We start from the raw sequence: 72089 nt of genomic DNA, 5'->3' as shown, positions 1-72089 counted from the left end.
AGGTCGACCCCGACCTCTAGGTGCTGGACGGTCAGGATGGTCTTCGTGGAACTGGGACAACAGGGCAGGATCCAGGATGTCGTCACGAAGAACCCAAGAACGTTCCTCTGGCCCGTAGTCCTCCCAGTCCACCAGGTATTCCAGACGGGAACCTCGCCGCCGGGAGTCCAAGATGGTGTGGACGCGGTAGACTCGTTCCTCTTCTACAGGAACGGGAGGAGGAGGTACGTCCGAGGAAGAGCCATCTGAGGGAACAGGAATGACAGGGTCAGTGAAGGGTTTGAGCAAAGAGACATGGAAAGAAGGGGAAATCCGATACTGGGGAGGAAGGTTGAGCCTGTAAGTGACTTCGTTCAACTGCCTCTGGATGGTGAATGGTCCAATGAATCGAGGACTCAGTTTACGGCAAGGCAGTCGGAGGCGGATGTCTCGAGTTGATAGCCATACCTTCTGTCCAGGTTGATACTGAGGTGCATCAAGACGACGACGGTCCGCATGTTCTTTGTGCCTCCGAACAGCCTGTTGGAGGTGCACGTGAGCTGAGTCCCATACCCTCTCGCTCTGATGGAACCAGAAGTCGACAGCTGGAACCTCCGAGGGCTCACCCGACCAGGGAAAGAGTGGAGGTTGATATCCGAGGATACATTGGAAGGGGGTGAGCCCGGTGGTGTTCTGCCGCAGGGAGTTCTGAGCGTATTCTGCCCAGGGGAGGTAGCGGCTCCAGCTGTCCTGGTACTGGTGGCAGTATGAACGCAGATATCTTCCTATCTCCTGGATCTTCCGCTCAGTCTGACCATTCGTCTGAGGGTGATAACCAGAAGAGAGGCTGACAGTGACCCCGAGGAGCTTAAAGAAGGCATGCCATACCCGGGAGATGAATTGGGGTCCCCTGTCCGAGACGATGTCCTCAGGGATGCCGAAATTCCTGAAGACATGGTTGAAGAGAGCTTCGGCGGATTCGAAGGCTATGGGAAGACCAGGTAGAGGAATTAGTTTACACCCCTTGGAGAACCGGTCCACAATGACGAATACGCAGGTGAAGCCTTCTGAATTGGGTAGATCAGTCATGAAGTCTATGCTTATATGGGACCATGGTCGCCGAGGAAGAGGTAATGGCACTAGCTTGCCTTCAGGAAGTCTCCTCGGGGTGTTGGTTATGGCACAGACTGAGCATCCGCGGACGAATCTGGACACATCCTGGGAGATGGATGGCCACCAGTACCGTTGACTAAGGAGCGAGAGGGTACGCTTGCTACCCGGATGTCCAGAGCCCGGAACGGTGTGAGCTGAGTCCAGAAGGGGTGTCCGAAGATGTGGAGGTACGTAGAGTCGCCCTTCTGGACCTCCCGGCGGAGCGGGTTGGCGAGCTACCTCCTGGGTGATCTGCTGGTCGATGTCCCAGAGGATGGGACTGAGGATCATGGCTGGAGGGAGAATGGGTTCAGGATGAGGGTCGGCTTGAGATGCGTGATGAAGCCGGGAGAGTGCGTCCGCCTTACAGTTCTTGCTTCCAGGTCGGTACGACACTACAAAATCAAACCGGGTACAGAAGAGGGCCCAGCGGGCCTGACGGGGGTTCAGTCTTTTGGCTTTTCTGAGGTATTCGAGGTTGCGATGGTCAGTAATTACCTCAAACTGGTGGTTAGCTCCCTCCAGCCAGTGTCTCCACTCCTCCAGGGCCAGTTTGATGGCCAGCAGTTCCCGGTTACCGATGTCATAATTCCGCTCCGCCGGGGACAGCTTTTTGGAGAAGAAGGCACATGGAAGAAGTTTACGTGACTCACCCTGCCGCTGAGAGAGGACAGCTCCTACCCCGGTGGAAGAGGCGTCCACCTCAACCACAAATGGAAGATCCGGATCTGGATGGACGAGGATAGGAGCTGTGGTGAAGGCGTCCTTCAGATGCTGGAATGCTTGAATGGCTTCAGGGGATAAGGACAGAGACTTGGGCCGGCCTTTGAGAGCAGATGTGAGAGGAGCACTGATCTGATTGTAGTTTTGGATGAATCGTCTATAGAAGTTCGCGAAGCCCAGGAATCTTTGGAGGTCCTTTACTGTCGAGGGTTGTGGCCAGTTCTGAATGGTTTCCACCTTCCTCTGGTCCATTTGGATGCCGTGTTGATTGATGATGTAACCCAGGAATTGCACGGTAGAAATATGGAATTCGCACTTCTCCAACTTCAAGTATAATCGGTGCTCTCTCAGTTTCTCCAGGACTTGAATGACGTGATGACGGTGCTCAGACATGGAAGAAGAGTAGATGAGTATGTCGTCAATGTAGACCACTACGAACCGGTTGAGAAACTCACGAAGGACCTCGTTCATATATCCCTGGAATACTGCAGGAGCGTTGGACAGTCCGAAGGGCATAACCCGGTATTCGTAGTGGCCTGAGGGGGTCACGAAGGCGGTCTTCCACTCGTCCCCTCGTCGAATACGAATCAAGTTGTAAGCACTTCGGAGATCCAGTTTAGAGAAGATGCTCGCACCACGAAGCTGTTCCAAGGCGGCTGGGACCAGAGGAAGGGGATAACGGAACTTGATGGTCTGGGAGTTCAGTTGACGATAATCGATGCACGGCCGCAAGCCTCCGTCCTTCTTGGCCACGAAGAAGAAACTCGAAGCGGCAGGGAGGTAGATGGTCGAATGAACTGCTGCTCCATGGCTTCCTTAACGTACTCCTCCATGGCCTTCTGTTCCGGGATGGACAGAGGATAAATGCGGCCCTTGGGAAGGATGGCTCCGGGTAGCAAGTCGATTGCGCAGTCCCATGGCCGGTGAGGTGGTAACTTCGTTGCCAGGACCTTGCTGAAGACATCCTGGAACGCCCGGTACTCCACTGGGATCTCGACTTGAATCTGTGGCTCGGGGCTTTCCACCGAGGTAGAACAGACAGGGAAATTGAACTCACCCATGGATGACTTGGAACGAGCTAAAGGTCGAGTTTTCTTGATAGAACTAAGACAGGATACGTGACAATCTTCACCCCAACGAAGAACCTCTCCGGATTCCCAGTGGAGTGTTGGCTGATGTTGTATTAACTATGGGCGTCCCAGGATGATATCCGCGGTGGACTCCTCCAGCACCATAAATGATATCTCCTCTGAATGCAAACAGCCGATACGAAGAATTAAAGTGGGAGTGAAGTGATGAACACGACCTCGTCCCAGTGGCTTGCCTTGAATGGTTTGTATGGGAAGATCTTGGGCAAAGCGTCGACGGCGAACATTCAGCTTCTCGAGACACTGGGTGGAAATAAAGTTCCCCGCTGACCCGGAGTCGATGAGAGCTTGCGCTGGGAGACACACAGAAGACGTCAGGATATGTACTCTGGTACGGTTTAATGATTCAATCTTAGGGGTTATCTGAATAGAACTTACCACCGGACGCGGTGGACGAACAGGACAGGTACTGAGGAAGTGTTTATCCGATCCACAGTAAAGACAGAGGTGATGCAGAATTCTGCGCTGGCGTTCAGAGGATGAGAGATGCGTGGAGTCGACTTCCATGGGAATAGGTGCTGGAGGAGTGTTGGAACTGACCGTGGGCGGAGAACTTACAGTGGGTGCAGACTGATCACAAGCTGAGAGACGTTGAGAGATGCGGATGGACTTCTGGATAAGATTTTCTAACCCCATGCTGTCCTCATACACGACCAGCAGATGGCGGATGTTAAGGGTTCAGGCCATGTCGAAAGGCGGTGATCAGAGCGGTTTCGTTCCAACCACTGGATGAGGCAAGGGTTCTGAACTGTAAGGCAAAAGAACTCACCGATGAATTTCCTTGACGAAGATTATACAGTTGATCGTGAACAGACAGCTCAGAAACAGTTTGTCCAAAAACCTCTTTGAAATGCTGCGTGAATTCCGTTATGGATTTTACCACCGTAGATTCTGAGTTCCACAAGGACTGAGCCCACTGAAGTGCTTGACCAGAGAGGAGAGAAATCATGAAGGTGACTCGGGCTGCATCGTTGCGAAACAGATGTTCGTTCATGGTGAAGTAGAGCGATGTTTGAAGAAGAAACCCACTGCAGTTCTCCGCCTCACCGGAGTAGGTCGCTGGCCGGGCCATGGGACTCGCTGAGGCAGTGAACGAAGCAGCTGGTGAATGCGGAAGTGGACGTGTTGACATGGATGGAATGGAAGTAACGGAATCCGCTGGAAAATCTGTGTATAAGTCCTCGGGAGACTCCGCTTTCTGCATGTTGGGTCTGGTCTTCTGTCAGGGATCACAGAGGATGCAGACAAGATGGTAAGGTTAATGCTTTTATTGCAGATAGTGCAGAGATGCAGACAGATGGTGAGTAACAGCAACACAGAATAACAGTGGATGCTTAGCTGGTTGGTAATGTCTTTCTCTTTCTTTCTCTTTGCAGAAGATATCAGGCTGAAGGTAGAACAGGATGGCAGGCAGGACGGATCGGAGAGGATGAATGGCAGGTATGTATCCAGGTAAGTGATCGGGAGTCTGTGGGTCATGTAATGACGAGACCAGACACTGAGTGAAGGGTGACTGTGGGTTATATGGGGAGTGCTGGTGATGGGACACAGGTGACGGTGATCAGTAGTCAGGGGAGAGTGAACGGGTGACTTGATGAATGGGCAGAGAGAGAGAATGAGTGGGCGGAGGTGAAGATGAGCGTGGTGGTGGAGATGGAATCCTGACAGCGCTCATGACCGCTACTGAACATCTGAACACAAAAAAACAAACATAAGTACATCGACGGATCTTCTTCTGTCTGTTCTCCAAAATATAATCGAATGTATATTTCTGCAAGCATGTTTAAACTGGTTAACTGTGTCTACGGCAGGCAAAAGCTTTCGTTTTCAAGTCGAGTTCGCACGCTGCGCAATATAAGTTACACACAAACCGTGGGATGGCGGGTGTTCATAAACTGTGAACAATGGTAGCTTATTTAATGTATAAATTAATGTATATGTCCAAAAAACGGGTAATGTCATACTTTCTAGTAGTGCTATCGTGGCGTAATAATCTGTTTGGTCGTGAATTGAAATCGCTTCAGACGATTCAGTGCGTACAGGAACTGAACAGATCATTCAAACTGATTTGCGAACCGATTTAGACAGATCTGCCCATAGATATCCATATAAAGGCTTTATTACATGATATCTATGGATCTGCCAACTTGTTTGATGAAGTCTTTGAACAGAATCGACTCAAAAGAGTGATTCATTTGTGAATTGAGCATCGCTCAAGCCCAGAAAAAAGATACAGCGCGCTTGGAATAAACTATGCATTTAACAACACATATTGCATTAAAATAAAGTAACGAGAGGAACGTCGCCCAACTTAACGAAGTAAAAGTAACGTTACAGTTTTTTAATTAGAAATGTACTCGGAGTTAAAGTAAAAGTACCCACATTCAAATCTACTCTTAAAAGTAAAATTTTTCCAAAAAAAATACTCAAGTAAATGTAACGAAGTAAATGTACTTCGTTACTACCCACCTCTGGATATGATTTAGAGCAGACAAAAGATATGAAAAGAAACATATTCTGTACATACCTAAAGTTGATGTAAACACTGAATTCAGTGAGTCTGTTTACTGGTCGGTTAAAGCAGATCAGTTTAAAAAATGCAAAACAAAAACAAGATTTGAACAATATGAAGGCAGGCTCTGTGCTGGAGGGGGCGTGGTTACACATTAAATATAACCTAATATATTAAATAGTAAACATTATATTAAACTCTAATTTCATATGCAATATTATGGATCTACGAAGTGCATCAATCCAGCTGCCCAACTCCCTTATTTATCATTATAACATTTTCATTTGCATACCTGACCAGTGAGAGATGATGCTGGGGCAAGTTGCCCCAATCTAGGCATTGCACTCAATCTCTAGAATATAATTGTTGGGAAATGCAGCCAAGCAGCAGATGCTGCACAAGTGTGACCTTTTGACTTTTACCTTGAGCTCATAGAGGGTCCCAGCAGGATCTGCTCTGTAGCGTTTTCGTTAACATCGTCTCCCAGGACACACACACGCACTCACTCACTCACTCACGCGCACACACACACAGTCACTCACGCACACGCACTCACTCTCTCACACACACACTAACGGACTCACTCGCACACTCATTCACTGACTCACTCACTCACACACACAAAGCAGAGCGTTGCTATGGATGCAGGATTCTAACCGTAGAGACGGAACGGACTATTTTCTTTAGCGGAAGCAATACAATCGTTTTTAAATCAATAAACTCCTTTTTAAATCAATATTTTGTGTCAAATTATTGATTTATTTGGTAGGTAGCCATGTAATAAGCGGGATAATGTAGAGCGAGGCGGTTGTTATAGCGAATACAACCCCTTCAGGCTGATCACGACCCCGACGCGAAGCTTACGACGCGAAGCTTACTTATTACGAGTGAGTAATGTAAAGTTGTTTACTGTGATTTTTACTTTGTTTGGAGGTTCAATTTTCAAGTAAAAGGGAAACAAGTGAACACACAGTTCCTTGAGATTACCGCTATGGGCGTGGTTTTGACAGAGCGGGAAATGTTGCGTATTTAACACATTTGTTCGAAGAAGTGATGTGTTTAATGGATTTCGTTAAGCAGTCATGAATCAAAAACAGAGAATGATCATTGTAGCTGCTCTGCTCTACCTCCGGAGGAAGAAGCCACGTCGTCGGCATTGGGTAGTAGTAGTAGCCTTTATTGTCACTTAGTCACAAGTACCAGTGAAATTAGCCATCAACCTGTCCATACAAACATACATACAATATGACAAGGGGGTAGACAGGACAGGAAGACAGGGGATTGAGGAAAAAAAAATACAGCATAACATGAGGAGAGGTGAGGAGAAAAAAAGGCAACCCCCAGACTATGCTCCTGTAAGGAGTACAGTTTGGGAACAGTAAAAAAAACACCTCAGCAACATTAGCACATAATCAGTACACTCTACAACATGAACACACAAGACTTGCAACAGGGGAGGGGAGTGGGGGATGGAGGTAACCCAGCACAGGCAAGCAGCCATCCGGTCCTGCAGCCATTCTTGGCGCTGGTCACAGACCCGCCTGTCAGACTGGTGGTACAAAGCGGCGAAGGCGAGGGATGGGGGGTGGGGGTGATTGCATATCTGTATATATGTAAGAGTTCGTGTATGTGTAGGCCTGGAGAGTCGCTACGCCTGGCATCATAATCTAGGTGCCTCAGTCCGCAGGATTGTCATAGCGATACACAGCAAGTGCCATGGAGACAACCTTGATTAGGTCCCAGACAGAGTCAACAATCAGCAGGTGTCAGTGGGGAGTGGGGGAAGGAACGCAAGAGCGTCTCACTGCAGTACTCTTCCCGGGGAGTTGTTGTTCCAACAGCGGCCTTGGCCAAGGCCAGTGCTGGTTGAGGGGGGCCAAAAGCAGATAAGATTGGGATTGTTTGGTCTTAGGGCGAGTAGCCGCATTCCAATTTACACGGCTATTCTCCTGGTCCATGCTGGTCTCCGAAACGATCCATTTGCCTTTGCAAAGCTGTGAGCTTCTCCATGATGTTATCCATATTGTGGTTCATAGACACAGTCTGAGTGCTGACAGCTCTGCCCACTGCTTCGATCATGACGGGCAGCCTTGTGGAGCTTTGGACAGCTGTCACCGTCTTCTTAATTCCTCGATAAACCAGGGCAATGCCTAATCCAGTCAGCAGAAGACCTGTTTTCATGGTTCTGAATAGGTAGATATCTTCAATGTCCTCCACGGAAAGAGCCGCCAGACACACGACCCGCCACCTCTCCCACGCGTCCATCGTGTAGCCAGCTGCGAACGTTCCGGCAGGGCAGTCAGGTTCCCCCGAACCCAAGCTTCTCGTCGAGAAGATGGTGTCAATTGCGTTGAGAGACCAGTTGATCAAATCCATAACTTCTTAGTTTGGAGAGCAGTGCGGAGAGAGTCTCTCAAAGTACAAGACAGTAGACTAGACGAGACGAGAGGAGCAAAGCAGGGGAGGTAAGGGAGAGGAGGGGAAGAAAATGCGACCGCCTTCATTGAGAGCCAAAGAGAAGAATCTTGGTTCACCCTATCCGGAGTGAAGTTGTCCGGCGGGAGTGTGGGGGGGTGCCACCGCCTTGTGATGGAGCTCCGGCTTGACGATGACATGTTCAGGGAACATTTCAGGCTGTCCAAGGAGCTGTTCGATGACCTGCTGGCGCGAGTGGGAGCTCGGATTGCCAAGACGAACACCTTTTTTCGTCAGGCAATTGGTCCTGTTCAGCGCCGTGCTATTTGTCTACGGTAGGCTACTTCAGATAATGTGTACTACCTGAATATACTACGTTTATTAGTTCATTAACCCCCTGAGGTCGACGGTATCGCCGGCGATACCAGCTCGCTTTTTTTTTATCAGTGTAAAAGAAACTCATAAATACTCTGTTGATTTTGATTTTCCATAGGAGTTTCATACATCAATCGATTCTGTTAAATGTGTATTATTTTTGTGTATACTCACAATAAAAACAAAGTGTTGTGCTTTTTGCCAAATAAAGAAAAATAAACACGAAGCGAGTTCTGCCTTCTCTCTGTCAGTGAAGTCCATTCTGAAACGCGTCCGAAAATGAACTGTAACTCAGCGAATACTCAGTCAAACAGACATACAGACACACAGGCATGAAGCTTGAATTCTCTTCTTTTAAATGAAGTAATTTATATAAAAAACAAATATTCTCAGTTCATGTAATCTGTAAGAAAAGAGCGAGATGTCAGTCATTCTCATCTCATCTAATTACTTGTAATGTGACTCCGCCCTCGGAGAGCGCGCGCTATTCAAACGCAAATGACTGAGGCAATCCGTGCAAACTGTGAACGCCCTCATATCAGCTCGAGAAAACAAGTTGAATCAGATCATTGTAGCCTACTTGTTTACACCGTCTCACAGCGCTGTGAGGAATAATAATAATGGAAAATGTCCCTCAGAAGTGCGGGTATATCGAGGAGCGAGCTGAGGAATGGTGTAGTAAGTTTTTTTCCTTCTCACGTGAATCGGGGTTCTGTTTATGAATGAATGAATGGCATAGATGCGCGCTGTTTACCACAGCTCACAAAAAGACAGTTTTAATTTAAATCGCGTGTGTGAATGAATGATGATGTTTTAGCAAACTGTATTGCTATACTGAGATGAGTAAAATCGACTGAAATATGTTGAAATAAAGTGTCTAGGTTTTGACATAAATGCAAATATAAATGTAATTTTACAAAATATTATCGATTTTCAAATACTGCTGTATTGAATGAACAGCTTTTAGCAAACTCTATTGCTATACTGAGATGAGGAAAAATATAAAAAATTATCAAAAATAAAGTCATCAAATAATACGTTTTGTATACTTTAGTTTTTAAAAAGAAAGATTACACTTGAATTATTGTAATTGTAACCTTTTTAATAAAAAATATATATTTATAAGGTAGATGTAAACAAGTAAATATAATTTTTTTCTTTAAATAATTTGTATTGTGTTTTATTAGTGACAAATTTGTGGAGAGGATAAATATTCCAAAACTGAAAATACAGTATGAGAATTAACTGCACAATTACTAGACATGTTTACCTTGGATATTATACAATTTGCAAGCACAATTTGTGAAAAAAAAAAAAAAATGCGATGCCTCCAACTGTGAACCAATTTGGTAGTGTGTATATATATATATATATATATATATATATGTGTGTGTATATATATGAAGAGTTCAGATGCAAAAGCCTCTAAATGCCATCTGAAATTTTCTTCGAGAATGATTATTTTTATGAAGCTTGTATATTTAAGTTAGCTATAGGTGACACACCTGAATGAATGGCTCATTAAGTATGCAGGGGCATTGTCTAATCAGGTGTGAACTACTAAATATGCATGATCGTTTACGCCCCATCCGCATATTGGCTTTCCAAACTAAAAGTGTTTTGCAAAACTTTAATCAATGTATCGTTTTATGTGAATGATTAGGCAGGATGATTTTCACATCATTTTGAAGAAAAAACTCTAGGCGAGGACATCCATTAGTCAAAAGTCTTATTGACACATATTTAGTATGTGTTTTGTGGCCTTATTTCAGAAACTTTCATTTTTAGTTTTTTCAATAACCATGCATAAACATTATTCTCTCAAAAATGAAAACATGTACATACATGTGGCTCACATATTATGGTAGTCCTGTTTGTGCTAAATAGAGTGTAATTTTTTTTTGCCATTGATATGTTTATAAGCAACTGAAAAAAGCACAAATGTCAGGGCATGTCAGAACATCTCAAGGACCCCAAAAACACCCCAGACTCCAGAGGGTTAACATTTATAGAATTTAGTCATTTATTTGTAATAAACACTTTAAGTGGATTAATTAAAAAGTGTTATTAATATGTTAAATTATGTTTTTTTTAAACATACATGCAGATTGTTACGTAATATTGTGTGTGTAGAAATAATGCGTCCCACCATTAATTTCTATTTCCTGTCTACATGCAAATGTAAATGAATATATCTTCATATCTTCACAGATACCTCTCAACAGGGGATTCGTTCAGGACAATATCCAGCAGCTACAGGGTGGGCCACTGCACTGTGGGAAGAGTGGTGAAAGAGGTGGCAGCTGCCATCTGGGATGCCCTGCTACCTGAGTACCTGCCTGCACCATGCATGGAGGACTGGCGTGCCATTGCAGAAGTGTTCAGCTATCGCTGGAACTTGATTCGGTGGATGGGAAGCACGTGGTCATCCAGGCCCCAGACAACTCCGGCTCCCTGTACTATAACTACAAGGGCGCATATTCCATTGTGCTGTTGGCAGTGATCGATGCAGACTGCCTCTTCAGGGTAGTTGACGTTGGTGGATATGGCAGGACGAGTGACGGCGAATCCCTCTACAACTCTGCCTTTGGTGAGGGCCTCCGAGATGGCACCCTGGACCTCCCTGAATCTGCGGTCATCCCTGGGTCTGAGCATCGTGGTGCAATGCCATTTGTGTTTGTAGGAGATGAGGCATTTCCCCTCCGCCGGAACCTCATGCGCCATTTCCCTGGCCCCCATGTCCCTGGAGAGCAGGGGGTGTACATCTACCGTCTCAGTCGTGCCAGGCTTGTAGTTGAGTGTGCTTTTGGCATTCTGTCTTCACAGTGGAGAATGTACAGAAGAGTGATGGCTGTCAGCCCCACTACTGCTGAGACGTGTGTCAGAGCCACTTGCGTTCTCCACAACTACCTGCGTGTCATGACCCTGAGGAGAAGGCACAGGGCAGGTAGTTACCGTAGGCCTGGTGTATGCTGTTGTATTCCAGGGTACACCATACATCGATGAGGTCGCCCCTGCCGAACCCAGCAACATTATCATTGCTTGTACTGTCAGTCAACAATTTTAAGAAAGCCAGATTTCATTACACATTTAGGATCCTGCAAATGTAAGAGCGTTAAGAGAGCAAGTGCCACTGATGCCTGTAACATCACACCCACTGCTGTGGCAACTGCTGTTGCACAAGCTACTGCCATTGCTGTTCCAGCTACCACAGCCATCGCTGCCACCTCTGTGCCACCTATCATTGTGCCACCTACTGTTATGCCGCCCTTTGCTGCCATCTCTGTGCCGCCCAGCACTGTGGCTCCCACCTCTGTGCCTCCCACTGCTGCGCCATCTACCACAGCCATCGCTGCCATCTCTGTGCCAACCAGCACTATGCCACCCACTGCTGCCAACCACCTCTGCCATTGTCAGGCCAGTCACAAAAACTGGCATCCGTGTGGGTCCAAAAGTATTGCAGAAATGCCCCAAATGTCATTTGACATTTTACAGAAAAAATTTAAAAAGGCACATTGAACGAAGACACACAGCAAAAATGATGGACATTTCATCCTCATCCCATCTCATAAGTGAATGCATAGATCCCCAGAATGGACTGTATTCAGTCCACAAAAGTATTTATGGGGCTTCTACTCCACTCCATGTTCAAATTAAAATATGGGGGGAACAACATCATGTTTCTTGTGAATTAGGTGAGTGCCAAGCTAATATGGAGTTGGCATGGAGAAGTGGACTGCAGTCATACCAGTGTGTACACCTCTGGTCAGTTTCATACTGCAAAACCTTTTTAACCTCGCCCTCACTCAGAGAAGATAGTCTAAAAGAAATGGTGAAAAGCAAGTGGTTTGGGAAGGACAAAATTAAACTGTGTTGATCGTCAAACCCTAGCCAAAGAAAATAATGCACCACTTTCAGTTCTGTCAAAGATTGGAGCCCCTCCATCTAAAAAATGTATATCGGTTCATGAGCCAACTATTTCATATTACAGCAGACTAGGCAGAGTCATGGTGTCTTATGATACAAAAAAAAATTCATGGCACTGTCCTTGTGCAAAAACACAGAGATCATGCACACATAAATATATTGCAAAATGGCACTTATTCGAAACAAATGCAGAACTCTTTTGGAAGGTCCGGAGCACTGAAAGGAGCGCTGAGGAGTTTCAGGTGACAGCAATGGAGGAAAGTGATGGAACTCATGTGGGTGAAAACACTTACCCACCAAAGGATGCTCCAACAATACATCTTAATGAACAAAAAGATACCTTCCACTATTCCCAACCATTTGAGACTTTCTTCAGTGGATAAGGAATTTCCACGACACCTAATTCCTGAGGAGACATTGTGCTACCACTGCCCAAACCGCATGGTCCTCAGCGACCCGATCTGCATTACTCAAAAGGCTAAAATTCTTACAACCTCAGGAATTGTCCAAGGTGGATTATTTATTTATTTATTTTTATGGTTGCGATTTTGTACTTCTGATAATGTTGCGTTTTGAACTGAACCACTCTTGTTTTTACACCTTTTGTGTCTGCAGATATTTCTACATACTACAAATACTGTCCTCAGTGTGGAGTACTGTACCGGTACCAAGAGTGGAGTGAAGGTCTACATAATTTCAATGACCATGTCCTTCTTGATCTACCTCTCTGCCTCACTATTAGAAACATGTTGCAGGTGATGATTATATTTTTTCTTTATTCTTTAATTTGTCTGTTTTAATTATTATTTCAATGAATAGTAGTAATTAAGAGTGCAGTTTCTATATCATAGGTCCACACTGCAGTCAGCAGAATAGTTGAGTATTTGGAGTTAACTACAGGTGTCCAGTTCCCCTCAGCCGATACAGTTTTTCATGGTTATCTTCATTTTGAAGCTCTAACAGACCATGGATATCAGTATTCTTGTGTGACCTGTGGGGACCATCCGCCTGTGGTCATAATGGACCTTCACAAGAAGGCATCTTTTCATCTATCAGGTAAAAAACCCTTTTAGTTTACGGATTGCACAAAGGTAGACCATGGTTTATTCAAATTTTTCTTCATTTCCTTTAGTGAGTGACCTTGCACAACCTCCAGAAGATTTTAATGGAGATGTGGATTCAGAACAGTTTTGGAAGGCACTGACATTGTGACATTGATAACATGATTAGGTCTTGCATGAGTATACAAAGGATTACCGTTCCTAAAAATCTGCTTTTATTTTATGTATTTGCATTTTAGGTGGTTGGGCTGTGATTATGTGTCCATGTGGCATTGTCTACAGTTTGAAATGCAACATCCGAGCAGAGAGCCCGCGTGATTTTGCGGACATGCTTCTTTCATGGAAGCATATGCCGAACATTGTCATCTACGACTTTGCACGTGGACTGTCAACCCACACTAACCTAAGACAACCACAAACAATACCCTTCACACCATTTGAAGGGAGGTTAATGGACCCAACTGCAGAAAATATAGCCAAAGCTGGAAACGTAAAGGTGTCACTACCCTGGCTGACATGCAAAAAGGAAAATCCTGACCCTGATGGCCACCCTATTACTGGTTCAGCAGAACATTATGTTCTGTATGACCGGTTCCATGAGGACAACACAAAGGACGCTCAAGATTCACTGCGGAAGCTTCGCCTGGTCCCGCAACTGGCTGGAAAAGTTAACAGCCAAGTCGTGGAACAGTTATTTGCAAAACTTAAAAAAAACAACTACTTCCTAAACATGGCTTTGCCGTCGACTCATGCGTTCCTCATGCAAAGCATAATTCACCATTACAATATTCACAATACAACATTCTAATGAATGTCCACAGCCAGGCTGTTTTGGGTAATTTTTCACTGTACTTGTGCACTTTTGTTATGAATGTAACACTTTATTACTCATTGGACTGATCTGTTCATTTATGTTTTTGTAGAACATATAACATCTGAGGAATCCATGGATGTGTCAGTAGGTAAGTAAATTGTTGTGTCCAGTCCCCTCCCTCAGGTGGAGCTACACAAATTACTTGCTCACTAAGTGCAAACAGGCACACTAACTTAGAAATTTAGAGCATACACAAAGTTTATGATTTCTAAGCTTGATTGTTTTTTTTTACCTTACTTTCAGTAGCAGTGCCAGACACCATTTTAAAACCCTCAGCAACACCAGCAACCATTGCCATCCCTGCAATGACTGAGACTGCATCACCAGAAGCCGCTGCTTTGGGACCAACAACCCTGTTGGAATATTTTTCACCAGTAAAGCCATGGGAAAGGGACTGGCATCCAGTGCAAGAAAAACTGGTCAAATTATTATTGTTGAAATTTAATGTGCATGCATTTGCAGTCAAGCACTATTGTTTGACTATTTAACAATTTTTTTACAGCTTGATTACGTGCTGGACGTCAATCGGCCTGGAGCTGAAATTATTGTCAAGGAGGGGAAATTGTGTCTCATTAGAGAGGAGTTTTGGAGCTTGAGGGATATGGATTCCCACGTAAGCAGTCTGCATTTGGAAAGCTATATTTGTATTTACACATTCACTAATGAGTGACTAATTTAATTGGTTCACAAATTGCACTGAACTATTCATTCATGAATCTCACTAATCTGACTGCAGCTGTTCTTAAATCAACAACTCACCGATTCAGTGATCTGGTCAAAATGGTGTATCGTTGTAGCTTGACTGATGCAACAAGTCACTAATTCTGAATTTTAACATTATTATTGTAAAGGAAAATCATATTTAGGTCATGACTGTCAGTTATTTGTGATCTAAATCTGCAGTAATAGTGTACAATAATAACAATAATAATACGTATCATGTATAATAAGTTTTGGTGATTTTTAAAATTGATTACATCTTCAACACCATAGACTCATGGAATCATAAAGACTTTCTCCTGGGACTGCATCTCGATGCTCGTTCAATGGCTAAGGCATTGCAAGTATCGTACAATTAACTAGAGGTTCAGTATAAGCAGTAAATCCCTTTAACCATGCAGGTGCTTTTAAACTACGAAACTGATGGTTCTTTTAGATCACATGTCAAACTCAAGGCCCGCGGGCCTATTCCGGCCCACCACATTATTTTATATGGCCCGCGAGAGCATATGGGTGTCTTAAAATTAGGGATGCAACGAAATTTAGGCTGCCGAAAATAACATTTTCGGGTTTTGGCCGAAAGATACTAAAAAGCCGCCGCGCCCCTCCGTGTTCGGCGATGGTTTGACTCTGGCTCAGCGTGTTTTATGACTTTGCGTGCGAGTCCGCTTCTGAAGATGCATAACTTCGAAGCGCGTTCCGCTGTGTGTGCGCTGTGCTCTCCGCTCCGTGTTCACAGCGCGTTCTGCTCAATGTTCCGCAAGCAACCTACGTGTGTGTGTGTGTGTGTGTGTGTGTGTGTGTGTGTGTGTTTGTGTTGCGAGCTCTGCTCACGCTCACCGGAAAGGCAAAGTCCGCTAAAAAAAAACGTGCCAACATGAAATTTCTCTGGACTTGTTTCTTTTTGCAATAGCACTACTGTGCTGTAACATGGTGTGTATAGCCGTGCTGGGCAACACTGGTAAAATGACACGAATCACGATCCTCTCGTTCACTGGTCCTCTCCCTGCTCTGCTCATGCTCTGATAAAAATAGCTTTGTAGGACTATACTTTATTTTGACAATTGGTAAAAAAAAAAATCTGTTAAATCTGATTCTGCTGTATAGAACTGATTGAAGAATAATATATTGATATTTTATATTATTTTAAAGTCCGCGTGAACCGGATGTTGCAAACGACTTTTCTCCAGTGTTGTGATGTATTTCCCAGTGAAACGGAATATTGAACAGAGGGCAGGGTTTTACTCTAGCGCTCCTCCTCTCCATCTCTCACTCATAGCTCCGTATTACGCAATACGCCCCCAGTGGACGTCGTACTACACCGTTGAAAAGCGTCGGAAGCGAGTAGAACAACAATGGCGGAGAGATTAGAAAGGCTGATTTTGTCAGTGTCAGAATGTACAATTCTGCTTGCGTCTCCAGTATAGGAGAGCAACAGCAAGAGAATTGACCAGCCGACGATTTGCCATCATGGAATTTTCTGCCTGGTATGTGAATGAGCGGGGCCACAATATTTAATTATACATTTTAATTGTATTAACTGCCCTAATAACGTTATAAAAGCATGAAAATAAAAAAATGACATGACAACTTATCGTTATAAAATCATTATTTTATTTTATTAAAAGTTGAGAATTCAGGTTTGTTTATCAGTACCATAGCAACGCTAACTTCCGCTGGAATTGTCGGATAGGAACCGTCCGTAGCCTTTCGCAAGAGTTCAGTTTTTTTTAACGCATCCGGATGACCAACTGACACGATTTTTTCCGCACCGCACCCGTTCGGACTCCATAGGAAATTAATTATGGAAGCAGATTAGTCTCAAATATAATTCACGCAAAAAACATGATTCACAAATGCGTAGACAATTTCACATGCATGAAACCTTCACGTACACACAAAAAAAATCCACGTGCGTGAAAAAAAAATATATTCACAAAAAGCAATTCACATGCGCAAAATAAAATTATATAATCATAAAATACATTTCACAAATGCAAACCACAATTCGTAGAGATACAACTGTGTACAAAAACCTTTGAATGTTTAAAATGTACGAGTGTATCCTTGCATTTGAATGTGCAAATCGTCATTCACGTACGAATCGCCTTAGATATGTGTGTGTGTGTGTTTTTGAGACTTTCCTGGCAGCATAACACTCGTAACACAGAGCAGTCGTACTCTTTAGCCAATCAGATTTAAGCTTATCAATCTACCAATCAGTATCACGTGAGGGCGGGCCTACCTACATGTTACGTCATCAGCTTTCGACCAGTTCATGGCTGAGCAGAGGTAAGTGCAGTTAATCGTTCATTTCTGTGTTAACTGAAGTTAAAGAAGTTTGAGATCAGTTGAAGCAATAGTTTATGAACTATTAACTGATGTAAGAAAGTGCTGTTGTAATCAGATGTCCCATATCGTGTCAAAAATGAAGAAGAATGATGCTTGTTTTGTTGTATTTTAGCTGAAGGTACAGACAGCTCTCACAGCTACAATCACGCTAATGATTGCAAAACAATCATCTGTGGTCAATACCCATCGAGATTGTTCTTTAAATAGTGAATAGACCTATTTTAATGAGCAGCCAGTGTTTTTTGCCATTTGCGTATGATGTTAAATTATTATTAACACTTGTTTCCCTGCATTTTTCAGGATTACTCACCTTTGGTGTGACATCTGGATAGCAGTCACGAACATCTTAATTCATGTTGTTTCTTTATTCTCTTTTATACTTTTTTTTTGTTGGTATTTATGTCTTAATTGGTAACACTTTATTAAAACGTTTCATTAGTTAACATGAACTAATAATGAACTGCATGTGAACAGCCTTTATTATTTTTTGTTAATGTTAACATTTACTAATACTTCATTAAAATCTTGTTAACATTAGTAAATGCACTGTAAACTAACAATGAACAGCTGTATTTTTAACTAACGTTAACAAAGATTAACAAACACAGCAACAAATGTATTGCTCATGAACTAATGTTAACTTAGTTATTGTACCTTATTGTAGAGTGTTACCAATATATTCAACATGCATTTCCTTATGCTGTATTGTAATGTCAAGGTTTTTAAATAAGGTTTTTTATTGTCATCTTAAGGTCTCACAGGACAATATTGTGAAGCATTAATTTTACTTTGCCTAGTAAAATAGGCAAATCTGATTTTATGCTGATAAGACAAAGGTACTTATCATAGAGAGGCAATTAAGATTATGCGACTAAGATTACTCAGTAAACTCTATTCAAATACCATCACTTAATTTCCCACATCCTCTGTCTGCACCTCTTGTACTATAGGGTTTTAGTACTTTAAATATCAGGACAAAATCTTGTATGTCCTAACAGAGAGGTCTACTGATGACCGGACTGAACACAATTCATTTTTTAACTTTTCACTTGATGTATTGCACTTATATTTATATACTTTAAAAGCAAAGTACACTCTGACTGGATCTCACAACTCCTGAAGAGACGTATATTTCTCTGTACTGAATATTGTGCTTCACAGTTTAGACTGTCAGTTCATGATCTTCATATGTAACAGGAACATTAATCATGATCAAGTCATTTTATATATTTTATTCCCAAAGGATTCTGAAACTTTCAAATTAATAAAACGTGTACATCAAATTGAACTATGTCTGAATCTTTTAATTCTTACAAGAACATTTAATAATGCATGCATAGCAAGGCTTTATTCCTAAAGCGTGTACATATAGTCCACAGGAGACAAATTAATACAGTAACAATGCATCACTTTCAACCACTTGTTGAAACAACTGTCAAAATGGATGGCTTGCAACATGACTGTTTTCAAAGAATTACAGTAGAAATGGTAAGATCACAGTACTGGTTGTCTGCAACTTCATACATCATCTGTCTTGGAAATCTGAAACAATAAAACTACATAATATATGCAGATCAAAACATGTCTCCTATATATGCACGTCATTACATACATTATCATCAGTTGAATGTGTGGTGGACAGGACATGAAAATCCATCAATACTAAAAATAAATGTTTATATTCACATGTGGACTAAACAGCAGTTAATAAACTATTGCTTCAACTGATCTCTAACTTCTAAACACAGAAATGAACGATTAACTGCACTTACCTCTGCTCAGCCATGAACTGGTCGAAAGCTGATGACGTAACATGCAGGTAGGCCCGCCCTCACGTGATACTGATTGGTCGATTGATAAGCTTAAATCTGATTGGCTAAAGAGTACGACTGCTCTGTGTTACGAGTGTTATGCTGCCAGGAAAGTCTCAAAAACACACACACACACACATATCTAAGGCGATTCGTACGTGAATGACGATTTGCACATTCAAATGCAAGGATACACTCGTACATTTTAAACATTCAAAGGTTTTTGTGCACAGTTGTATATCTACGAATTGTGTTTTGCATTTGTGAAATGTATTTTATGAGTATATAATTTTATTTTGCGCATGTGAATTGCTTTTTGTGAATATATATTTTTTTTTCACGCACGTGGATTTTTTTTGTGTGTACGTGAATTAGGTTTCATGCATGTGAAATTGTCTACGCATTTGTGAATCATGTTTTTTGCGTGATTTATATTTGAGACTAATCTGCCTCCATAATGAATGACTTCCGGTCGTTTCGAAGCCGTATCGGAGCTGATTTCAACTGCCAGTGTGAAGGCGGCGTAACGGTTTGAGGAGTGGTTAAGCATTTCCCAACCCAAGCCGTCAAACCTACATCATCAGAGAAGGAACGCCATTCCAGACCGGAAGTAACTTTTCAGACTTTGATTAAAGTCCAACTGAAATCAAAATTGACCCTATTTACTTTGTTAGCGCATATTACTAATCTTGTGGTGAAAAATTAATCTGTGCAAGTTAAACCTAAACGCTAAACCACTCCCCTCAAACCGTTAGTCTGCTATGAGTAAGAGATGGAGAGGAGGAGCGCTAGAGTAAAACCCTGCCCTCTGTTCAATATTCCTTTTCACTGGGAAATACCTCACAACACTGGAGAAAGTCGTTTGCAACTTTAAAGATTATGACGGCAAACAATTTTTTTCTGTGTATTAACTTGCACGGATTAATTTTTCACCACAAGACTAGTAATATGCGCTAACAAAGTAAATAGGGTCAATTTTGATTTCAGTTGGACTTTAACCCTCTGGGGTCTAAGATGTTTTTGGGGTCCTTGAGATGTTCTGACATGTCCTGATATTTGTGCTTTTTTTCAGTTGCTTATAAACATATTAATGGCAAAAAAAAAAATACACTCTATTTAGCACAAACAGGGCTACCATAATATGTGAGCAACAAGAATGTACATGTTTGCATTTTTGAGAGAATAATGTTTATGCATGGTTATTGAAAAAACTAAAAACTAAAGTTTCTGAAATAAGGCCACAAAACACATACTAAATATGTGTCAATAAGACATTTAGTCGCCTAGAGTTCGTCGCCTAGAGTTTTTTCCTCAAAATGATGTGAAAATCACCCTGCCTTATCATTCACATAACACAATACATTGATTTAAATTTTGCAAAGCACTTTTTGTTTGGAAAGGCAATATTCGAGTGGGCGTCAACGATCCAATGACACCACCATGCATATTTAGTGGTTCACACCTGAGGAGACGATGGGGCCCGCATACTTAATGAGCCATTCATTCAGGTGCGTCACCTATAGCCACAAGAAAGAATGCAACAGTTGGAAGCATCTCAATTTATTTTATTTTTTTCCACAAATTGTGCTTGCAAATTGGCCTATAATATCCAAGGAAAACATGTCTAGTAATTGTGCAGTTAATTCTCATACTGTATTTTCAGTTTTGGAATATTTATCCTCTCCCCAAATTTGTCACTAATAAAACACAATAAAAATTATTTAAAGAAAAGGCTTATATTTACCTTTTAATAGTTTGTTTACATCTACCTTGTAAATATATTTTTTTATTAAAAAGGTTACAATTACAACAACAATTCAAGTGTAATCTTTCTTTGTAAAAACTAAAGTATACATTTTATCATACATATTTCAAAGTTAAGGATTTGATTGATTATTTGATTACTTTATTTTTGACAAAACATACTATATTTAACATATGAGCAAAAATTGGCAAACAAAAGCTTATTTGAGGTGGCAGATATTTTACAGTAAAAATGTATCTATCCAAAACTAATCAACAAAATGTTGTCTTTCATATGTCTGTAACATAGGTCTTTCGTTTTTATTATAAGAAATATAAATGTTAATTTGCAGTTTAATACGTTGCTTATACAAATACATTTTATTTCAACATATTTCAGTCGATTTTTAATCAGTATAGCAATACAGTTTGCTAAAAGCAAAACATTCATTCACACACAGAAACGCCTGACTGTAACTTGTTTTTATGAAATATTAGGGCATATAAATGTTAATTTGCAGTTTAATACGTTGCTTATACAAATAGCCTACATTTTATTTCAGTCGATTTTTACTCATCTCAGTATAGCAATACAGTTTGCTAAAACATCATCATTCATTCACACACAGAAATGCGATTTAAATTTAAACTGTCTTTTTGCGAGCTGTGGTAAACATCTCTGCTGTTCATTCATTCATTCACAGAAACGCGATTCACTTGAGAAGGAAAAAAAAATACTTCAGTATTCCTCAGCTCAGTCGGATCCTTGCTCCTCGAAATACCAGCACTTCTGAAGTACATTTTCCATTATTATTATTCCTCACAGCCCTGCGAGACGGTGTAAACAAGTAATGATCTGAATAAACTTGTGTTTTCTCGAGCTGATATGGGGGCGTTCACAGGTTTGCGTGGATTGCCTCAGTCATTTGCGTTTGAATAGCACGCGCTCTCCGTGGGCGGGGTCACATTAAAAATAATTAGATGAGATGAGAACGACTGACATCTCGCTCTTTTCTTACAGATTACATGAACTGAGAATATCTGTTTTTTATATAGATTACTTCATTTAAAAGAAGAGAATTCAAGCTTCATGCCTGTGTGTCTGTATGCCTGTTTGACTGAGTATTCGCTGAGTTATTGTTCATTTTCGGACGCGTTTCAGAATGGACTTCACTGACAGAGAGAAGGCAGAACTCGCTTCGTGTTTATTTTTCTTTATTTGGCAAAAAGCACAACACTTTGTTTTTATTGTGAGTATACACAAAAATAATACACATTTAACAGGATCGATTGATGTATGAAACTGGTTTGTAAGATCAAAGTCAACATCAAAGTCAAAGTCAAAGTCAACAGAGTATTTGGACTCTCGTTTGAAATAATAGGAAAAAAACCGAGCAAATCACGCCGGCGTGATTGCCGACCTCAGCGGGTTAATATAGGTACCAGTATTAGCCTTTTCACCATTTGTATCACTCCGCTTGTCTGTGTTTGCGCCACTTGCATCATTAAGCCAGTAGGTGGCGACAAGTGACTGTCTTTATGAGTGAACAACTGAACTTTAAACTGATTAGTGCCAAAAACATTGATTAACTCAGGAAAGAAACAAGTTGCTGAAACCAATCTTTAATGCTAATATAAATTGCTCATTTGCCTCTGGACAAAAAGATTGCACTGGTTTTTGATTGAAATGTAACATCTATGCAAAATAATCCTTGAAAGATTTCTCATTTAAGGCCATTCCTGTTTGGAATATGTGATTGTGTATTGTCAACAATAAGCAGAAACATTCTGCATTTCCATTTTGTAGTGGATCATTCATTGCAACATTTATCCTCATTCTCATTTTTAAGAATCTGTTATCTTGACAAATAATTTATGCTACTGCCCACTGACGTGCTTTTAAAGCTATTGTTATCCAAATTTTTTGGCCTTTAAACACCTTAAAATGCACATGTAGGTCTGAGAAATCCAAATTTCATCGGGGGAGCATGTCCCCGAACCCCCCTAACTACCTCACATTTGAATACGCATGACTGTAATGTGTGCTGGTGTGGCAACAGTGCCAAGGCTGAATTTTTGAGCCAGTTAGCCCCTGCATAAATACAATATACATTATTCTCTGTATCAAATCATTATTACCCAGCCCCTGATGTTTCGTGCTCATCCCCTGATGTTTTTAAAACCTAGAAACACCCCTGCAAATGCATATACAATATTTGTAACTTAAGTAATAATCAAATAAAGAGACAATATATTAACATTTTAAAAGTCTTACAGTTCCAACCGGCCCTTTGAGTGCAGCCATAATGCTGAAGTGGCCCTCAGTGAAAATGAGTTTGACACCCCTGTTTTAGATGATTAAATTACTCTTTTCCATAGCTTCATTCCCTGTTTCTGTGTCTGGTTTCATTTACTTTAACTTTCCATTTAACCCATGTATGTGTGATTGTGTTTGGTTAGATTAGTTATGTGTTCTTGATTTAGTGTTTTTTAGCTGAGTGTTGATTATGCTCCCTGCTTGCTACATGCTAAGAAAGAGTTATTTTTCTGTGGCCACGAAAAAAATCCTTTCTTGTCAAGAGAATTGATAGACTGTCAATACTGAGTGTTCGCTGGACGAACAGATTAATTGACTGTAATATTAATTCAGCTACATTAAAGCCCATCTAATTATTTAATTGTATAACTTAATTTATACAGAATCTTGTATGAAAATGTCAATTTAAAAAGACATACATAAGAATACACGTTTTACAACACCCACGGGCAGAAATTAAGAAAAAAGTGTACCTATTCTAAGCTAAGCTAGGCTCTCAAAAACCGCCCTTTTCCCAGAGAACGCATCATATGACGTAATGACAGGCAAACATAGGTTCTCAGTGTGGGTTTATGTAGTCTGAGAGGTGGTAACAAAAAAGAGAGCTTGTCGTTATCGTTATAGTTGAGTAGGTTTGAGTTGTCACAATGGTGAATTCTTGTGTTTGTTTTGGATGCAACAACTCCAACTTGGTCCACCGATTTCCAAACAAGAAACAATTTGTCAATAAATCTGTTTATTTTTGGTGAGTACATTGTAGTTAGTTTATTGTTTTCCCCTTTACTTAAAGGAATGGTTACCTTAGGTACCTTTGGTAACATTATAATAAATAAGTTATGATTTAATTATTCATATTTCCCTTTTGAGATAATCTGTACATTTACTCAAGTACTTGATTCGTCCGCCACTGATTTTAACCCCACAGATCGCAGCTTGAAATAGAGCCGTTATTTGTTCAGGTGTTGGACTACACTGGTTGACCTGAAAGTTTTTGATCCACTTTAAAAGAACCAACTCAAGAGTCATTATTCCGGAATCGGACTACACTGGTTACATAGAATTAGTAGTGCCGTTGTTGAACTGCTGAATAAGTATTGCAGGAAATGCTGTCCAAGTATTTGCACATTGGCAAAAGAACGCACATGCCACAACTGTTACTTCCTGAAAAAAAAAAAAAAAAAAACATCTAAGCAACTTGTAGATGTACCTATTAACTCCCCACGGATACTCCACAACCGCACTGAGAAGTCCAATGAGGAGGTAAGCAGAAGCTGGTCCTTGTCAATTATCTTCAAGCTTGAGGAGAGGAAAATATGGTAATAATGTTAATGAGATGTCTTTTTTTAAAATAACAAATACTAAAAAAAGAAAGGAAAATACATAAAATAATAGTAAGAATATTGAATAAACACTTTGTTTGCTTTTTTCCCCCTACCTAGTGATGCTGCTGGTGTGTGCACGCCAGAAGTTCACCTCTAGAAGAATAACACTACATCAAGACTCAACATAAACATAAAAAAATAAAATAAAATGAGGACTGTCCTTACTTTCAGGAGGGTTTTGTTCAGGCCCCAGGGCATATTGCTTGACATCATAAACGTAGATGAAGCTGTCATAATCGGCTGTAAAAAGCATGCTGTCATCCTGCGTTGAAGCCAGTTTCGTAATCGCCTGCTGATGCTGAGACTTAAACATAAGATTTTAATTAGACCCTTTGTCTCATTCTGTTGACACTGAATTTATAATCAAACTTGAGGAAATATATGATATATAAGATATACGAATATACTACTTACAGCCTGAAAAGATGTGATGAACTTCCTGCCATCCAGAACACTCCAGAAATGAACATAACCTTTGTATAAGTTAACCTTTGTATCTTATACAAATTGTATAAGAACTGATTTCTATCATTTTATTCATCGCAAGGCAGGGCCGTGCAGAGACCTCTGGAGGGGCAGGTGCTCAAAGTATAAAAGGGGGCACATGGAACAAAGCTTTAAATAGGGCTGTGCTCAAAATATCAATACAGTAATATATCAACACGGATGATTCTGTATCGATACAGCAGTAAATGCATTGATGCAGTTTTGAAAAAGAAACAGAACAGAAAATACAAATTTTAAGTTTAAAAGTTAAAAAAATAATTTATGTGCACCTATTAATAACTCTGGGATTAGAAACCGAAGTATCTTAAATTGTCCCAACCTGATGGCTTTTTATTCTCTGTTATACAGAATAATAAAGAACAGCTGTTTAGGACAAAATCAACGTGGCCCATGTTTCGTACAGTTTAGTTTTATTTAATGCCATGTCAGCATCTGTGGCTATTTTCATGGCAAAAACTGATTTACAAAAATAAATGAGTTACATTTATACAATGAAAATAAAACAAAGCAAACAGAAAAAAATACAGCAATTAATACTTTACAAGATTTTTAACATTAATGTGATACCTGTTCTGGTAAATTCTTACTAAAGTCCTTAAGTGAGTTTGCTGCCTTTGCTGTTACTGCTGGAGTTGATCTGAGACTGTAGACATTAAAACAAACATATAGGAGATATATTAGCTGATTAAACCATTTTTATGTGACCATGACAAGATGTAAAGATTGCTGACAGTGTTTGGAACTGGCTCACTAGCTCACTGACCTTCTGTAAAGCTGCAGACTCTGCCCAGGCTGCTATAATATAATAATATAATAATAGTATATAATAGTACTAGGGGAGATGTTCACAGAGGCTGCTGCACACAAAACATAAGATACTGGTAAGCCTTACCAGAGTTGTGATAATAATTTTTAAGGCACTCTACGTTTTTTAAATAAATACTGTAATAATAATAATAGTTTAAAGTAAAAATAATAGTTTTTAGTCAAATAACATAAAACGACCAGACCCCTCAACGCCCGTGAAACTTTTCTCCCTCAAACAGCAAGCTACTTCTACAGCCTACACACAGCAATATAAACAACATCTCTGTCTGCATGCTCTCTTCACGTCGTTCTTGTAAAATAATAATTAAACAAACATCAAAATCACTTCGCTGAGAATGAAACACCACTTACCAGCAGCCGCAGAGTTGAAGATATCCTCTGGTAGTGCGCGTGAGGAATCGTCCCGGATGAGTTCGTCAGGTGAAAGGTCATCATGTGGGTCATTTTATTTACGGCTAAATTATTAATTAATTTTACTAATAGTTAGATTTGGCAGGCATCCACAAAAGGGCCTTTAATTACAAAAAAAGGAGAGGAAATTGTGCCTTGACAAAAGGGCACTTTGGGCACCAAGGGGCAAAGGGGCAGGTACGGTGACCGGGAGGGGACATGTTCGGTTCACTTATTTTTGTCGTGGCCACAACATATAAACTCGTGGGAACGTGATATTAAGTCGTGGGAACGTCATATTAAGTCGTGGCCACGAGATCATTTTGTTAAGGTAACGACATCATTATGTCGTGGCCACGCGATGCAAAGTCGTGGCCTCGAGATCATATGTTGAGGGAACGATATATTTTTCTCGTGGCCACGACTTCATATTTTGAGAGAACGACATCTATTTGTCGTGGCCACGAGTTGAGGGAGCCACAGCGGCCAATACTGTAACCGTACCATAGCATAGACTGGGCTACAGCAGAGATGGAGATGACAGAAGAAATAACATTTTACTTTAAATTAGGAATGTCATATAAAGATATAGTTCAGTCTTTGGCATTAAGACATGGGTACGTTATAAGTGAAAGACACATTCTTAGACTTTTTTGTCGCACGCATATTTAGGGACCGTCTCAAAATTACATGCGACATTGGCATAAACGTTTCTAACTTCAATAGCATTTGAAGGCAATGACTTACAGTCATAAAACCAACTGTACATTGTTCACCCAGGTCTCATGTATGATGCACACCTTTTAGATTTTTGATATTTATTTAAATAAACTGCTAAATCATATGCAAATATTGCTATGTATTTCACTGCTGCCACATACCTGACACCTAGATGAACAATGTACAGTTGGTTTTATGACTGTAAGTCATTGTCTTTAAATGCTATTGACCTTTAAATATGGTCATATTCTGTATATGATCCCACACAGTAGTGAAATGCATAGCATTATTTGCATATGATTTAGCAGTGTACTGTCATAAATATCAAAAATATTAAAGGTGTGCATCATACATGAGACCTATATGAACTATGTACAGTTGGTTTTATGTTTGTAAGTCACGGTCTTCAAATGATATTGAGCTTTAAATATGGTCATATTCTGTATATGATCCCATACAGTAGTGAAATACATAGCAATATTTGCGTATGATTTAGCAGTTTATTGTCATAAATATCAAAAATATTAAAGGTGTGCATCATACATGAGACCTATATGAACAATGTACAGTTGGTTTTATGACTGTAAGTCACTGTCGACAAATGATATTGAGCTTTAAATATTGTCATATTCTGTATATGATCCCATACAGTAGTGAAATACATAGCAATATTTGCGTATGATTTAGGAGTTTATTGTCATAAATATCAAAAATATTAAAGGTGTGAATAATACATGAGACCTATATGAACAATATACAGTTGGTTTTATGACTGTAATTCACTGTCTTCAAATGATATTGAGCTTTAAATATTGTCATATTTTGTGTATGATCCCATACAGTAGTGAAATAGGCCTACATAGCAATATTTGCATTTGATTTAACAGTTTATTTAAATAAATATCAAAAATCTAAAAGGTGTGCATCATACATGAGACCTGGGTGAACAATGTACAGTTGGTTTTATGACTGTAAGTCATTGTCTTCAAATGCTATTGAAGTTAGAAACGTTTATGCCAATGTCGCATGTAATTTTGAGACGGTCCCTAAATATGCGTGCGATAAAAAAGTCTAAGAATGGCTTCATGTGTCTTTCACTTACAACGTACCCATGTCAAAAGACAAAGACCGCACTATATCATGACATTCCTAATTTAAAGTAAAATGTTATTTCTTCTGTCATCATCTCTGCTGTAGCCCAGTCTATGGTACGGTTACAGTATTGGCCGCTGTGGCTCCCTCAACTCGTGGCCACGACAAATAGATGTCGTTCTCTCAAAATATGAAGTCGTGGCCACGAGAAAAATATATCGTTCCCTCAACATATGATCTCGAGGCCACGACTTTGCATCGCGTGACCACGACATGATGTCGTTACCTCAACAAAATGATCTCGTGGCCACGACTTAATATCACGTTCCCACGACTTAATATGACGTTCCCGCGAGATATTATGACGTTCCCTCGACTTAATATCACGTTCCCACGAGTATATATGTTGTGGCCACGACAAAAATAAGTGAACCGAACATGTCCCCTCCCGGTCACCGTAGGCAGGAGTAGGGTTGGGAATCGTAAGAAATTTTTCGGTTCTGGTTTCCGATTCTGGTTCCAACAAATGATTCCGGTTTCGGTTCCTGTTCCCATTAAAAAAAAAAGATTAAAAGAACTAATAAAAAATAATAGTAAGGGGAAATGCACAATCCTTTTTGAGTTTATTTCTTATACTTGTCAAATGAGTTTAACAGACTGGGTATGTCAACAAATTCAACATATTATTTAGCAATTTTTCTGAAGGAAAATAAACAATTCTGCATTCTCTAGGATAATTTGAGACCTCTCCTATAGTTTATTGTATCTCCAGCAGTGGAGAATACCCTCTCAGAAAGGGTAGAAGATGCTTGAACACACATGTAAGATCCAGACCGTGAAACATAATATTTTTTAAATCGGTTTGAATGATTGATTCATAAAGACTTCCCTTGTTTCATTACTGGATGAATCAGCGCTCTAGCAGTTAATAAACAGAACTGCACGCGTCTTGTGGAAGAACACTGTAGCCGGACCTACTTCTCTCTGTTTATGTCTACGATGCAGGCGAGTCACGCAGGCACTGGGCTCCTCCACAGCAGTGCCGACTCGACCGGTGTAAAGTAGTCCGAGTCTAAACGCTTATTACAGGCTTACCGTAGTGAATCAGGATAAGACAAAAACACGGTTTGAAAAAAGGCATTCATGATGTACTCGCTCATTATATAACTTTAAATTCTGAACTTAAAAAAGTTACAGACTGCAGCTTTAACAGTCGTCTTTATGAATGTTTTGAAGCATCAGATGTAATCGATACACTCGTTATTTGAAGGCAGCGACTTTCAAAAGGTGATTTACTCAAACTATAAACTTTTATCTCAGTACTTCTGTGTGGTTGAAAAGACTGTGAAAGTAAAGCTGTTTCATATACAGTACAGGTCAAAAGTTTGGAAACATTAAGATTTTTTTTATATTTTTGAAAGAAGTCTCTAATGCTTATCAGAAAAAAACAGTAATATTGTGAAATATTATTACAACTTAAAATAATAGTTTTCTATTTGAATATACTTTAAAAAATAATTTATTCCTGTGATGCAAAGCTGAATTTTCAGCATCATTACTCCAGTCTTCAGTGTCACATGTGACATCCAGTCTATCACATGATCCTTTAGAAATCATTCTAATATTCTGATTTATTATGAGTGTTGGAAACAGTTCTGCTGCCTAATATATTTGATGAATAAAAGGTTAAAAAGAACTGCATTTATTCAAAATAAAATAATAAATAATTCATAATATAAATCTTCTTTACTATCACTTTTTATCAGTTTAACACATCCTTACTGAATAAAAGTATTGATTTATTTAAAAAAAAGAACCAGTAGTGTATATTGTTGTTACAAAAGATTTGTTCTGCCGATTATGGTTCGCAAGGACAGAAGTGTCCAGCCACCTGGGCCAGGATGCGTTGTCTCACGAATGGCCGAACTGCCTGCTATATGCGTTTCCACCTATCCCTCTGTTATGGGAGACATTGCACAGGATCTCCCTGCGCAAGCACAGAGTGTTACTTGTGGCACCACGGTGGCCAGCCAGACCATGGTTTCCTTTGTTGCTGAGACTTCTGACAGGAAATCCATGGAAGCTTCCCCCCAGGAAGGACCTCCTCTCCCAGCTGGAGGCCAGTGTCTGGCACCCGGACCCGGCCCGTCTGCAGCTTTGGGTCTGGCCATTGGGCTAAATCCTTCCCTGGAGCGTTGTGACCCTGCTGTTATTCACACCATCTCTAATGCTAGGGCTTCTTCCACACGACAGATTTATGCTTCCCGTTGGAAGCTTTTTTCTGCATGGTGTGAGGAACAGGGGCTCGATCCTGCAACATGTGACATTCCGAGTATCTTAAGCTTTCTTCAACGTTTACTGGAGGAAGGAAAAGCAGCTTCCACGTTGAAAGTGTACGTAGCTGCGATTTCTGCATATCATGTTCCAGTTGATGGCTCTTCTCTTGGCTCTCACAGTCTTGTCTGCAGTTTTCTGAAGGGCGCGCGCCGTCTGAACCCTGCTCGGAATCCTCATTTTCCTGTGTGGGATTTGTCACTCGTGCTTGCATTCCTGTGCTCACCCCAGTTTGAGCCCTTACAAAGCATTGACATTAAATGGTTGTCCTTGAAGACTTCTTATTTGTTAGCTATTGCTACTGCGAAACGAGTAAGTGAGTTGCACGCGCTGTCTGTTAGCGAACTGTGCTTGCGCTGGTTACCGGATGACTCCGGGGTGGTTCTACGACCCAATCCTTCTTTTCTTCCGAAGGTCCTTCTTCCTCAGTTCATAAATCAGCACATTGAACTGGCCTCTTTTCAGACTTCTTCAGGGTCTGATTCAAGTGCCCAACTTTTGTGTCCTGTTCGTGCCTTGAAGTGTTATGTGAACTCTACTGTTCAATTTAGACAGTCAGACCAGTTATTTGTCTGCTATGGTGGTGTGAAGAAAGGTGCTCCAGTGTCAAAGCAGAGGTTGTCGAACTGGATAGTAGAGACCATTACGCTGGCTTACAAGGCAGCAGGGAGACTAACTTGCCATTCCACTAGGGCCATCTCATCTTCATGGGCTTTTTTTAGAGGAGTTTCCCTGGTGGATATCTGCACTGCTGCTACCTGGGCTTCTCCATGCACGTTTGCCCGGTTTTATAAGGTCAACATTGCTGCTCCTCATGCCATTAGTTCTGCGGTTCTTCTGGAGCAGCCTTAATTTCATCAGGTGGGTGGCATTCCTCATGACTATGTTGGTATGTGTCATCCATAGTGTTTACACTGCCTCTGGCGGTCAGTAAGAATGAAACAGAACGCTAGTTACGCATGTAACTGTGGTTCTGTGTATTCTGGATGACCGCCAGAGTTCTCAGTCACTCGGAATGCGCGAGAAAGGCGTACCGAGATAGAGTGCTGAGCTACTGTAGCCTATGAACCTCCAGGGCTCAGCATACGTCACGCCACGTGACTTTGTTGGTATATTCTCTCGACCTATCTAGCTGGCGCTGCGATAATCCATAGTGTTTACACTGCCTCTGGCGGTCATCCAGAATTCACAGAACCACAGTTACATGCGTAACTAGCGTTTCTTTTTATTAGAAAAACTGCTGTGCTGTATCCAGTGCACTGTGATTGTGGATAATGAAATGATATTGAGTTCTATTCCTGTGCTCAAATTTAGTCAGTCAATTCGTCTTTTTCAACGAGTGATTAGTTCATAGGAGTCGAATCATAGGAGTCGGACTACGCTTTCGGCGCCATAGTTCTCTATACAGGCGACTCTTTCTGATTTGATTCACTAAACTCTCAAAAGAGTCATTTATTTGTGAATCGAACTACACTGACCACAGTGTACTACACCCGCGGAGACAACGTGTAGGCGACAATCTGAAATAAAAAATACGATTTATTTGGTTTTAACACTGCTGTGGGGAACTCCGAAACGGAAAAGCGTTATAGATACATAAGAGAAGCTGCAAAATAAGTGCAGCTTCTTAATTCATTGTCTTTGGCACGTCTTGTGTTCTTGAATGTAGCGTAATCTGCTTTAGAGCAGGTGCATTTTAGAGTTAAATAAAAATTTAAAGCGTATATATAACTGTGTAATGTTATTAAAATGGTAGTTATTAACATTTTACTGCAGAGGGGATGTTACAATAATTATGATCGAACATCTGAACGCACTGTTTGGAATCTGACACCAACACTTTTTACAGATATTTTGGTAACACTACAATAAGGTTTCATTCATCAATATAAGTTTAACTACATTAGTTTAAGATGGACTAAGAATGCACATTACTTAAGCATTTATTAATCTTAGTTCATTTTCATTTTGACATTTGCTAATGCATTATTAAAATCACTGTGAACTAATTTTTATAATTTTATATTGTATTTTTATTAACTAATGTTAACAAAGATTAATAAATACTGTAACAAATGTATTGTTCATTGGTAATGTTAGTTAACACATTAACTAGCCTAATTTTATCAATTGAGATCAATTGCTGTGTGAACTCTGGCAACAACATTTGTTAAACCTATGTGCTTGAACTAATGCTTAAGATTTAATATTGACCTCACAATATCTATTCCTTTATTTAAAAGATGCCTTTATTTAAGCTAATGCTGCTGAGATGGAGGTCGAGGGATCATGCACTGGCAGCAGATCGAGGAGCAGACACAAGATAAGTTTAAGTTTCTATTTAAAAACACACACCTCTTTAACCTAGCATAAACATAACACACTCTCACATTTCTATAATTCACAACTGTTAAAGGATTGTTAGGCTGCATAAATTCGGTCAACCAGAACCGGAGACACTTCCCATAACACCGAATGCACTTGTTACATCGTAAGAAGAATGGCATCTACGCTAATGTTAGTCTCTCTGTCTCAGTCTTATCCCAAGGTTACTGTATTCAGCCGGATCTAGTCCATATCCAGACCAGATGCTGGATCTGCACCCTCAGATGACCGCAACAGCCCTGAATGCCAGACGAGAACATCACAGCTAGACGAGACCTAGAAACAAACTCTGCGAAGACCCCTTTGACACAACAGTCCTCGGCACAGTCATCGGATCAGATTCACGAGAGCCAGACCAGTCCTCCGCACAGACCCAACGGCCAGCTTCAACGCCCCCCCACCAAATGCTGGCGTGATCTTATGAAGGTAAAAGAGTAGCAAAACTCCAGAGCATGTAAATGTGAGTTTGTGAATTGTACAATAAATATTTGTACTTGAAAACATGTTGTGAAGCGGCCTGGATCCTAACACACACCATGTTCGTTGTTTGACCAGAGGAGAACTGGCTCCTCAACTAAGCCTGTTTTTCTTTCTCCATTCTGTCACTGATGGAGTTTGGGTTCTTGCCACTGTCGCCTCTGGCTTGCTTAGTTGGGGACGCTTCTTCTTAATAATATTGATCTGCCTGCATTGACACCATTATATGAGAACTGAACTGAGCTGGACGACAACATCACTGTTTTCTGCAGAGCTGCTTAATAATGAAAATGAACTCTTCAATGACACTATTTTCTTTTTAGAGCAGCTTTACAGCCAAATTGAACTCTGTTTGCATCATTGATCATTTTCCTGTTTAATATCCCTGTAAAGCTGCTTTGAAACAGTCATTACTGTATAGCGCTATATATTTAATGGTGACTTGACATTTGCAAAAGGAATTTATTTAATGTTAAAGAGAGTGAAGGATAGTTTGTGTGTGAAAGAGTGATGTTTTTCTTTTAATCATATACAGTAAATATAATTTACTTGTTATTTTGTAGTTTAAAAATTGTGTTGTAAATAAATGTTAATAGAGTGTATTTGTTCATTGTTAATACATGTTTATATTAAAGTGTATTTGTTAATTTTATAATAAAAACCCTTAATCTTTTTAAATGGTTGAATTTGTGTTTCACTGCCAGTTTCTGGGCCACATCTGGCCCGGGGACCCAGCCGACTCTCAGCCAGTTCTGTCTTACAGTGCCTGGGCCAGACCTGAGCCATATCAATAAATAAGAGTCATTTTACAGGGTGTGGGCCACATCTGGGCCAGAGGAAGTTGTTTGAGTCCGTTTTCAGTGTATTGCGCCAGTTTTGGGCCGGGGAACTGGGCCAGAATTGAAGCAAGGATGAGGCCCAGAGGTGGGCCAGACAAATTTTGCTATGTGGGTATGATTCAAATAATGTTGTTGAGTGAATATTTGTATTATTTTACATTAAACATTGTAATAGCATTAAGAGCATTATATGTGACAGGTCTTTTGGAGAACTGTAGAAAGCACAGTCAGGTTTATATAATACATTTACATTTTTAATGGCAAAATTCCATGTTCACAGTTGTAAATTTTCCTGTAAAATGTATTTCGACTCAATTCGATTGTCAATGAAGCAAAAAGAAATGTCAATGAAAATGTACAAATGTTACAATGTCTTTATGTAGATCTACATTAGTGTGCAATGTAGTGTACACTTATAGTGTGCAACTCTCCCCCCTAGTGTGCAATGTAGTGTACACTTATAGTGTGCAACTCTCCCCTCTAGTGTGCAATGTAGTGTACACTAATAGTGTGCAACTCTCCCCCTAGTGTGCAATGTAGTGTACACTAATAGTGTGCAACTCTCCCCCTAGTGTGCAATGTAGTGTACACTTATAGTGTGCAACTCTCCCCCCTAGTGTGCAATGTAGTGTACACTTATAGTGTGCAACTCTCCCCCCTAGTGTGCAATGTAGTGTACACTTATAGTGTGCAACTCTCCCCCCTAGTGTGCAATGTAGTGTACACTAATAGTGTGCAACTCTGACTTAAATTTGTTGTATTTTCTTGTATACTGTAGTATTTGTAACATACATACATATTAATTTAATTAAAAAACTTCTCTTTTTTTGCGTTTATGCCATGATGTTTACCGTAACTTCGAAACGACAACACTTGATGATGACAAACCCAGCTGTTTACAAGCTGAAATCTCATAATTATGGTAATTTCAACATGGCGTGAACAAAGTTAATTTAATTTGAAAGCTCTGTCATCACTAGATCTGATTTTAGAGCATGAAGAATAATTAATAAAAAACACACACATATTTATAAATGAAAGCATTTTATTTCAGTTGGAAGGGAATGAACAGAAATCGGTGAGGACAGCTTCTGGTCGTTTGGTTTGGCGTGAGACATGATCCCGACCCCGATCACTGATGTTAGCAGTTCCTGGGTTAGAGATCAGTGAGTTTTAGGGGCCGGTTCATTCGTTTCTCAGAGGAATCAGACGCTGGATGAGGGATAAGAGTGGAATGCACCATTACACCTGCTAATGATAATGTTTCACACTGAAAAGTTAGAGAAATATGACACTCTTTCATCACAGGCCAACAAATGCTCAAATCTTCCTCATCATCATCATCATCATCATCACGTACGAGACGCCACAGGCACTGAAGCCGCTCACTACAGTCACAGACACACACACACACACACACACACGGCTACGGTTGAATATTCAGTTTGTGGTAGAGAAGCACTCTTGCTGGTCCCAGGCTGCAGTGCATTATGGGAATGAAGCGCTCATTCTGTGAAGAACGGATGGTCCAAAGCGTTCAGCGCAGAGATTCGCTTCAGCGGGTCGAACGTCAGCATTTCCTGAGGAGGTCAAAGGTCACAAGATGATCTGAGCTGTTAAAAACACTCAAACGTTCAGATCAGAGCCGCTTCAGCTTCACTCGTGTACAGTCAGTTATCATCAGGGTTATTATCCTCAAACACAACTATTATTATAACTATATAATATAACTATACTATATTATTATATAAATAAAGCTGATATAAAACAAAATAATAAATATTAGTTAAATGAAAATTAGAAATGTTGCCTTTTAAGTTGAAGCACTCAAATTATTAACTGGAAATAAATACAACTAAAACTGAAATAAATAAAAAACATAACTATAGACATATTTATTTCAGTTTTATTTATTTTAGTACTTCCAGTTAATCTAAATAAAAATGATAAATGATGTCTTGCAACCAGATGGAATAAAATAAGTGAATTTTTAAATATATATATATTTTTATTTCAGCATGAAGTTGTTTTTTGTGTGTGTGTGTGTGTGTGTGTGTGTGCATGTGTACAGTTTGGACACATTTTAATATTTTTGAAAGTCTGTACAGTTTGGACACATTTTAATATTTTTGAAAGTCTCTTATGCTCATCAAGCTTGCATTTTTCTTATTAAAAATACAGAAAAAACTAATATTGTGAAATATTTTTAAAATAATGTTTTAATATACTTTAAAATATAATGTATTCCTGTGATCAAAGCTGAATGTTCAGCATCATTACTCCAGTCTTCAGAGTCACGTGATCCTTCAGAAATCACTCTAATATGATGATTTGATGCCTTGTTTTTATCAATGTTGGAAACATTTGTGCTGCTTAGTATTTTTTTATGCTTAATATTAAAAGTCTTAACTATCACTTTTTATCAATTTAACACATCCTTGCTGAGTAAAAGTATTAATTTCTTTCAATAAAGAAAGAAAAAATAAATGACTGACCCCAAACTTGAACGGTAGTGTTTAATGTTACAAAGGATTTCTATTTTAAATAAATGCTGTTCTTTTTTTAACTTTTTAATTCATCAAATAATCCTGAAAAAAGTATCACAGGTTATAAAAAAAATATTAAGCAGCATATTAGATTTTTTTATTTATTATTATAATAATATTTCACAATATTACAGTTTTTTTTAATCAAATAAAAGCAGGCTTGATGAGCGTAAGAGACTTAAATCTTAATTAAATAGTAATGTGTCCAAACTTTTGACCGGTACTGTATATATGATCATTTCTTCACCTCTAAAAAAAAAAAAGCTAATTTACTTCGTTTTCTGTTTTTACTATGGTAAAACCAGAGCCCGTCTACGGAGAGCCTGCCCACTCCCTATTAAGTCCTATTGTACCGAATTGTGGTTGTAGTTCCACCAGAGTTCCACTGGGGGCGATCACCCATGAGTGCGGAATGAATGGGAGTCTATGGGGCTAGACGGCTAAATTTGTCTCTTTCACCCGATTGCCGTTGAGAAATCTCAGATTTGATTGTAGGTTCAACATGGGTTATAGGTCGAAAGTTGAATGAACGAGTACTTATGTCCTTTTGATTTCTCACAGGTTGAGTTGTTGTTGCTAGCATTCTGCTAATGAACGCTGGTTGGTCAGTGAAGGACTAATTACGACCAGAGATACCGCTTGATGGCATCGTGTGTGTGTGTGTATTTTCGGCGTGGTCTTTTAAAACAACAAAACAAAACCTCTTCTAGCACGTGTGTTTGCCTGTGTCAGCTGTGTTGTGTGTTTGCCTGTGTCAGCTGTGTTGTGTGTTTGCCTGTGTCAGCTGTGTTGTGTGTTTCCCTGTGTCAGCTGTGTTGTGTGTTTGCCTGTGTCAGCTGTGTTGTGTGTTTGCCTGTGTCGGCTGTGTTTGCCTGTGTCGGCTGTGTTTGCCTGTGTCGGCTGTGTTGTGTGTTTGCCTGTGTCGGCTGTGTTGTGTGTTTGCCTGTGTCGGCTGTGTTGTGTGTTTCCCTGTGTCGGCTGTGTTGTGTGTTTGCCTGTGTCGGCTGTGTTTGCCTGTGTCGGCTGTGTTGTGTGTTTCCCTGTGTCGGCTGTGTTGTGTGTTTGCCTGTGTCGGCTGTGTTGTGTGTTTGCCTGTGTCGGCTGTGTTGTGTGTTTGCCTGTGTCAGCTGTGTTGTGTGTTTGCCTGTGTCAGCTGTGTTGTGTGTTTGCCTGTGTCGGCTGTGTTTGCCTGTGTCGGCTGTGTTGTGTGTTTGCCTGTGTCGGCTGTGTTGTGTGTTTGCCTGTGTCGGCTGTGTTTGCCTGTGTCGGCTGTGTTGTGTGTTTGCCTGTGTCGGCTGTGTTGTGTGTTTGCCTGTGTCGGCTGTGTTGTGTGTTTGCCTGTGTCAGCTGTGTTGTGTGTTTGCCTGTGTCAGCTGTGTTGTCGATGCCTCGAGAGAAAAGAAAGTGCAGAGCGCGAAAGCACCAAAGTGACTGAAGGATTGCCGTAAAGCAGTATCTCTGGTCGTACAATGTGTATGACGTCATTGACATTTTAAAAGACTTTTTAAAGCAAATAAGTGACTCTAAAAAATCTAACACCCAGCAATGTGTAATTTCTTTGCATCTCCTTTCGAATACAACATTCAAATTACTAGACAAATAATTATATCCTGAGAAAAGTGGATTTTGAGGGGTATAGCGCCATAGACCTCCATTCATTCTGCGCTCGTCCTGTGAGCGCCCTCCTATGGAGCCAGAGTGGAACTGCAACCAGTTCAGAAGCCGGAAGTTTACTGAGAGTGGAAGTTCTCCCCTTATTAGACATTCTCTGGTAAAACTAGCTGTATGTGAAGTGATATTGACTGTAAACGTACCAATAAGAGCTCCACCCCCTTCTCGCTGATCTCGGGAACACAGTCTGTGATTGGCTGAGGGTTTTGAGGGCTGAAGTTCTGACGGGACAGAGTGACATCATTCGGCCACTCCTCTTCAGACGGCAGGCCGATCACCCTGTCAATCAACACGACTCGTTATTAATCACGTGTTGCGTGTCTCTCTAACACAAGTGTGTGTTATTACTCACGCAAAAATCTTCCCCAGCTGATCCACCTCTGAATCTCCACAGAAGAGCGGTCTGAAAGATCACAGAAATCACGACTAATGAACGAACTCATCGACAGACAGGATTAGACAAAACGAGCACTAGAAAGGTCAACATTAAAGGTCATTAAGCAATGCTGCATAAACACATTCATAAAGTAGTTGTGACGACACAGGGTTTTTAAAATAAGACTTTTTAAGAGCGTTTTATAACTTGCACAGATCATGTTAACTGCGCATGTGTTTAAGTGAATGAAACAGGCTGCGGTTCACATTCGATGAGGAACAAGGGAAAGTACAAGTTTGAAAATACTCAAGGCATGATATATTCAATAAAGAAATATGCACTGTAAGAGGTTCAACCAGGCGCTCAGGTAAAGTTATAAAGTCCGTGATAGGTGCTCTTGGGGTAGGGAAAAACATCCAAAGAAACGAAAAACAAGTCCCAGGCACACAGTCAAATTTCCAATATGGAGAAGGATAAAGTTAAAAAGCCTTTATTTAATATGGCTTAAATCATTTTAAAAAAAAATACACATACATTAAAATACAAATCTGGAGATAACTCGCGTTGAGGGAGATTTTTTCGAGCTACTTTTTCTCTCTTTTTTTTTTCTTCTCTCTCCTGCTTTGTTGCTTATTATGTTGGTTTCCCCTATCTTGTTGACTTAATTGCCTTATTGGGTTAATTGATTGTATTAGGCCTTATTAGGTTAATTGAATTTTCTCTGATTATGGGTGGTACTTAACTTATAATGTGATGTTATTCTCATTCTCTGTATAACTTTGCCCTGAAGAAGACCACTTGTTGGTCGAAACATGTTGGCTTGTGTATTTTTTTTAAATGATTTAAGCCATATTAAATAAAGGCTTTTTAACTTTATCCTTCTCCATATTGGAAATTTGACTGTGTGCCTGGGACTTACTTTTCGTTTCTAAAGAAATATGCATTTTCTACCAATACAGTTGTGGTCAGAATTAATGGCACCCCTGGTAAATATGATCAAAAATGGCTGTAAAAAATAAATCTGCATTGTTTATCCTTTTGATCTTTCATTCAAAATATTAGCAAAAATCTAACCTTTCATTGAAGTAAAAGAATTGAAAGTGGGGGGGAAATCACATGTTTTTCTCCAAAACACGTTGGCCACAATTATTGGCACCCCTGGAATTTTTTATGAGTAAAATATCTCTGAAGTATATTCCCATTAATATTCACCTTTATTTAGCACACCAGGGTGGCTAGGAACATGAAATTGTCCAGCTATGACTTCTTGTTTCACAGGAGTTTAAATATGAGGAAACACAAAGGCCAAATTCCCTTAATCATCACAATGAGTAAAACCAAAGAATATAGTTCTGATATCCACTTTTATGTCCTAAACACTCGTTTTTTGGGGTCGAGAGCTAATAAAAACTTATTTCTGGTTTTTTTAGCTGGTTTGCTGTACACCTTGTCACACAGCAGCTTTTAGGCATTTTTCTGTCTTTTGTTAGAAGCAAGAAATGACAAGGAGGCAGCCTCTCGCAATGCAAAGTCAATGGAGACGGTTGGATTGTTTTCCCCCCGGGTGTGGGCGTGGCCTAAATACGCTCTGTCTCTATGGTCTCTGATCTCTCGTCAGGTGTTCTCCAAACTCATCAGGCATTATAGAAGAAGACTCAGATCTGTTATCTTGGCAAAAGGAGGTTGCAAAAAGTATTTAATAACAGGGTGCCAATAATTATGGCCAGTGTCTTTTGGAGAAAAACATTTATTTCATAATGTGATTTACCCCCCACTTTCAATTCTTTTACTTCAATGAAAGGTTAGATTTTTGCTAATTTTTTGAATGAAAGATCAAAAGGATAAACAATGCAGATTTATTTTTTACAGGCATTTTTTATCATATTTACCAGGGGTGCCATTAATTCTGTCCACAACTGTATATCAATAGATAGGCAGAATTAGAGATTGAGCAATATTAGATTTTGCTGATACAATAGTAATGTGTTCAAAGAAATCAATAACTGAATTATTGTGCCGATTCTAGTAAAACACACTCAAACACTCTCTCTCTCACACACACACACACACACACACACACACACACGCGCACTCTCACTCACTCACTCACTCACACGCGCTCACTAGGCCTGTCACGATAACAAATTTTGCTGGACGATAAATTGTCAAGAAATTATTGCGATAAACGATAATATTGTCGTTCGAGAACATTTTCATCTAATATAATGATAATGGCATAATAATGCAGGTACACCTTTTCAAAGATCTATAAACTTTTATTTCTTAAGAATATTAAACATTGAAATTGGAAAAACATTTTAAATATCCACAAAAAACGAACAAAACAACCAAAAACAATAAAAGCAATGGACTCTCAGTGTCTGTTAAAAAAAATTCACTTGAATAAATACCAAAAAAATAAAATAAAATGGATGTAAACAAAATTGCACTTCAAAAAATATTAAACATTAGGCTCAGACATAAATAGTGATACATTCCATAACAGGCAAAACTGCCGGTTAGGACCTTTGTAAACAAATAAAAAAAGCCTCAACAGGATACCACAGCATTTTGCACTGTCCTCTGTTACTTTGTCGACTAAACGCCCGAGTGATTGTGTAATTTACTGTCGGGAAGACGGAGACGCGCTTTATTGCGTGTATATGCTATGCACTGAAAATACTTGGTTAGGATTAGGGTGAGGAGTGCGTGTGTATTACACACCATAAAGTGCGTATCATATGCACGCAAAAACTATTTTTGGCGTATAAATGGCACGAGAAATAACATTCGTGGTATAGATACGCATTTTCATGAGATCGAGCTCGCTGTCGCGTTTGGCTTTGAAACCAATTCCATCTTTTTCTTTTTTTTCCCTCCAACTCACAACTAGCGTCTTTTCTCTCTCCCGGCAGTCGCCGCAAGCAGTCCCGCCGGCGCTTTCCCATACAAAGACCATGTGACTGACAAGCGCCGCAGCGCCGCCTCCCCACACAAAGACCATGCAACTGACGAGAGTTCACTCCTCCTATACGCTAAGGAACCGAGAGTGGTCATCCAGTCTATTTGGTAGAGAGAGAGAGAGACGAGGAAAACAAACAAGCATGCAAATGGAATTATCGCGGCCGGAAAAATTATCGAGCTCATTTTTTTTTATCGTGCGATTAATTGATTTATTGACTATCGCGACAGGCCTAGCGCTCACTCTCTCTCTCGCACACACACGCGCTCTCACTCACTCACTCACTCGCACTCACGCATGCACTCACTCACGCACACACTCACTCAGTCGCACACTCACGCATGCACTCACTCACTCACGCACGCACGCTCACTCACTCACACTCTCACACACGCGCTCACTCACTCGCACACTCACGCATGCACTCACTCACGCACACTCGCTCACTCAGTCGCACACTCACGCATGCACTCACTCACACACACACTCACTCGCACACTCGCACATGCACTCACTCACTCACACACACTCACACACACACACTCACTCGCACACTCGCGCATGCTCACTCTCGCACGCACACTCACACACACTCACTCGCACACTCACTCACTCACGCACTCACTCACTCGCACTCACACACTCGCACATTCACTCGCTCACGCACACACACACACTCACTCAGTCGCACACTCACGCATGCACTCACACACACTCACTCAGTCGCACACTCACGCATGCACTCACTCTCGCACGCACTCACTCACGCATGCACTCACTCACTCGCACTCACACACTCACACTCGCTCACTCACTCGCACATTCACGCATGCACTCACTCACGCACACACTCACACTCACTCACTCCCACACTCATGCATGCACTCACTCACTCACACACACTCACACACACACACACACACACACTCGCGCATGCTCACTCTCGCACGCACACACTCACACACACACTCACACTCACTCACTCGCACACTCACTCGCACTCACACGCATGCACTCACTCACGCACACACTCACTCAGTCGCACACTCACGCATGCACTCACACACGCACACTCGCTCACTCAGTTGCACACTCACTCACACACACTCACTTGCACACTCGCGCATGCACTCACACAAACACTCACTCGCACACTTGCGCATGCACTCACTCACTCTCGCACGCACACACTCACTCGCACACTCACTCACGCATGCACTCACTCAGTCGCACAATCACGCATGCACTCACTCACGCACACACTCACTCACACACTCACGCATGCACTCACTCACTCACACACGCACTCACTCGCACACTCACACACTCACTCAGTCGCACACTCACGCATGCACTCACTCACGCACACTCACTCAGTCGCACACTCACACATGCACTCACTCACACACACACACACACACACTCACTCGCACACTCGCGCATGCACTCACTCACTCACACACACACACTCACTCTCGCACGCACACACTCACGCATGCACTCACGCACGCACACACTCACGCATGCACTCACTCACGCACGCACTCACACTCACTCAGTCGCACACTCACGCATTCACTCACTCACTCACTCACACACTCTCTCACACGCGCTCACTCACTCGCAGACACACACTCACTCACGCACACACTCACTCAGTCGCACACTCACGCATGCACTCACTCACACACTTACACACTCACTCAGTCGCACACTCACGCACGCACACACTCACACACACTCACTCGCACACTCACTCACGCATGCACTCACTCATGCACGCACACACTCACTCAGTCGCACACTCACACACTTACACACACGCTCACTCACGCATGCACTCAAACGCACACTCGCTCACTCAGTCGCACACTCACGCACACACTCACTCGCACACTCACTCACGCATGCACTCACACACTCACTCACACACTCGCTCACTCAGTCGCACACTCACGCATGCACTCACTCACGTACACACTCACTCAGTCGCACACTCACGCATGCACTCACTCACGCACACACTCACACTCACGCACACACACACTCACTCAGTCGCACACTCACGCATGCACTCACTCACGCACACACACACTCACACTCACTCATTTTGCACACTCGTGCATGCACTCACTCACGCATGCACTCACTCAGTCGCACACTCACGCATGCACTCACTCACTCAGTCGCACACTCACGCATACACTCACTCACGCACACACTCACTCAGTCGCACACTCACGCACGCATGCACACTCACTCACTCACTGCCTCTCACTCACTCACTCACACACACACTCACGCATGCACTCACACATGCACACTCGCACACTCATGCATGCACTCACTCACTCACACACTCACGCGCACACTCGCACATGCACTCACTCACTCACACTCACTCAGTCGCACACTCACGCATGCACTCACTCACGCACACACTCACACAGACGCACACTCACGCATGCACTCACTCATGCACACACACACTCACTCAGTCGCACACTCACGCATGCACTCACTCACGCACGCACTCACTCAGTCGCACACTCACGCATACACTCACTCACGCACGCACACACTCACTCAGTCGCACACTCACGCACGCATGCACTCACTCACTCACTCACGCACGCACGCACACTCACTCACACACTCTCACACATGCGCTCACTCACTCGCACAGTCACACACTCACTCACTCACTCGCTCACTCAGTCGCACACTCACGCATGCACTCACTCACTCGCACTCGCCCAGTCACTCGCACACTCACGCATGCACTTACTCACTCACTCACTCACTCACGCACACACTCACTCGCACACTCACGTATGCACTCACTCGCACACTCACTCACTAGCACACTCACGCATGCACTCACTCACTCACTCGCACACTCACTCACTCACTCACGCACTCGCCCACTCAGTCGCACTCACGCATGCACTCACACACTCACTCACTCACTCGCACACTCACGCATGCACTTACTCACTCACTCACTCACTCACGCACGCACACTCACTCCCTAGCACACTCACGCACTCGCACACTCACGCATGCACTCGCACACTCACTCACGCACTCACTCACTAGCACACTCACTCACTCACTCGCACACTCACTCACTCACACACACACGCACGCACTCATGCACACACGCAGTCACGCACTCACTAACGCACACACACACGCACTCACTAACGCACACACACACTCACTCACGCACTCACTAACGCACACACTCACTCACTCGGACACTCGCACACACTCGCACACTCACTCACTCACCCACTCACGCACACACACACGCACGCACTCATGCACACACGCAGTCACGCACTCACTAACGCACACACACTCACTCACGCACTCACTAACGCACACACACACTCACTCACGCACTAACGCACTCACTCACTTTCTCTCTCACACACTCACGCAATCACTCACTCACGCACTCTCACATACACACATAAACACACACACACACACACACACTGCATTACGAGCATCACTGACTCACGTGCGTCTGAACATCTCAGCGAAGATGCAGCCGGTGCTCCAGATGTCCACAGGTGTGGCGTATGTGGTCTGGAGAAGCACTTCAGGAGAGCGATACCACAGCGTCACAACCTGAGCGGAGAGACAACATCAAATGTGTGTGTGAGTGCGTGAGTGTGTGTGTGTGTGTGTGTGTGTGTGTGTGCGCGTATGTGGTCTGGAGAAGCACTTCAGGAGAGCGATACCACAGCGTCACAACCTGAGCGGAGAGACAGCATCGGATGTGTGTGTGTGTGTGTGTTTGTGTGTGTGTGTGTGTGTGTGTGTGTGTGCACGAGCCATGCATCTCTTACCACCGGTGTGAGCACCATATGACAGCTGTAGATCCGAGCCAAACCGAAGTCGGCCAGTTTCACCTGTCCTCTGCTCGTCACCAGGATGTTCTCCGGCTTCAGATCCCGATGGAGAACCCGATTCGAGTGCAAGAACGCCAAACCACACAGCAACTGCTGCATCAAGTCCTGCAAAGTGCAAACACACACACATCCGGTTACACTTTATTTTACTGTGTCCTTGTTACAGTGTAATTATTGTCAAGTAACTTTAGTGTGTAATGTTGCTGTTTGTTCATGAAAAAGTTCCAGTTCTTCTCTATATCAGAGTCAGTGTTTCTGAACTCCTGAAACGCCTCCATTATAGTCTTGAGTTTCTTCCAGGAACGAACACGTCACAATATTCCTCATTATAATAATTAATGCGCAGAATAAAGGGGCGGGGCCTGGTTGAGTTAGTTAGTGGTGTGTTAAACTGGCGGTTATGGTAAAGGGCGGGACATTTCCCAAACACACTCGAATCGCCCGACCAATCACAACACACTGCTCCAGCTGACCAATCAGAGCACAGTGTGCTTTTCAGGAGGGGCTTCATAGAGACAGGAACTAAACAGAGCGTTACTGACAGACTGGGAAGAAAGGAGCCGCAACAACGAAATTAGGTATCTTCACCAAACTCAGTACACATGTGTAAGAGATCAATCTGAGGTCACAGTAAAAAAATCGTGGCGATTGGCCACATGGTGGCGCTATAACATGAAATAAACATAAAACAGGCTATAACCACCTGACCGTCCGATTGACTTGAAAATTGGTATGCAGTGTCTTGGTCCAAGGTGCCATGTATGTCTATGAGGACATTGGCGTATCTTAAAAAACATGGCCACCATCGGCCAATGAAGTTTGAGCACCTATTAGACAAGGTTAACGGAGGCCGATCGGAACGAAACCCAATGGGCATGTTCGACTCATGGCCCTAGAGGTCTGTAAGAATTTTAAAAGAAATCGGCCACTAGTTGGGACTAACGAGTTTTACAGCTCTGTAATCACGTGGTGTTGCACACATCCACACAATATGCATATCATTTGATAGATCTCCTTATGCTGAACAACTTTGCCTCAAGAACCATTGCTGTCAATCAAACCGTTCATTAAATATTCGCAAACATGTTAAAAACCTACTTTTGCGAACTAGTCCTAGGTTTTTAGCCCGATCGGAACCAGACCAGTCTAGGACAATTCTCTGGACTCTCTAGATCAATAATTATCAAAAAAAGTTGAACTTTTGCATTTGGATGGCTGTAATAGGGTCATTTATAAAATGGGCGTGTCAAAATACACTCAGACGTCTATAAATCCTAAATAAAAACTCAGAACTTCACAAAAATTGATGAGCATATGTGTAACATGCTAAAGAAACATGGAATTTTTTATGGAGATCGGACCATAGGTGGCGCTATAACTGTTAAAACACTTTAAAACCATATATTTCCTATGGTAAATTGCCTGTATTGGCTGTAAATGGTGTTTTCCATCTATAATCATATAATGTTCATATAATAATGTTCAAAACCAGTGCAGGGCTCTCTGGACTCTCTAGATCAATAATTATCAGAAAAAAGTTGAACTTCTTCATTTGGATGGCTATAATAGGGTCATTTCAATATGTAGCCTTGACCAAGTGTCCCCAAAAGCCTATATCTTTTAAATGAATGCTCAGATCTAGTCAGAACATGTGACTCTTAACAAGCATGAAAAATTTCAGACAGATCGGACAAAATTTGCCTCTATAACAGTTAAAAAAGGTGAAAATTATGAATAACATGGCATATTAAGCCAATAAGTGGTATTTTACTGCCCCCTGCTGCTGTCATTTCATCATACTACTCCCTAATATTGTTATAAAATTCATATTTAGACTTTATAAAATCATTATTTTAACATTTACAATCACATTTTGTCAAAATTCATCTATTGGACTATTACTACAAGAATACAGAAAGTAAAACGGCATTTAAGCCACGCCTCTCAATACAAATTCACTCATAACTCAAAAACAGAATGTGTCTGCGCGCTCAAATTTTGATGGTAAGGTCCTCTCCGGGCTCTTGATCGAAACATGTCGTCGTGGGCCTCGGGAGCGCGCCCCCCCGCGGATCGCTAGTCCGGGGGACCCCCGATTTTGAAGGCCGTAACTCCCGACCCAGACCACCCCGAACCTTGTGTGAGAGCTTGTTGGAAAGGGCCCCTCCTTGGCTAGCTTCGATTCAAATGTGGTGTAATTTGCCCTGGGCATTCCAGAGATAAAAGCCACAAAATATATGCCTTTGAACGGTCATAACTCCCGGCCCCAATCGCCCAAAAACACCTTGATAGTCTCATTCAACAGGGCTCCTCAAGCACTATATATGCTCTGAGTTTCAAAATGTGTTTCTGTGCTCTGAGTTTTCGCCTTCTGGTTCCCGAGATATAAGTGAAAAAACAAATTCCCATTCATTAATTCATTCAATCACTTCAACTGTAAGGTGGAAGCTGTAATACCACTGTCCACTAGAGGGAGCAGCAGGATTACACATGACCTTTTCATTAGTTTTCAGTATTGGGAAACAAACAAATGCTTTAAAAAGCAATCTTTTTTTCTTTTTTTTTACTTTTCTTTTTTATATTATTAGATCACAAAGCAATTCCTATAGACCAATAAATATATTTTCTCAATAACATATCCCAAAACATTAAAAACATATTTGTATTTGTGTGTGTATGTTTATTTGTGTGTGGGTGTGTGTGTGTAAGCATGCATTATTGAGTTAACATGGAAAAACTGGTTTGCTTTAGTGCAGAAAACTGGTGAAAATAATGAAGTTTAAAGTGAAAGTGAGCCAATAAGTGGTCTTCTACTGCCCTCTGCTGGCCATTCTACTGAATAATGAAGTCTTTTCACATGTGCTCACATTCATATTTAGACTCTAAAAATCACTTATATAACAATAACTATTATAACAATCATATTTTGTCAGTGTTTATCACTTCATTTGCACTGACACTTCACATAATTGCTAGTAATGTGGTAAATCATGGTAAATCACACTAGAAACATGGTAAATCATAGTAAATAATACTAGAATGTGGTGTATCAAGGTAAATCATGCTAGAATCCTGGCAAATCATTCTAGAACGTGGTATATGATGGTAAATCATGCTAGAACATGGTAAATCATGGTAAACTATGCTAGAACAGGGTAAATCATGGTAAACCATGATAAATCATGATAAACTATGGTAAATCATGTTAGAATGTGGTATATCATGGTAAATCATGCTAGAACAGGGTAAATCATGGTAAACTATGATAAATCATGATAAACTATGGTAAACCATGCCAGAATCACAGTAAACAATGGTAAATCATACTAGAGTGTAGTATATCATGGTAAATCATGCTAGAATATGGTAAATCAAGGTAAACTAAGATAAAATCATGGTAAACTATGTAAATCATGCTAGAATCAGAGTAAATAATACTAAAATATGGTAAATTGTTGTGGGAGGGGCCTATTTTACTAAAATGGCTATAACTCAAGAAGTAAATGAGATATCTTCACCAAACTCAGTACACGTGTATGGGTTCAATTTGAGGTCACAGTAAACAATTTTATGGAGATCGGACCATAGGTGGCGCTATAACTGTTAAAAAGCTGTAAATGGTCTTTTCCATCTATTATGTCAGTGGTTACATGCTTGCGGTGCGGTGTGTTCTGGTCACACAGGGCCTTCGAGCGTGTAGTGTCGCAGCGCAGTTGTGTAGAGTGCTTAGCTGCTTGGCTCTCAGGTGCTTGGTCTCTCTCGCTTCCAGCAGCTACCGCCATCTATACTCATGAGAGTGAAGGGGAGGCAGTTATGTAAGTCCAACTCACTGATGGTTAGAGCGTCTCGTTGGTCAAGACTCTCATACCACCTCCACGCGGTGCACCATGGCAAACTGGGTTCCTTGCGGCCCCAGGCTAAGTGCATGAGGGATCTCGGAGTAGTCTGGAACCCCAGAGGTGTTGAGTTCATGGCCCACCGGCGTGTGGACATGCCCTGGCTCTCACCAATCCAGACCCCACCTATGGGTTAAATAGCAATATGCCATCTTGGCAGCAGGAGTTGGCAGTCATGGTGCGAGCGCAATTGAAGGATTCAGCTACCGGTCTCCCATGGCAGATAACTGAGTGGAAGAATCGTCTCACAATCAGGGATCAGGGATCGACACCCAGTTAGCGGGTACTGCGGGGCAACCCATCACTGCTCCAGCTGTCGCACACTTGTGCTCCGCTGGTGCTTGCAGTGCTGGGTCCAGAGGTGGATGCTTTGTTCTGGGCATGCATTCATCCACTAACTTTTCTGCTCCGGCGTTTGACGTTTCAAGCAACTACGATGGAATTGTCTGGAAAAAACTCTCAGCGACTGGCAACTCGGGAGCCCCCTGTAAACAGGGGTGCTATCGTTGCTCGGCAGGGCTCACGTTCTAGGCAGGCGCGTCTCGGTCGTCATCCTGCTACTGCCTCCCAACTGCGCTTGGCTTGTTGGAATGTCGGCTCTCTCGGGGTGACTTCCTGTCTCTACGGAGTCCATCCTCGGAAGTCTGCTGTTATAGACAGGGAACTTCTACGACTCAGGGTGGACATCGCAGCATTAAGCGAGACGTGGCTCACCGGAAGTGGCTCTGTACGTGAAGCTAACTTCACGTTTTACTGGACTGGCTATCCCGACAATGAAAACCAAAGCATGGAGTGGGTTTTGCCATCTGCAATAAGCTGCTGTTTCACTGAAACTCCCATCTCCATCTCTCCCAGGCTGTCATCACTGTGACTACACACCACCGCGGGTCCAGTGACATTACTTTCTACCTACGCCCCGACCCTAACTTCGTCAGACGATCAGAAAGATTCCTTCTATCTCTTGCTGAGTGAAACTCTTTCCAACATTAGTCGTGGCCACCGCATACTCATCCTTGGCGATTTCAATGCTTGTGTGGGCAGTAACACCAACGCCTGGCCAGATGTGCTGCGTCCACATGGTGTGGGCTCATTGAACGACAATGGACAGCGCCTCCTCGAGCTTTGCGCTACACATAAGCTGTGCATCCCATCATCTTTTTTTGAAGGCTCAATATGGTCCAAGATGACATGGCAACACCCACGCTCTAAACGCTGACACCAACTTGACCACGTGATCATCCAAAAAACCCACCTTCAGGTCCTCACTCATGTCAGGTCCATGCACTCTGCTGACTGTGACACAGATCACTCACTTGTGCGCTGCAAGATTAAACTCAATCCCAAGAGAATCCACCTGTCTAGTCCAAAGCTGTCTCCGACGTTCGACATTCTTGCAACCAAGTCAAAGGAAAACTGCCAACAGTTTCAGGCTTCGCTGCAAGCCAATTTTGTTCTGTCCGCCCCCACCCAGGATGCTACATTGGCCTGGCTGCGCTTTCGTAACATAGTTAGGGATTGCGCACTTTCCAGCTTCGGCAGACGCACCCGAAAACAGCCTGACTGGTTTAGGTGTCATGCAGACACTCTCCTTCCATCTCTTGCGAATAAGCATGCGGCACGCCTGGCTGTCAAACAAGACTCCTCCCCTCATACCATTGCTCATTGGAAACAGACCCGCTCAGAGGTGCAGCGCCTAACACGGGAGGCAAAACACCTCTACTGGGAAAGCATCTGCAGGTGTGTAGAACATTGCTCTGCCACTGGTAATACTGGTGGTATGTACCAGGGGCTAAAGCAAGCTCTAGGTCCTCCTGTGAAGAAGTCCTCCCCTCTACGATCTGCAACAGGTGAAATACTCACAAACCTTGACGATCAGCTAAGTCGCTGGGTGGAACATTACAGTTCCCTGTATGTTGAGCCTGTAACAGCTAGTGAAGCTGCTATAGTATCTGCTGTTCCCCAACTCCCAATCATACTCGAGCTTGACAACAACATCACGCTCAATGAGGTTAAAAAAACCATAAGCCTTCTAAAGAACAACAAAGCCCCTGGGGTGTGGATGGGCTTCCACCTGAAATCTTCTTAAGTGGTGGCAACACACTTGCCGTGGAACTCCATCACCTCTTTTCAATCTGCTGGAATGAAGGCACGAATCCCAGACGAATTACGTAACGCTAACATAGTTACTCTGTATAAGAATAAAGGGGATCGCTGCGACTGCAACAACTACCGCGGCATAGCTCTTCTCTCCCAGCCTGGCAAGGTCTTAGCCCGCCTCATCCTCCCACGCGTACAGGTCATTGCAAACAGGATACTCCCAGAGAGCCAATGCGTTTTCCGTCCTGGTCGTTCAACCATAGACATGATTTTCTCAGTTCGCCAAATCCAAGAGAAATGCATTGAGCAAGGTCGGCCCTTGTATGCAGTCTTTGTCGATCTGACAAAGGCCTTTGACTATGTCAGCAGGTCCGGCCTCTTTACCATCATCCGTCAACTGGGCTGTCCTCCCAAACTCTTGAAAATCATACAAGAATTTCATGTTCTTATGAAGGCAACAATACAGTTTGAGGGCTCTCGCTCTAAGGAATTTCCAATTTTCTGTGGTGTAAAGCAAGGTTGTGTACTAGCTCCAACTCTCTTTGGTATATTCTTCTCCGCTGTCTTGCGCCGAGCTTTCCCTGTCCCATCTGGAGTGTTACTTCACACACGCAGCTCTGGCAATCTCTTCAACCTGGCTAGACTTCGTGCAAAAACAAAGATCAACTGCGTCCATATTCGGGAACTTCTATATGCAGATGATGCCGCCTTCCTTGCCAACTCTGAGACTGAGCTGCAGGCTATGTGCTCCTCCTTTGCTGCTGCTTGTGAGGAGTTTGGATTGAAGATCAGCCTTGGAAAAACAGTGGTCTTTGCCCAACCTGCTATGCTCTCACCCACAATCACCATCAACAACAGCGTATTGACAAACGTCACAAAGTTCACTTATCTGGGTTCCACAGTCGACACCTCCAACAGTCTAGACTGCGAATTGGACATCCGTATTGGGAAAGCATCAACAACCTTCGGCAGGCTTAGCGAGAGAGTGTGGAAGAACAATTCACTGTCTCTCCACCTAAAAATCCAAGTTTATGAGGCCTGTATTCTCAGCACCCTCCTGTACGGCAGTGAAACTTGGTGCTCCTACCGCAGACATGAACACCGTCTGAACACCTTTCACTTTCGTTGTCTGCGTTTAATTATTGGCATAACTTGGAAGGATCATGTTACAAATTCGGCTATCCTTTCCAGACCAAGAGAACAGACCTCTACACTTTGTTGCGCACCCGTCGCTTACGCTGGGCCGGCCACACCTACCGCATGGATGAAAACCGGTTAACGAAAGCAATTTTGTATGGCGAAATTGCTGATGCCCCTCGCCCAGTCGGCCGGCCGAAGCTCTTTTGCTAGTTTCAGCCTGACGCAAGGCTACATTTACTTGATCAAAAATACAGTAAAAACAGTGAAATGTTATTGTAATGTAAATCAGCTGTTTTCTATGTAAATATATAGTCAAATGTAATTTATTCCTGTGATCAAAGCTGAATTTTCAGCATCATTACTCCAGTCTTCAGTGTCACATGATCCCTCAGAAATCAGTATAATATGATGATTTGATGCTCAAGAAACATTTATGATTAATATCAATGCTGAAAACAGTTGTGCTGCTTCATATTTAAATAGAAAGTTCAAAACAACAGCATTTATTTAACATAGAATCTTTTGTAATTTTATAAATGTCTTTATTGTGACTTGATCAATTTAATGAATCCTTGCTAAATAAAATATTTAGAATAAAAATAAATAATCTTACTAACATCGAACCTTTGAATGGTAGTGCACTCCTTCAAACTAGCGCAGTGCTTTCATGCTACTGTTGAATTAAATAATGATTTTTTTAAATGAACGGTTAGATCATCATATTTTACACCACAGGGTTTGACAGAAAAGGTTGGATTGACGTAGACGACGCCTCAGTCTGAAAACTCAAACTTCCTTCACTGTACATCTAACTAATGAAATCCTTGAACCACAAACAAACATTTGCACTTGATCTACGTTAGAGGTGAAATATGACACAATGATCATCTGGATCAGCATGACTGGACGAATCTCTAGCGCAGTGTTTGAGCGAGTCTTACTCTGATCTGGTGAATGGGCAATCCCGGCGCCGGCACTTTCTCCAGGAACGTCCTGAGGTCCTGATCCACATGCTCAAACACCAGAGTCACTTTAGTCTCCTGGTCCGTTCTCAGTGTGGCGCACACGTCCATGAGCCTGAACACACACACACACAACACAACTACAGATCACACACGTCCATGAGCCTGAACACACACACACACACACACACACACACAACACAACTACAGATCACACACGTCCATGAGCCTGAACACACACACACACACACACACACACACACACACAATAACAGATCACACACAACCATGAGCCTGAACACACACACACACACACAACACAACAACAGATCACACACGTCCATGAGCCTGAACACACACACACACACACACACACACACACACCAACAGAACACAACTACAGATCACACATATCCGTGAGCCTGAACACACACACACACACACACACACACACACACACAACACAACACAACACAACACAACTACAGATCACACATATCCATGAGCCTGAACACACACACACACACACACACACACAACTACAGATCACACACGTCCATGAGCCTGAACACACACACACACACACACACACAACACAACAACAGATCACACACGTCCATGAGCCTGAACACACACACACACACACACACACACAACACAACAGATCACACACGTCCATGAGCCTGAACACACACACACACACAACTACAGATCACACACGTCCATGAGCCTGAACACACACACACACACCACACAACACAACTACAGATCACACATATCCATGAGCCTGAACACACACACACACACACACAACTACAGATCACACACGTCCATGAGCCTGAACACACACACACACACACACACACACACACACACACAACTACAGATCACACATGTCCATGAGCCTGAACACACACACACACACACAACTACAGATCACACATATCCATGAGCCTGAACACACACACACACACACACACTACAGATCACACATATCCATGAGCCTGAACACACACACACACACACACACACAACACAACTACAGATCACACACGTCCATGAGCCTGAATACACACACACACACACACACACACAACTACAGATCACACACGTCCATGAGCCTGAACACACACACACCCACACACAACTACAGATCACACACGTCCATGAGCCTGAACACAAACACACACACACAACTACAGATCACACACGTCCATGAGCCTGAACACACACACACACACACATACATACAACTACAGATCACACACGTCCATGAGCCTGAACACACACACACACACACACACACAACTACAGATCACACATGTCCATGAGCCTGAACACACACACAACACAACTATAGATCACACACGTCCATGAGCCTGAACACACACACACACACACACACACAACACAACTACAGATCACACACGTCCATGAGCCTGAACACACACACACAACAGATCACACATATCCATGAGCCTGAACACACACACACACACACACACAAACAACTACAGATCACACACGTCCATGAGCCTGAACACACACACACACACACACACACACACACACACAACTACAGATCACACACGTCCATGAGCCTGAACACACACACACACAACTACAGATCACACACGTCCATGAGCCTGAACACACACAAACAACTACAGATCACACACGTCCATGAGCCTGAACACACACACACACAACTACAGATCACACACGTCCATGAGCCTGAACACACACACAACTACAGATCACACACACAACACAACTACAGATCACACACACAACTACAGATCACACACGTCCATGAGCCTGAACACACACACACACACACACACACACACACACAACTACAGATCACACACGTCCATGAGCCTGAACACACACACACACACACACACACAACTACAGATCACACACGTCCATGAGCCTGAACACACACACACACACACACACACACAACTACAGATCACACACGTCCATGAGCCTGAATACACACACACACACACACACTACAGATCACACACAACACAACTACAGATCACACACGTCCATGAGCCTGAACACACACACACACACACACAACTACAGATCACACACGTCCATGAGCCTGAACACACACACACACACACACACACACTACAGATCACACACAACACAACTACAGATCACACACGTCCATGAGCCTGAACACACACACACACACACAACTACAGATCACACACGTCCATGAGCCTGAACACACACACACACACACACAACTACAGATCACACACGTCCATGAGCCTGAACACACACACAACTACAGATCACACACACAACACAACTACAGATCACACACGTCCATGAGCCTGAACACACACACACACACACACACACACACACACACACACAACTACAGATCACACACGTCCATGAGCCTGAACACACACACACACACACACACAACTACAGATCACACACGTCCATGAGCCTGAACACACACACACACACACAACTACAGATCACACACGTCCATGAGCCTGAACACACACACACACAACTACAGATCACACACGTCCATGAGCCTGAACACACACAAACAACTACAGATCACACACGTCCATGAGCCTGAACACACACACACACAACTACAGATCACACACGTCCATGAGCCTGAACACACACACACACACACACACATAACTACAGATCACACACGTCCATGAGCCTGAACACACACACACACACACACACATAACTACAGATCACACACGTCCATGAGCCTGAACACACACACACACACAACTACAGATCACACACGTCCATGAGCCTGAACACACACACACACACAACTACAGATCACACACGTCCATGAGCCTGAACACACACAAACAACTACAGATCACACACGTCCATGAGCCTGAACACACACACACACAACTACAGATCACACACGTCCATGAGCCTGAACACACACACAACTACAGATCACACACACAACACAACTACAGATCACACACACAACTACAGATCACACACGTCCATGAGCCTGAGCACACACACACACACACACACACATAACTACAGATCACACACGTCCATGAGCCTGAACACACACACACACACACATAACTACAGATCACACACGTCCATGAGCCTGAACACACACACACACACACACACACACACACACAACTACAGATCACACACGTCCATGAGCCTGAACACACACACACACACACACACACACACACACACAACTACAGATCACACACGTCCATGAGCCTGAACACACACACACACACACACACACTACAGATCACACACAACACAACTACAGATCACACACGTCCATGAGCCTGAACACACACACACACACACACACAACTACAGATCACACACGTCCATGAGCCTGAACACACACACACACACACACACACACACACACACACAACTACAGATCACACACGTCCATGAGCCTGAACACACACAACTACAGATCACACACACAACACAACTACAAATCACACACGTCCATGAGCCTGAACACACACACACACACACACACACACACACAACTACAGATCACACACGTCCATGAGCCTGAACACACACACACACAACTACAGATCACACACGTCCATGAGCCTGAACACACACAAACAACTACAGATCACACACGTCCATGAGCCTGAACACACACACACACAACTACAGATCACACACGTCCATGAGCCTGAACACACACACAACTACAGATCACACACACAGCACAACTACAGATCACACACACAACTACAGATCACACACGTCCATGAGCCTGAACACACACACACACACTCACAACTACAGATCACACACATCCATGAGCCTGAACACACACACACACAACTACAGATCACACACGTCCATGAGCCTGAACACGCACACAACTACAGATCACACACGTCCATGAGCCTGAACACACACACACACAACTATAGATCACACACGTCCATGAGCCTGAACACACACACACACACCTACAGATCACACAACACAACTACAGATCACACACGTCCATGAGCCTGAACACACACACACACAACTATAGATCACACACGTCCATGAGCCTGAACGCACACACACACACAACTACAGATCACACACAACACAACTACAGATCACACACGTCCATGAGCCTGAACACACACACACACACACACACACACACACACACAACTATAGATCACACACGTCCATGAGCCTGAACACACACACAACAACAGATCACACACGTCCATGAGTCTGAACACACACACACACACACACACACACAACTACAGATCACACACAACACAACTACAGATCACACACAACACAACTACAGATCACACACGTCCATGAGCCTGAACACACACACACACACAACACTACAGATCACACACGTCCATGAGCCTGAACGCACACACACACACAACTACAGATCACACACGTCCATGAGCCTGAACACACACACACACGTCCATGAGCCTGAACACACACACAACTATAGATCACACACGTCCATGAGCCTGAACACACACACACACACACACACACACACACACACACACACAACTACAGATCACACACGTCGAGGAGCCTGAACACACACACACACACACACACACAACTACAGATCACACACGTCCATGAGCCTGAACACACACACACACACACACACACAACTACAGATCACACACATCCATGAGCCTGAACACACACACACACACACAACTACAGATCACACACGTCCATGAGCCTGAACACGCACACAACTACAGATCACACACGTCCATGAGCCTGAACACACACACACACACACACACACACAACTACAGATCACACACAACCCAACTACAGATCACACACGTCCATGAGCCTGAATACACACACAACTACAGATCACACACGTCCATGAGCCTGAACACACACACACACACACACACAACTACAGAACACACACACACACACACACACACACACACACAACACAACTACAGATCACACACGTCCATGAGCCTGAACACACACACACACAACTACAGATCACACACGTCCATGAGCCTGAACACACACACACACAACTACAGATCACACACGTCCATGAGCCTGAACACACACACACACACACACACAACTACAGATCACACACGTCCATGAGCCTGAACACACACACAACTACAGATCACACACGTCCATGAGCCGGAACACACACACACACACACACACACACACACACACACACACACACACAACTACAGATCACACACGTCCATGAGCCTGAACACACACACACACACAACTGCAGATCACACACGTCCATGAGCCTGAACACACACACACAACTACAGATCACACACGTCCATGAGCCTGAACACACACACACAACTACAGATCACACACGTCCATGAGCCTGAACACACACACAACTACAGATCACACACATAACACAACTACAGATCACACACACAACTACAGATCACACACGTCCATGAGCCTGAACACACACACACACACACACACACACACATAACTACAGATCACACACGTCCATGAGCCTGAACACACACACACACACACACACACAACTACAGATCACACACGTCCATGAGCCTGAACACACACACACACAACTACAGATCACACACGTCCATGAGCCTGAACACACACACACACACACACACAACTACAGATCACACACGTCCATGAGCCTGAACACACACACAACTACAGATCACACACACAACACAACTACAGATCACACACACAACTACAGATCACACACGTCCATGAGCCTGAACACACACACACACACACACACAACTACAGATCACACACGTCCATGAGCCTGAACACACACACACAACTACAGATCACACACGTCCATGAGCCTGAACACACACACACACACACACACACACACACAACTACAGATCACACACGTCCATGAGCCTGAACACACACACAACTACAGATCACACACGTCCATGAGCCTGAACAAACACACACACACACACACACACACAACTACAGATCACACACGTCCATGAGCCTGAACACACACACAACTACAGATCACACACACAACACAACTACAGATCACACACACAACACAACTACAAATCACACACGTCCATGAGCCTGAACACACACACACACACACAACTACAGATCACACACGTCCATGAGCCTGAACACACACACACAACTACAGATCACACACGTCCATGAGCCTGAACACACACACACAACTACAGATCACACACGTCCATGAGCCTGAACACACACACACAACTACAGATCACACACGTCCATGAGCCTGAACACACACACACACACACACACACACACAACACAACTACAGATCACACACGTCCATGAGCCTGAACACACACACACAACTACAGATCACACACATCCATGAGCCTGAACACACACACACAACACAATCACACACACACCTGTTACGTCCTTCAGATGATGTCTGAATCAACATGCATCAATGCTGTATTTTTCTAAATGTCATAATCATTTGTTAACCGACAAGTAGTCATTACTTCAATGAGCTCATTGTTTCTGCCTTCAATTATTACATTGTTTAAATTAATTTATTTTTAGCTAACTGTTATTTTGTACAAGTACATTTCTGAAATACATAACTTAGTCTCCTCTGATAACAGATCACTCTAAATTGTAATGTGGACTCATGCATTTTCTGTAAAGCTGCTTTGAAACGATGTGTACTGTGAAAAGCACTACACGAATAAATGTGAATTGAATTGAAATTTCTGTGGAATGTATCAGTTGTATTAGTGTGTGCATGTTTCTCTCCTCTGTATATTTCTATCTTGTCTTGAGCTGTTCCTGAATAGGATCCCAGTGATAACCTGTTCCTTATTACCATCCTGGCACTTTCCTCATCCTGGTTGATGGCGCTTGAACGGAAACAGGATAAAGCTCAGGAAGAGACAGACTTAAGTCTGAGGTTTTCCCTGTTCTCCCGTCACAGACGCTCCAACTGTAGTGTTCGCTTAAGAATCAGAGTGTGATTCGTGTGTGTAGATCATTACCATTAAGAAATGCCAGAAGTACTTGAATTGAACTTTAAAGTTGTTGTGGTTTCTAATACATGAATAACTAATGCACTATTTTCCATTCAAAGTAAATATGTAGCATAAGTTAATTTAATTAACAGGAGCACAATAATGTAACTCATACATTCCTCGACTTTAATCAAACTTTAATCAGAATAAGCTCCTCTTGCAGCATCTCTTCTCTTCTCTGATGACAAGGGCGGGGCTTTAACCTGTCACTCACATGAGATCCACCAATAGCAAACCACAAACATCCAATCATCCAATCAAAATCAAGCCCCGCCCACATCTGTTCTTGTTCCAGAAGCGTTTCCCGCAGATATACGGCACAATAGGGAAAAAAGACCTTCGAGTGCAGATCACTTTAGTGAACACAGGCATACATTATTGAATAATGAAGCAGGAATAATGTAAGACACTGTGCTCACCTGAAAGCCAGACATGAAATGTCATTCACTCCAGATTTTTAAATAACTGTAGTATTTAATGACAGTAATTTGACTGGAGCTTTTGAGGAAAATGTAAAGCACAACCTAATTGTGTAAAAAAAAAAAAACATTTAAATGCTGAAGGCTTAAAGGTGCAGTAAGCGATTTCTGAGAATTACTGTTGAACACTGTTGATAATTGTCAGCAGGAATATTAGACTGCTGTCACTTTAAGACCTGAAGCACAGATCCAATATACTGTTACACATGCGTTTTCTTTCTCAACTGTTTACGTTCACTTATAATGTAACTAACTGTGTTTTTGTCAATAGTCGCCATGACTGGCATTTTGACATTATTTTGTGTGTATTTGACTGTTTAAGCGCAATAAGTAGTAGAAAAGAACTCAATTTAGTACTGAGAGGCGGCTTTATGTGCCGCACTTTGGCTGTGAGAACAAAATCTGTGGGAATGAGTAAAATTATGCGCAATAGTTTTCAAAAAAAATTCAGATTGATATATGTCGAAAAATCAATATATTTGACAACACTACATGGCACTTTGTTTATTATTTCAGATGCATTTTCAAAAGACTAAGTTTGAAAAATGTCTCATTCATTGCTCTTTCTACAGTCTTTCTCCCTCTTGCTCTCTCTCTCTCTCCTCCATCATGAGTGGACACGCCCCCTACTGCTGATTGTCTCTCTCTCTCTCTCCTCCCCCATCATGAGTGGACACGCCCCCTACTGCTGATTGTCTCTCTCTCCTCCCCCATCATGAGTGGACACGCCCCCTACTGCTGATTGTCTCTCTCTCTCTCTCTCTCTCTCTCTCTCTCCTCCCCCATCATGAGTGGACACGCCCCCTACTGCTGATTGTCTCTCTCTCCTCCCCCATCATGAGTGGACACGCCCCCTACTGCTGATTGGCTCTCTCTCCTCCCCCATCATGAGTGGACACGCCCCCTACTGCTGATTGGCTCTCTCTCTGTCCTCCCCCATCATGAGTGGACACGCCCCCTACTGCTGATTGGCTCTCTTTCTCTCCCTCTCCTCCCCATCATGAGTGGACACGCGCCCTACTGCTGATTGGCTCTCTCTCTCCTCCCCCATCATGAGTGGACACGCCCCCTACTGCTGATTGATTCTCTCTCCTCCCCCATCATGAGTGGACACACACCCTACTGCTGATTGTCTCTCTCTCCTCCCCATCATGAGTGGACACGCCCCCTACTGCTGATTGGCTCTCTCGCTTTACTCCCTCGTGTGTGTGTGTGTGTGTGTGTGTGTGTGTGTGTGTATATATATATATATATATATATATAAATAAATACGCTATATGATTTCACCAAATCAGCTTATGTTTTTAAATATCTGGACATACACTCTTAACATCAGTCAATCAAGCATTATATTATGATATTATGATAATCAAGCACTATTTAATGATAGAACTTTAGTAATTAGAAGTAAAACTTCGTAACCATGTATGAATGCATATTTGTCATTTTAACTCAACTAAGGACTGGTGATATTGTTGGTCATTCAGTTACTGTAAAAAAAAAAAAAAAAAAAAAAAAAATTAAAAGATATTATTAAAAGATAATACTAGGCTACTACTGCGAATTCTACTCCTAATAACAATATACAACAAACTAAGGATTGATTAGCTGCTGGGTTCATGAATATTAATCACGTTGTCAGCGTTCGCTCAAACTGATTTGCTGAAATCAAAACAGGGATGAGCCCCAGCCAATGAGATTGCCGTTTGCGCATTAGTTCCGCCTACTACCGCTTGTTCTTAAAAGCTGAATAATTCAAAATTAACTCAGCTATTTTGACAGGAGAATACAACAAAGAATATCGTTTACATGTAGCGCATCGATTCTGTGTGGTATGTAAGGCTCTCGCTCTCTTTCTCTTTGCGTGTGTGTGTGAGAAACCCAGCGCTCTCAGCAAATCGACCGTGAGTTGTACGCCTTCACAATAGAGTGACAAAATTTCTTACCGGCATGCACTGCTTCAAGTCAGCCGCCGATCGGTCTGCGCAGAGCTGTATGAAGTCGAACAAGCCTCTTGTCTCTCTCTCTCTCCTCCCTCATTATGAGTGGACACACCCCCTACTGCTGATTGGCTCTCTCTCTCCTCCCCCATCCTGAGTGGACACGCCCCCTACTGCAGATTGGCTCTCTCTCCTCCCCCATCATGGGTGGACACACCCCCTACTGCTGATTGGCTCCCTCTCCTCCGCCATCATGGGTGGACACACCCCCTATTGCTGATTGGCTCCCTCTCCTCCGCCATCATGGGTGGACACACCCCCTACTGCTGATTGGCTCCCTCTCCTCCGCCATCATGGGTGGACACACCCCCTACTGCTGATTGGCTACAGGTTTGTTGTAGCGCACGGTCCGTTCCTCTTTGAACAGCGTTTCTCAGAAATTGCTTACTGCACTTTTAATGCCTGAAAGCACGAGTGACGACTGTCACTGTCCTTCGATTAGCACATGCACACGTGTGTTTCGGTACCTGACGATGTTGGGGTGGTCGAACTGCTCCAGTCTCTTGAGCAGCGCCACCTCTCGGACCGTGGACAGTGGAAGGCCGTCCTGATTGGTCTGCACTCGCACACTCTTCAGAGCCACGAACTGCCCGCTGTCTCTGTCGCGAGCCTTGTAAACCGTACCGTAAGCGCCTCCGCCGATCTCCGCCACCGGCTCGTACTGAACCACACTCTCTTGCTCCATCGCCTGCAGAAAACACATGTTATTATGACACGCCCCTCTGGAGAACTCCACTGTGATTGGCTCTCTGCTGTCAAACATATGCGTCTATAAAGAAACTGTGAAACTGAGAATGTTTAATAAAGGCTGTTTAATAAACAAAGTTTGTGTTTACATAATATATGTGTGTGTGTGTATTGTGTATAATTATTTTGTATATATAAAAACACATATGCATGTATATTTAAGAAATATTTGCATGCATATATATTTATATATAATTTATATTATACATAAATATAAATATTTTATATATCAATAACACATTTTTCTTAAATATATATGCATGTGTGTGTATTTATATATACAAAATAATTATACACAATACACACACACACACACACACATATATTATGTAAACACAAACTTTTATTAATCGTGATTAATAATTTCACAGCCCTAAATTAAATTTGACATTATTAACCTTGCATTACGCTTTCTAAACACTGTTTCAAAAAGGTTAAATCTCAAATCATTCAGTCTGGTGTTTTTAATATGTACTTACATCAAAATAATAATTGTTTGGTACAATGTACTTGTTGTGTTGATGTTGTATTGACACATTGACACATACATTACAATGTTTAAACAGTAAGTAATAAGTACACAATAAGTGCATTGTATCAAATAATTTTTTTAAATGTTAGTACAAATAGTAAAAGACACTTAATATAAAAGTGTGACCGCATTAGGTTACACTTTATTTTAAGCTATCCTTGTTACAGTGTAATTATATATTTAAATACTGAGTGATATTAATTAACCACATGTACTTACTATAGAGTGTCAGGGTAGGATTAGAGTTTGGTTTAGAGTTAGTTGCATGTAATGAACTGTTATTTTTATAGTATGATGTGTAACAAGATCACTGTAAAATAGAGTTTTACCAGATTAGGTTAGGTTTAGTTGCATGTAATTGTGCATAATTTATAAAATAACAAAAGTATAAAAGGAAATTTAAATATTTAGCTGCCTTTATATTTTAGGAAGTAAATCAGTCGTAACAAAAACGTCCTGGTATAATTGACCACTGATTATTATTCCAGTATGAAGTCATGTTGTTAGGGCTGCTGGGAAAAGTACCATGGTAAAGTACAGTAAATGTTTGTGTTTGTCCTGCAACAGGCACACACTCACAGGATGAGCAGATGTTCGTCACTCTCATCAGTCATTATGAGTTTAACTAAACTTGCAGTCAGTAACAACACGTCATCAGATCACATCCGCCGAACGCAACATCAAACGAAACGCTATTCCGAGTAAAGTAACAAACACACTTAAAAAGACACGCACGCTCACCACGTTTCTCCTCGTGTGTAGAGCTGGTTAAACTAGTTTAGAAGAGTAGAAGCTCATCTCATCTCATCTGATCCGCGGAGTTTCTTCCGTCTGCGGCGCGGCAGATGTGTGTGTTGTTCAGAGATGAGCTCAGCTGATGTTTCATGAGTTTATTTCATGAAAGTGTGTATGAAACTCTGGCCTGTTCTCTGCCTCTCAATTCACTTCCTGTCTAAGTCTGATCTCAGTCAGGGCGGAGCGACTGCACGGTTAGACCCTTCACACACTTTAACTATCAAAATCACTCCTTTAGCATTAAACTTACATAATAATAAAATACTTTAACATGAAACTTACTGCAGTTTATAGACATTTTGAATGTAAAACTTTTTGGCATAGCCACATTAAAGGGGTGGTTGATTATGATTTGACTTTTCTAACTTTAGTTAGTGTGTAATGTTGCTGTTTGAGCATAAACAACATCTGCAAAGTTATGATGCTCAAAGCTCAAAGCAAAGGGAGATATTTGCTTTTAACCCTTTCATGCATGAATTATGATATCCTCAGTCAGGATTTTTTTCCTATGTGTTTTTATTGCTCTTAGGGCATGAAAAACAAGAATTTATTTTTATTTTATTTTTTTACAAATTTTTCAAAGAGATCTTCAGATGTCCACTTGAGTGGACAGCATGCATTTGGTTTAAACTTAAGATATACTAGATTTAATATAAGACAATAATCAAACACATAAAGTATGTGAATTTAACGAACTAATCAATACAATTATATCAAATCATGTGAAAACTATAAAATATATACAAAAAATATAAATGCAAAATATTGCAAAGGCTTCATACAGCTTCATACAAGTTGCACTTCACGTATCTTTGATATCAGAACATGAGGACGTGATTCCATCAGATTTTTCTACAGTCTGTCAAGGTACAACTGTGGAAACCACTCAGATGCTCCCTCCAGTGCACCAGAGTATGGAGATTTACCCTTATTAGCTGATAATTCTGATTATGTTCAAGATGGACATGCACATTTCTATCATAGCCCTCCTCTGAGAAAACCTAGCGATACGTTTTTTCAATCTCATCTGAAATGATCAGTGTTGAGGGTAACGCATTACAAGTAACATGCATAACGCATTCAGATAACTTTTTTGATGTTTCAAGTAAAGTAATGTGTTACAAGTAACATGCATTACCTAATCAGATTACTTTTTGATCTAACAAGTAATTAACTACAAGTAATGTGCATTACCTAATCAGATTACTTTTTGATCTAACAAGTAATTAACTACAAGTAATGTGCATTACCTAATCAGATTACTTTTTTATGTAACGAGTAAAGAAACGCATTACAAGTAACATGCATTACGTAATCAGATTACTTTGTGATATTATGAGTAAAGAAACGCATTACAATAACGCATATTACATAATCAGATTACTTTTTGATGTTATGAGTAAGGAAACGCATTACAAGTAACATGCATTATGTAATCAGATTACTTTTTGATGTTATGAGCAAAGAAACACATTACAAGTAACATGCATTACGTAATCAGATTACTTTTTGATGTTATGAGTAAAAAAACAAATACAATAACATGCATTATGAAATCAGATTACTTTTTGATCTAACAAATAAAGTAATGCATTACAAGTGTCATACATATGTAATCACATGACTTTTTTCGATGTCAATGAAAATTACTTTCTAATAATACAAGTACATTTATTTACAGTAAAAAAAGTCACTGCAGATTAAGTTTTTAAGTTTTAAATTTCAAAAACAATATTCACATTATAATTATGAATTGTAGCTGAAATATAGCAGTTGATGCATGACGTCCACTACAGTGGACATGTGATTAATCAGAGTTTTCTCTCAATCTAAAATCAAAACTTGGAAAATTTTACTGTGATATGACTCATTAGATATTGCTTGATGCTGCAATATTTTTTTTACCTACAAGAGTCTCCTAGATTAGAAGGAATGGGTGGATATTCCGGAGCAACTTGGCATGTCTGACTGACCCTTGGCCATCTTGGTTTGGAGGGGGAAAAAATCGAAACACAAAGGCTTGCCACTTGATTGCAATTTATAGGATGATGCACAAGGGTCCAATGAAGAGGCTGATGTGCAACTTTGCCATAAAAACCCGTGCAAATTCAAGAAAATGCATTTTTAATAGCTGTCCACTGTAGTGACCACTATGCGTGAAAGGGTTAAAGAAATCACTTTTTAAGGACTACAACAAACTGGTAGAGACTTTTTATTTTTTTATTTTTTTTATTTAGAACATGTAAATAACATTACAGAAAACAAAAACAGGCATGAGTAACATAAACTCCAAAGATGATTAAATAAAAAGAAAAATAATAAAATAAAATAAAATAAAAAGAGACATTCACAAGACGCCAAATACAGATTCATAATATCTTACAATAGACATAGCTTTTGAATTTTTTACAATTTTAAGAGACTTCATTAGTGAGTTTGTTAGAGAAAACCTTGTATAAAGGAGGAGATTTTGACAATCTACATTTATGAATGAAAAATTTGCCATTCAGGATGATAAAATTTACAAAATTGTGAATATTTTTATCATCATTCTCAAAGTAGCAAATAATTTCTTTCACATTCAGTGTTATCGTTAGATTAATTTTAACTGAAAAAGTAAAAAAACAATCTTTCCAAAATGACTTTACACTCTGGCAATCAACAAACAGATGATTTAAAGACTCCTCACAGTTGTTACAAAAGGAACATTCTTTCCCAATATCCATAAAATTAGAAAGCCACATATTAGTTGGATATATTTTGTGTAAGATCTTCAGGTGAATTTCTCTTAATTTGTTAGAAATACAAAATTTGTAAGGGAGCAGCCATGCTTTCCTCCAATTAACATCTCTTAAAATGGAATTCCAGTAAAATTTCCCTCTTGGAGTAACTCTCTTTTGTTCGTTAAATACTTGTCTTATATCTTTGTTAGTACATTTTTTATCAAAAATATATTTACCATTTATAAGGAGATCGTAATCTTTATTTTCAACTTTATAATAAGTCAGGTGGCTGCACATTAAATTAATAAGCCCAGAGGGAACTTTAATTACTACAGAAAATTCTTTAAATTTTATAGGAAAATTGAATTTGGACAAAAAGGAATCATAAGAGTGAATTTTTAAAGATGAATCAAATAAATCACTTAAATACTTTAACCCGTGATCCAACCATTTCTCAAAAAATAAACTCTTGCCTTTAATTGTAATCAATTCGTTGTTCCATATTTTCATTCTGTGAGGAGAAAAATTATGCACAAAGCACAATTTCCAGGCCAAGAGTGCTTGCTCATGGAATTTAGACAGTTTTATAGGTAATTTAGATGGTACAAAATTGCAAGTTAAAAGAAATTTAAGACCACCGACCCTCTTAAAAATATTATGTGGAATAAAAGACCAAATTGAATCAGTATCAATAACACACCTTTTGATCCAATTAATCTTAAAAGTATTGTTCATGTCTACATAATCCAGCATTTCCAAACCTCCTTCAGATTTCTTTCCAACTAATAAAGTTTTTTTAAGATGGTGGTGCTTATTTTTCCAGCAAAAATCAACTAATAATCTATTAATTTCTTTACCAGTAGAATCTTGAACAAATAAAGACAGCCCAGGAAAAATTAATCTGGATAAACCTTCTACTTTTGTTAATAGGATTCTGCCTAAAATAGATAAATCCCTTCTTAACCAATTGTCAAAAATCATTTTTGTTTTTTAAATCTTGTTATTAAAATTGAGATGCTGTCTAACTGTCAAATTTTTAGATGTATAAATTTCTAAATATTTAACATATTCTTTCAGTGGAATGTTAAACATTGAATGTTCAGAAGAATCATGCACTGGGGGAATTTCACACTTTGTAATATTTAACTGGAGACCCGAGGCATCAGAAAAAGTTTGAACTAATTCGATTGCATTCTTAATTTGAGTCTTATCTTTTAGAAATAAAGTTGTATCATCAGCCAATTGTGATATTTTTATTTCTCTATTAAATAATGTTATAATTTAATGTAAATTTGTATTTTTAATTATAATCGCTAATAGTTCCACAACAATTAAAAACAAAAATGGGGAAATTGGGCAACCCTGCCTCACTCCTCTGTTGATGGAGAATTTTCTAGAAGTATTGTTCTGTAATATAACGGAACTATTAATGCCTTTGTAAAACATTTTAACAGTCTGAATGAATTTATTTCCAAAACCAAATGCATGTAAACTCTGTAATAAAAATTGCTGATCAATTGTGTCAAACGCCTTGTAAAAGTCAAGGAATAAAATGAGTGCATCTGAATTAACAAATTGGTTATAATCTAACAGGTCCAATATAAGCCTAATATTTGAACTAATATGACACTTTGCCATAAAACCAGTTTGAGATTCTCCAATTATTTTATTTAAACCACTCTTTAATCTAGTAGCATAAACTAAGGCTAAAATTTTATAATCAATGTTTAATAATGTTATTGGTCTCCAGTTGTCAATGATCAAAGGGGTCTTTGTCTGGTTTTGGAATTAAACTGATAATACCTTGTTTCATTGTTGTGCTCATTTCTTTCTGTTCTAAACATTCTTTATACATGCTAAATAAAGGGTTTTCTATCAGATCCCAAAAGGCACAATAAAATTCAACAGTTAACCCGTCTGATCCAGGGGATTTTCCTTTCTTCATTGAAAAAAAGAGCTTTAGAGATCTCAGCTTTGGAAATATCATCTTCACAATATTCACTATAATCATTAGAAACTGTTGGAACAAAATGTTTAACTGTTTGTATATGTGCTTATTTTTTCATTGACAGAATGGGAAGTATAAAGTTTTTCATAAAAGGAATACACAAAAGATGCTATATCTGAATGATTATTAGAGATTCTTTCATTTATAGTCAAAGATGAAATAGAGTTTCTTGTATAATTTCTTTTTTCAAGAGAAAAGAAATAACTAGTATTTCTTTCTCCTTCCTCAAACCATTTGGCTCTTGATCTCACATAAGCACCTTTAGCTAATTCTATAGATTATCTATTTCTAAATGAAGAAGATATAATTTAGACTTGTCATCTTCGGATAGAGTATTTTGTTTAATTAAAGTATTAAGTTGCTCTGTTATCTCTGTAATCTTCCTAAGTTTTTTTTTTTTTTAATTCTTTACCTCTTCTCATAGCAATTACCCTGATTTTAAACTTACAGTGAGGAAAATAAGTATTTGAACACCCTGCTATTTTGCAAGTTCTCCCACTTAGAAATCATGGAGGGGTCTCAAATTGTCATCGTAGGTGCATGTCCACTGTGAGAGACACAATGTATGATTTTTTAACTATTTATTTGTATGATACAGCTGCAAATAAGTATTTGAACACCTGAGAAAATCAATGTTAATATTTGGTACAGTAGCCTTTGTTTGCAATTACAGAGGTCAAACGTTTCCTGTAGTTTTTCACCAGGTTTGCACACACTGCAGGAGGGATTTTGGCCCACTCCTCCACACAGATCTTCTCTAGATCAGTCAGGTTTCTGGGCTGTCGCTGAGAAACACGGAGTTTGAGCTCCCTCCAAAGATTCTCTATTCGGTTTAGGTCTGGAGACTGGCTAGGCCACGCCAGAACCTTGATATGCTTCTTACAGAGCCACTCCTTGGTTATCCTGGCTGTGTGCTTCGGGTCATTGTCATGTTGGAAGACCCAGCCTCGACCCATCTTCAATGCTCTAACTGAGGGAAGGAGGTTGTTCCCCAAAATCTCGCAATACATGGCCCCGGTCATCCTCTCCTTAATACAGTGCAGTCGCCCTGTCCCATGTGCAGAAAAACACCCCCAAAGCATGATGCTACCACCCCCATGCTTCACAGTAGGGATGGTGTTCTTGGGATGGTACTCATCATTCTTCTTCCTCCAAACACGTTTAGTGGAATTATGACCAAAAAGTTCTATTTTGGTCTCATCTGACCACATGACTTTCTCCCATGACTCCTCTGGATCATCCAAATGGTCATTGGCAAACTTAAGACGGGCCTTGACATGTGCTGGTTTAAGCAGGGGAACCTTCCGTGCCATGCATGATTTCAAACCATGACGTCTTAGTGTATTACCAACAGTAACCTTGGAAACGGTGGTCCCAGCTCTTTTCAGGTCATTGACCAGCTCCTCCCGTGTAGTTCTGGGCTGATTTCTCACCTTTCTTAGGATCATTGAGACCCCACGAGGTGAGATCTTGCATGGAGCCCCAGTCCGAGGGAGATTGACAGTCATGTTTAGCTTCTTCCATTTTCTAATGATTGCTCCAAGAGTGGACCTTTTTTCACCAAGCTGCTTGGCAATTTCCCCGTAGCCCTTTCCAGCCTTGTGGAGGTGTACAATTTTGTCTCTAGTGTCTTTGGACAGCTCTTTGGTCTTGGCCATGTTAGTAGTTGGATTCTTACTGATTGTATGGGGTGGACAGGTGACTTTATGCAGCTAACGACCTCAAACAGGTGCATCTAATTTAGGATAATAAATGGAGTGGAGGTGGACATTTTAAAGGCAGACTAACAGGTCTTTGAGGGTCAGAATTCTAGCTGATAGACAGGTGTTCAAATACTTATTTGCAGCTGTATCATACAAATAAATAGTTAAAAAATCATACATTGTGATTTCTGGATTTTTTTTTTTAGATTATGTCTCTCACAGTGGACATGCACCTACGATGACAATTTCAGACCCCTCCATGATTTCCAAGTGGGAGAACTTGCAAAATAGCAGGGTGTTCAAATACTTATTTTCCTCACTGTAAATAACTCCCACTTTTGGACAAAATTT

General features: G+C 41.4%; 1 protein-coding gene and 1 long non-coding RNA gene across 3 annotated transcripts; both read right to left on the bottom strand.

The window, feature by feature from the left end:
* Positions 1-22013: 22013 nt before the first annotated feature.
* LOC311074741 lies at positions 22014-26235 on the bottom strand. The gene is made up of 5 exons (XR_014604353.1): positions 26178-26235; positions 24906-25641; positions 24657-24795; positions 24545-24584; positions 22014-24405 (listed from the first exon to the last, which is right to left on the bottom strand). It is a non-coding gene; the product is annotated as an uncharacterized lncRNA (long non-coding RNA).
* Positions 26236-35090: 8855 nt separating this feature from the next.
* Positions 35091-65484, bottom strand: cdk4 (cyclin dependent kinase 4). 2 transcript variants are annotated; one of them, XM_084101448.1, is made up of 8 exons: positions 65251-65484; positions 63698-63918; positions 53616-53751; positions 45479-45646; positions 45148-45257; positions 38633-38683; positions 38424-38559; positions 35091-35643 (listed from the first exon to the last, which is right to left on the bottom strand). In XM_084101448.1, the coding sequence occupies exons 2-8, from the start codon at positions 63913-63915 to the stop codon at positions 35569-35571; spliced, it is 894 nt and encodes a 297-aa protein (XP_083957574.1). In that variant the 5' UTR covers positions 63916-63918; positions 65251-65484; the 3' UTR covers positions 35091-35568. The 2 variants fall into 2 exon arrangements, with proteins under 2 accessions (XP_083957574.1, XP_083957575.1); XM_084101449.1 differs by having other exon boundaries at positions 65245-65479.
* Positions 65485-72089: the final 6605 nt, after the last annotated feature.

Source organism: Abramis brama, assembly GCF_963993115.1.
Source record: "Abramis brama genome assembly, chromosome: 23".
NCBI lineage: Eukaryota > Metazoa > Chordata > Actinopteri > Cypriniformes > Leuciscidae > Abramis > Abramis brama.
Note: the sequence above shows the minus strand (reverse complement) of the source record. Positions and strands in the feature narration are given on the sequence as shown.

Coding starts and splice junctions, on each gene's coding strand:
- cdk4 (XM_084101448.1), bottom strand. CDS start 63,915: ATGGAGCAAGAGAGTGTGGTTCAGTACGAGCCGGTGGCGGAGATCGGC. Junction 45,258..45,478: donor ATATGGTGCTCACACCGGTG/GTAAGAGATGCA, acceptor CTCTCCGCTCAG/GTTGTGACGCTGTGGTATCG. Junction 35,644..38,423: donor AGGGGGTGGAGCTCTTATTG/GTACGTTTACAG, acceptor TGACCTCCTCAG/GAAATGCTGACGTTCGACCC.